The 60,948-nt window shown below is 33.0% G+C and overlaps 5 protein-coding genes across 6 annotated transcripts; 1 reads left to right on the top strand and 4 right to left on the bottom strand.

Annotated features, from left to right (window-relative positions):
• The first annotated feature begins 227 nt into the window (after nt 1-227).
• On the top strand, nt 228-2,348 carry LOC107925280 (putative cyclin-D6-1). The gene is made up of 6 exons (XM_016855928.2): nt 228-648; nt 726-812; nt 933-1,028; nt 1,098-1,299; nt 1,382-1,512; nt 1,951-2,348. Exons 1-6 carry the CDS (start codon nt 469-471, stop codon nt 2,173-2,175), a joined length of 921 nt encoding a protein of 306 aa, XP_016711417.2. The 5' UTR covers nt 228-468; the 3' UTR covers nt 2,176-2,348.
• Nucleotides 2,349-3,566: 1,218 nt separating this feature from the next.
• LOC107925281 (transcription factor MYB14) lies at nt 3,567-5,852 on the bottom strand. Of its 2 annotated transcripts, XM_016855930.2 has the most exons (5): nt 5,783-5,852; nt 5,581-5,633; nt 5,275-5,483; nt 5,070-5,199; nt 3,567-4,099 (listed from the first exon to the last, which is right to left on the bottom strand). In XM_016855930.2, exons 3-5 carry the CDS (start codon nt 5,399-5,401, stop codon nt 3,844-3,846), a joined length of 513 nt encoding a protein of 170 aa, XP_016711419.1. In that variant the 5' UTR covers nt 5,402-5,483; nt 5,581-5,633; nt 5,783-5,852; the 3' UTR covers nt 3,567-3,843. The 2 variants fall into 2 exon arrangements, with proteins under 2 accessions (XP_016711419.1, XP_016711418.1); XM_016855929.2 differs by having other exon boundaries at nt 5,581-5,827.
• A 1,431-nt stretch (nt 5,853-7,283) lies between these two features.
• Nucleotides 7,284-9,533, bottom strand: LOC107924982 (uncharacterized). The gene is made up of 5 exons (XM_016855559.2): nt 8,875-9,533; nt 8,720-8,783; nt 8,423-8,587; nt 8,125-8,190; nt 7,284-8,039 (listed from the first exon to the last, which is right to left on the bottom strand). Exons 1-5 carry the CDS (start codon nt 9,135-9,137, stop codon nt 7,857-7,859), a joined length of 741 nt encoding a protein of 246 aa, XP_016711048.1. The 5' UTR covers nt 9,138-9,533; the 3' UTR covers nt 7,284-7,856.
• Nucleotides 9,534-9,982: 449 nt separating this feature from the next.
• Nucleotides 9,983-12,333, bottom strand: LOC107925252 (E3 ubiquitin-protein ligase CSU1). The gene is made up of 2 exons (XM_016855895.2): nt 11,991-12,333; nt 9,983-10,851 (listed from the first exon to the last, which is right to left on the bottom strand). Exons 1-2 carry the CDS (start codon nt 12,227-12,229, stop codon nt 10,179-10,181), a joined length of 912 nt encoding a protein of 303 aa, XP_016711384.1. The 5' UTR covers nt 12,230-12,333; the 3' UTR covers nt 9,983-10,178.
• Nucleotides 12,334-14,819: 2,486 nt separating this feature from the next.
• LOC107925091 (calcium-binding protein KRP1) lies at nt 14,820-15,451 on the bottom strand. Its single transcript, XM_016855658.2, has one exon. It carries the CDS (start codon nt 15,241-15,243, stop codon nt 14,908-14,910), a length of 336 nt encoding a protein of 111 aa, XP_016711147.1. The 5' UTR covers nt 15,244-15,451; the 3' UTR covers nt 14,820-14,907.
• Between the last annotated feature and the right edge of the window lie 45,497 nt (nt 15,452-60,948).

Here is a 60,948-nt window from a genome sequence, read left to right as displayed (position 1 = left end):
GTTTTTGTAACCAGTGATTAGATTTGTTGGTCACCTATTCTTAATCCAATCAAATAGTTCGATTAATTTAAACAAATTATTAAAAAATTATAAAAAAAACCTTAAGCTAATTAATTTAACCAAATTCAAGGTCTAGTACAATTCCAACCACCTACCCTTTTACTTCCCATGTTAAAAAGAAAGAAAAAAAAAAGAAAAGATAAAATGTAACCCACAACTTTGCTTTACAGTTTTATTTTCTTTCCCAAGGGCAATGGGCAATAACAGGCAGGGACCAACCAAAGCACACACAAACACACATATAAGTTAAATAGAGGGGCAGCTACTTAGGTTGTAAAAGATTCAAACTTGAAGTTGAAGATTTATCAGCACAAAAAGCAACGCTTCTCTTCTTTTTTCTCTGCAAAATTTACTCTTTTTTCTCACATTTTTTTCCTCAAATTTCCTACATACAATTTCATAAAAAAAATGGAGTACTTTGATCTTGAAGATCCATTCACAACCTTGAAACAACACCAATTCGATACAATCTCAACCATCTTCTCTTCAGAATCTGATCACATGCCCTGTTTGAATTACTTACAATGTTTAAAAACCAGTGATTTCCATGTTTCTTTCAGACAAGAAGCTATGTCTCTCGTTTTCCAGGTACCACCCCCCCTTTTACTAATTTTAAACTATTATTTGTATTTTGTGTGATGTAAACTTGTTTTTAATTGGACCAGGCACAGTATTGTTGTAACCTTGATCCATATACACCATACCTTGCTGTTACTTACATGGATAGATTCATTTCCAAACAAGAAATCCCTGTAAGTTAATGAATTTTATAAGATATGGAACTTTAAGGTCTTGTTTTTGAACTTAAAAAAGATATGGAACTTTAAGGTCTTGTTTTTGAACTTAAAAACTTCATCTTGATATTTTTGTAGCAAGGTAATCCATGGGTTTTGAGACTACTTGTGATAGCTTGTATTTCATTGGCTGCAAAGATGAAGGACATACATTTTTGTTACTCTAATTTCCAGGTAAAAAAAACATGTATTTTTGGATTAAAAGTATGATCTTGTTTTTTGACCCTCATGACATTGAAACAGAGAGAAGAAGGGTTCATCTTTGATGCTTCAGCTATTCAAAGAATGGAGCTTTTGGTACTTGATGCGTTGAATTGGAGAATGAGAATCATAACGCCCTTTTCCTTTATTTGTTTCTTCATATCTTTGTTTGAATTAAAAGATCCACCATTGATACAAGCATTGAAAGACAGAGCTACACATATAATCTTCCAAGCTGGCAATGGTATAAAACATAAAAATACATAAAAATAATTTCTTTGATGTTTTTATGACAAATCAGTTTAAACCCGTTTTTGTTTTTGTAGAAACTAATCTGTTGGAGTTTAAACCATCAACCATTGCAGCATCAGCTTTACTTATGGCTTCACATGAACTACTCCCATTGCAATTCCCATCCTTTAAAGCTTCAATTTTGTGTTGTGAATTTGTGAATGAAGTAAGCATAATTTTTTTTTAGTAAAAGTAGTACGGAGGTCCAAGTCATATTGTTTTTTTGTGATTATACAAATAAATTAGCTCTTATAGGTCACATTAGATTAAAAAATAAATTATATCTGTTAAAAATTTTATTTTTTTTATTATTAAAAATTAGTTATTAAATGTCAGAATAAGATACATATAAATAAAAGTTTACTCTTTAATGTAAGGTATAAGGATTGATTTATGATTTTTTGAATAAAAGGTGATAAATGATACTTTTTCAGTGTTTCTTTTGATTCTTTTCTTCCAATAATTTTTTTTTATAATTGGAGGTGAGAGATGAGCAGTTTGAGATTGAACTCAAGCAAAAATAGTACTTTTGTTATTAGGTAAATAGGGTGGTCACCTTTTCTTTCATTAATGAATGAATGCAATGGTGTTTTTTGTTTTGTAGGAGAAGCTGTTGATATGCTTTAATGCAGTGATGGAAATGGTGATAAACGAAATGTATACTATATCAACTTCAAGCACAGTGACACCCATTAGTGTTTTGGATTGTCACTGCAACAAATCAGAAACTGAGATGTCTGAAAAGAAAGGCATCAAACGACATAAATTGATTGGTTTTTGCAGTGAAAGTAAAAGGGTGAAGATGTCCCATATTCAACCATGTGGATAAAAGAAAAACCCCCATTTTGTTTAATGGGTTTTTTGTTTTTTAAAAGGGACATGAACCGCAAAACATGGGTTTCAAAATGTTACTTGTTTGTGTTAATGTCTTGTTGTTTTCTAGCAGATAGGGAATAGAGCAATTGCTTAATTCAATAAGATATTTTGAGCCTTTTTTTTTTTTACATTATAGTATATATAACTTGTTGAAAAGACCAAAAATGGTGATTGGGCAGGAAAAAGAAGATACTCTCTGTTACATAAGAAATTACAAAGAATTTAATGGGGGAAAGGAAAGAGAAAGAGAGAGAGACTGTCAGAGACAGAGGGGGCAACGTTTAAGGCACGTTGTTGTCTTAAAAAAGATTTTTTGGTATCTTTGTCGATAAAACCAAACACTAATTTTGGATGGTTATTGAGGAAATTGAGAAGGTCAAGAGAAAACAAATAACAGTTTAAACATGGTTTCTTGGAATTCTGTTTTTTGGTTTTTAATTATCCCAAAGATCAAGAAGGCTTTGTTTTTCTTGTTGATGTGAAAATGTGTTGGGTAGAATCGGTTATGTTTAGAATGATTACAGTTCATATAGGAAGGGTGGGAAGAGCCATTAATTTTGGTGGCGAGAGAAAGTGAGCTTCTTATGTTAGTTTGCCTCTTCAAATAGAGAGGGCTTTGAGCAGCTAATCCTTTATTATGACCTTTATATAAAGTCTAATGATAGAGGCTTCTTTTAGGGGTAAGATGGATTCGACACATAAATAGATAAGAGCTTTGAGCGAGTCCATTTTTCATGATGATCTTTGTGTAGAATCAAATCATAGGCTCGTTTTGGGATGAGAAATGGAATAAACAAGACAAGACTACAATGGGATTAGTAAACTTGAAAATTTAAAGATCATTAAATGAATTTGAGCCCATCTATCATCATGATTATTGTGTAGAGTCCAATTATAAGGGCTTGGGGATAGGCTAGATTTGACCTATAGATGAATAAGAGCTTTGAGTGAGCCTTTTGTAGAGTTCAATCATAGATTTGTTTTAGGGTGAGCTAAATTTGATCCTTTAGCATAAGAAGTGGGTCACGTGAGACTACTGTGGGGGATGGTGATATATTTCAGTGTTGCCTATTAAGCCGCTCATATTGTGTAGCGTGCGTTAGGTAACATTTGCGCGTAGGGATATAACAATATTAATATAGGGAGTTGTGGCTATTTTAGATGGTCCAAAGATCCAAACCCAAATCTCGTTCCAGCTTTTAATCTCTGTCTAAAGCTGTTTCTGCCATTTTTGTACTTTGATTTCATACCTTATGATCATGTTTGCATGAAAGCATTCATTCACTCATTATCTATCTACATTCAATAATGAAGCTGTAAGTCTTTGTTGCTATAAGGCAGATATAATATAAATATATATATATATAGCATCCATTCAATATCAATGCCAAGTCTACAACAATGCACAGTAGTGTATCTATCAACATTAATAGTCACCATACATGTCCCTTTTTGTTTTTCATCTAAAGTTGAAGTCAATTTACCCTGATTCTATACTACCTGCTGAAACAAATGAAGCAATGGCTGCTGTTATGCGATGGAAGTTGTCCAATGGAACCAATGAATGGCTGTAATGCTATGAAGTTGTCCAACGAACCAAATGTATTGGCTTTTCGTCGAATTATGGTTTAGGATTCGAGCTCGAGGAAGGTAAACTGTCGGTGAAAGTTGCAGCAGAGCTTTCTGAAATCAATGCATTCGGAACATTGGTTGGTGGGGGATCTGTTTCGAATGAGCTATATTGGTCTATTTCGGCATCGGACATGTCTGGTAATGAATTCAGATCATACTTCAAACGTTTGCTCAAGTGAGCATGCCAATGGTTTTTAATCTCATTATCAGTTCTTCCAGGCAACTTTGATGCAATCACTGACCATCTGCAAAAAAAAAAAAAAATTTCGACCTGTCGACCAGCAATATAACTCACGACCTGTCAACCAGTGAGGTACTAACACTGACCATTATAAATCTAATAGTACCAGATCTGTTTAGTTTTGACCTAAACTCAAAAATCCGATCCCAAACCCAATCTAACCTAATTTGGTCATAAAAAAGCCAACCACATGAACCTATTTAACTCAACCATGATTTGACCAGAACTCGAAACAACCTGAACATGGAATGATCTGAACCCAAAAGATCTCTAACAAGTAACTAGAAATGAAGCACGAAGTGACCAGAACCTGTGATGATCTAATCCTAAAAATCCGAATGACCTGAACTCAAAATTATCTGTATTCAAAATGAATCAAACCCGAAATTGATTTAAATCCAACCCATTGAATTTACTAGTCTAAATGGTACCATTATTTCAAAATAGACTCCTATATAAGGAGGTCCAGGGCGGAGTTGGACTTTCAGGCTACAAGGAGTCAGTAGACATCCAAAGGAGGACAATATCATGAAACCGGCGATGCGTGTCGCCCGGGAAAATACATTAATACCCAGGGGTGTAGACAAGGGGCAGGCAGTGACCTTGGCCCCCAAAAGTGGTAATTTGCCTTGACCCCCAAAATTTTATGATGCATCTCTAGCCTTTTAAAGCAATTTTCTAGCTTTGCCACTGTTAATACCTTATCGATCCGACGGTCGTGAAATTATTTATCTTCTGTCACAAGTAACTACTCAAAACTCTGTTACAATCACATAAATTCTCCAATCTCAAAATTTCCAGATTTCATCAAATAAACCCTAAAACACTAATTAGAAACCATCACAATTACAAGAAATTCAACTTTATTGCAAGTTCATATATTAATCCCTTTCAAATTCCTAAAATCCCCCATGTCTTTAAATTTCAAAGATCAAATTACCCCAAAAAACCAAACATCAGGTTACAGAACTTACCTATTTCCAAGCTTTTCATGTAAATCAATAATTGTTTCTTCTTCTTCTTTAGTGAAATTCCCATGTTTAATTCCCGGTCTTAAATAATTCACCCAACGAAGCCTACAACTCTTCCCTGACCTTTGCAATCCTACAAATAAACAAAACCCATAAAAAACCCAACAAAAATCATAATATAAGCAATCAATTTCTGGGTTTTTTTTACCTGCTGGTTTAGCCATTTCTGCCCAATTCCAAATCCCATATCTCTTAATATAAGCAATTAATTTCTTATCTTCTTCAGGACTCCATGCACCTTTCTTTAAAGCTCTATTTTCAACTGATTTTGCCATCTCTGCAACAAAGTAAATAAAACCCAGATTTGGCTGATAATCAAATTGCAAATATATTGGGCTGTTTCAACTTTCAGGTCACCTGCATGAGAACAGATAGTACAAAATTAGAGTCAGTGGGTAAAAAAATCTTTATTCGTTAAACGAAACACAGAGACGACAAAGGTAATATAGTGTACCGAATTTGAACGTCGTGTTGTTGCTTATTTAGAGTTTCAATTTGATAAGGAATCTGGTAATGGTGTGTTAGTTGAAGAAAAAAAAAGTTCATTGTAAGCATCGATGAGGGAGTTGAAAAAGCAAATATTTTAATGAAGTGATTACAAAAAAAAAACAAACAGCCTGGTCTACTACAAATTTTGCATGTCAAAAGGAGCTTACATGAGGGTTAGGTAGCTGAGGTTGATGGCATTCCCAATTTGATTCTCTATCTAATTACATTCAATTTTGATTAAATTAAATTATACAAATACAGTGGCGGAATCTCAAATTGTTGGGAGGATAGGGAATTAAATTATATATTTACACACAGTAAAAATATAATTTTATCATTTTAACAGTATAATTTTATTATTATTAATTTAAAATTTTATAAATTATAAAAAATTTAAATTAAAAATTTACTATTTAGAGAGATCATGACTCCTTGAATCTCCACTACGCTTCGCCATTAAATACAAATAAATTAAAAAATAATGTAATCTATACTAAAACTGATATATTAGACTAAAATCCACAAGTAATGGAACTCAAGACCCACACTTAGAATTGTGTATAATGGGTTTCAAAGTGAGGTATTTAAGACAAGAGGCAAAGCTAAAATTATTTTTGGACGGACTAAATTTAAATTAAAATATTTTGAGGGAGGTAAAAATATAATTTTATAAATGTATTAATGTAAAATTTTATAATTTTTCAAAAGATTAAATTATAAATTATATGTTTTTTTAGAGAGTATAATTGAATTTTAAATTTTAAGAGAGATTAAAATTAAAATTTTCATTTTGGGTCATTTAACTTTGTCTTTACTTACAACCCAAAGTCTCTATCTTTACCAATGGTGTCGATGGGATTTTTTAATAAAAGGATATTTTATATAATTAAAATTAAAATATAAAATTTTATTCAAGAATGGATTTAACGGGTTGATGTAATTATATAGTGATATTAAAAGAAGTAGTTGAATAAATGAATAAATAAATAAGTGGCATCTTGATTGACTTTTATTAATGAATATCTTATTATTAGAATTATTGACTTGTTTGTTTTCTTGTGAAATTAAAAATGGAAGATAAACGTGGCCAGAAACCAAAAGAAAGAGGGAGCATGAAACTCATTTTTCCTTCCTCTTTTAATTTTGTTTTGAATTTTTAAAAAATTAGAAAACCAGAAAATACCTAAAAATATTTATGTTTATAAAAAAATTAATTCACTAATTTCATCTTTCCAATTCAATCAATTAAACTAATTAATTCCATCCTAAATTTTATAATGAATGTCATACTTTTAAAGATAGTTACCCACCAAATTGATTGAGAAACACACACAGAAAGGGTCAATTGGGTAATTATCAGGATTACAAATTTATTATGGGAACAGTGATTGATGATGTAATTACCTTGTCAACCTCTATTTTTTTTTCAAATGGAAAATAGTAAAAGTATTATGGAGATCTCTGTATTAGGAGTCAAATTGTATTTTATTTTTTTATTCAAAAAATACGTAAATTAATTTTTATATGTTAGATCAAATAACAAATTGGTGGTTTCTGTTAAAAGTTAGCATGGTTAATGAAATAACCAAATAATGACAAGTGGTGTACTACATGTACCTTATGTTGACGTACAATACAAATAAATAAAATTCTTAACAAAAAGATCAATTTGATATTTAATCTACTTATTTTTTAAATAAAATAAACAAAATATAACTTAAGTCCCAGTACAAGAATTTCGATGATATTTTTACCATTAAAAGCAAATCTACCAAAAGAGAAAGCTGTAAGTTAAACAATAGCTATCTAATCTAACTACCATTACCCCAAATTTGAAGTCCAACCTCCCTCCCCTCCCGCAACTACCATAACATGTACAATTTTATGGTTGTCAGAACCGGATCAGACCGATAGGTTGAATCAATAACTGATGGTTCAACCGATACCACTTACTATTGAACCGGCAGTCTAATTGGTCTGATTCTTACCACACGGGCAAAACCATTTCATTTTCCTTTATCATGTTAAAAGATTATATCCTGTAGGCCTGCAAGAAATTTAGGAAAGACAATACCATCATGTAAACAAATTTTTTGCATTTGTGAAAAACCAAAAGCCTGCAATGGAGAGCATATGTCAATATGCCAAATTCAATGATGAAATACTAGTATAGTACAAAGAATACAATTTTTCACAAGCATCTACTGCAGTCATGGTGTATAAGCTTCTCGTGTTCGAACTTTATTGAAAACCATTTAAACCGTTTTGCATGCTGCAGGGCTCCGGAATCTTAATTGATATAGGATGAGGATGGTGGAGCTCAAAGAATGGTCTGTTCCCTTCGATGTGGCTTCCTATGCATATATCACCACGACCATGCCATGTACCGTCTTGGACATTGTTCATCTCTAGTGTTCTGGATTCCTGCTCCATGTCCAAACAAAAATGAAGCTAATTGAATGAAACTTATAAGCAAAAAGTTCAAACACAGTTTGGTAGGAACAAGAACCTGTGATAATGTACAACAAGGGCACATTAGATGGTAGATGCAATCATCTAACAAGTTATCAGTACCCTGCAAACAAGCATTTCCGACAACAGTACGATATCAGTAAAACCATAATCGATGTCTATGCTGCTATTCGCACTACCGTGTGATTATGTTGTTATGTAAAGTACCATGTAACATGTTACAAATTTTATGCAAAACAGGCTTTGTATCAATCTAGTTGGTCTTTCAGACACCTAGTTGAAACATTTATGTCAATCCCTAAGAATCAAGCATGATGATAAGTAAAATTTCTTACCATAATATTGAATTTTCTTTTGATTTGCATACGGAAGAACCCCGAATACACACCGAGAGATACGGCGAAAGCAACGGCTAAATACAGGAAGCAATTCCGGTCGGTGACCATAAAGGCAAGGATGTTGAGAAACACACTAACAACAAGAATGAAATAAACAGTTCCCTGGAACATAGCATATTATGAAGTCAGAAAAATATTGAAATGCAGGGACTAGAATATAAATAGAAGTTGTAAAAAAGATCCTCAAAAAACTTGCATATTATAATATGACCATGAAAACACATTATTTTTTACCTGAAGAAGGCAATAACCAAAACCAGCCCGCTTCATGTTCTTCCCAAATCTGTAGCAGGGGCAACTGCAACATTAAAACACAGTAATTCACAAACATATAATTTAATTGCTCATATCAGTTTCATAACATCAAAACATAGAGAAAAATAACTGACCAGGCAGATTCAAGAGCGACACGGCGGTCATCCATGAAATCAAGAACAACTTCACCTTCCCACATCCTCAAGACGCCGCCGAAGTCGGCGTTTTCTTCCCCGGAGCTTCCAATTTCCTTCCATTTGCCTTGGGTTTGTTGAGAAGCCACTGTGGAACATAGCATGTCGAAATCTAACGCCGCCATTCCTTCTAACAACCTCGTTTCTTCTCCTTCTTCGTTTCCATTTACAACTACTTTATCTTGCTTGTTTAATTCCGCCATTTAAAACCCAAACCACGAAATCTCACAGCTTATCCTCTCTCCCGCTCTAAAGTTGCTGCCTTTTAAATGTTGTAGTTAATGTTTTACGTTTTGCGTGGGCGGCGGCGAGTGGGACCCAAATGGGGGCGGATAATTGTCATTGACGAGACAGCTATTGCCACTAGGGATACAGATTATTAGAGGATTTATAATGTGCTAATAATTGCTATATGATAGGTTTCCCCTATTCCCACCCAGAAAAAGGAGCTAACTTTACTCGCAGATTAATGATTAGGACCAAATATTATAAATAACGTATGAGGAGAGGTGAAACTGAAGTAGACCGCGGCGCCGCCGCCGTGGCAATGTAGAGTACATTGGAGGAGACTATTATAGTAAAATTACCATTGAAACCTCAGCGATAAAAATCAGATTTCACTTTTATCCTGTTACTCAAAAAATAATATTTTTGTATTTTAAATTGAAAAGCAAAACCCATCATTACTATTAAAATCATTACTATTAAAATTTTCGTTTAATTTTACTGTTAAAAATTGACAAAATTAACTAAAAATCATAAATATACCTTATTTGAAGCACAAGAACCAATTTTTAATTATAAAAATTTATATAATATAAACAAAAACACCAATTTATCTTTTATTCTATACAATAACTAATTTACTCAAAAATATTTTGAGTAAAAAAAGACAAAATTCAATCAAATTCCCAATACAAATACTCCATAATACCCTGGATTAGTCCCATGAAACCGGACCAATAATAGAACCGATCAAACTATTAGTTCCCAATTCAACTGGTCAGTCCGATTAGCAAATAAATTAAAAATTCAAAGAAACATAAAATCCAGTCCAACAACACTGCATGAAATAAAAAAAGGATATGGCCGTACCTATTTTACAAGATTACAATAAAACTGAACACGTTAATACCAGAAGTACTGAACAAAAGGTTATTGAAGATAATTAATCCAACAGGCATTATGCAAAAATCAAACTTGTGGCATCATTTTTTTCCTCTTTCTTGTTTCACATTTCTTGTTTATGTCTTAGCTGCAGGTCTTACAAGCCCCAAGCCGCTACCACTTCCCAAATGCTTGAAATCAGTAGCTTCAAGATGATCCCCATGGCCAGCAAACCCTGTCCCTCCTTTTTCCAAAGTAACCAAATTCCTCTCTCTGCATGGTTTGTCACAGACTAAACAAACTTTATCGACAGCCATAAACCTATCGGCACATTTCTTGCAAAAGACATGCCCGCAGGAACTTACAGCTACCAACGACAATGTGTTGGTCAAAGTGACCTTGCAGCTCGGGCAGATATAGGTTTTATCGAGATTGGATTTCTTTTGTTCGCTCTCATCTTCAGTGAAGTAGATAGGAAAAAGGATTTTCAGTTTGAGTTTTTCTTTGCCCTCTGGACAGACTGTGCTGGTGGAAGGAGTGTCAACTTTAATAGGTGCTTCTGGAGTGGCGGAGGGAAGCCAAAATGCTTTCATTGTCCGGAGTGCTTCCTCTTCAAAAGATGTGACTTTGACACTGTTTGCTCCGTGGAAACCATTCTTGTCTCTGCTGTGGTTCTTGTCGTTGTATTGTGGTAAGGCACCGTGATTTTGTTGATCGAATGCGTCCAGCTCTCTTGCTTTCTCCAATATCAACCTCTCTTCTTCCTCCTCCTCCTCTTGTTTCTGCTGAGCAGCATGAGCAGCAAGTTTCCTGTCAGAGGATGGAAATCATAGTTTCCATTATTGACCCCATAAATGAAATATTCTAGTTGAATCCAAGCATGACAGTTTATACTCTTATTTTTCGAAGAAAATTAAGTACCAGAAACCCACTGTTCTTTCTACATCATGTGAAAGGTTGTTTTTCATATTGAGGACTACCAATTTTATATTGCTAAATAACCAAATAAAAATACATTAAAGAACATTAAAATTCACAAATGTAGGCATATATAAATCCTGCTTTGTGTCGACGAAAACAGGAAAAATGTAGCAATGATGCTCTACTTGATCCTTGCAACCTTTCAACGACTAACAGAGAAGCTGCTGATGTGATCCAATGGTCTAAAAGATTAATGATAAGCTTTCTAGATTATCATGAAACAAAACAAACACAAGTACAATCTAGAACCGTGAACAAAAAGATGCACATTAAGGCACCAATCTCAAATACATCACGAGTGATTAGTGAAAACGGCTAGTATAAGTCAAAGAAGACACAAAAATGCACATGAACCGAAAGCATCCTTCGCAACTTTAAATAAATAGTTCGTTAGAAGCTAAGGAGTCTATAATCCCTACCATATGGAACACTGAATGAAGCAACACTGCACAATTTTGGCCATAAATCACCAGCTATCTTCTAAATGCATGTCAGCCTATACGATCCACCAAATACCCAGAAAATCATGTTCTAAAGATCTTAGACCTTATCTGTTTGTTGAGAAATAACTCCTCAAGGAAGGGGGGGGGGGAAAGAAGAAAATCTACAATGTAATACACGAAATTCGATTTTATGCAAATGTATACATCTTTTTTAATTTAATTTCATTTTCATACGCCATAACACCATTATATGCAACACCGTTTTATGTTTACATATTATATAATTATCTTGTTCAAACAAGAAAATAATTGAATTTGTTTATGTTTTTATATGTTTACAATTGGATCAAAATTTTACATGTATAATTGAATCAATAAACCAAGCCTAAGTTCATCATATTACATATTAGATCAAAATTCATGCCTAATTTTAATATTTATCACAAAAAAAAACAAAATTGGGCAAAATACAAATAAATGATTCATTGAGATAAACACAAGGGTCCGGGCTAAAAAAGGGAATACCTTTGGATATCCTTTTTCTGGGCTAAAAGGCATTCGAGAATGCACTCTTTGCAAAAAACATGACCTTTTTGGCAAGACATGGGATCGATGAAAGGTTTCAAGCAAAGGCAGCAAGCATCGAAAGGCTTAATGGAATCTTTTCCTAATCTCTCCTTTTGAGTACCGTAACCTAGCTTCCTCTTCTCATCGTACGTGAAGAAGGCTAAATCGTTGTTGTTCTTCGAGTGACGTTGAGGCATACTGGGTTAAATCAGAATTTGGATAGGGAAAAACCCTGATTTCGATTGTAATTGGGGAGAGAAGACCTAGAAATTACAAGAGCTAGGGATTTAAAAGAGGAACCGAACCGACTCTTATGTATGGTTAGTACTGTCTATGGATCAGGTAGTCCGTCCAACCCAAACATACCCGGCCCAGTTTAGATTGAGTTTGATAAAAAAGTGATATTTCATTAATTTTCAAATAGCCATAGGTTGAACTGCTTGAAATTCTTTTAGGGAATTGAGCTGTCATCTATAACAACATTTCATTATAAAAATAAAAATAAGAATAAAAGTTTGTTGTAAAACTAATATTTTATATTTTATAACAACAATAGTACAAAATTTATTAAATTAATTCCCTATAATATACTACTTATAGTTAAATTATAAGAAAATTGAGCTGGGATTTTTTACTTGGTTAACTTATACTTAAATTTCAACTCTGGGTTTCACTAGTATCCTACTTTAGTGAAGCAAGGTGTATAATTTATTTTGTGATGATCTTTTTTTATTATGGCTAGTAATTTCCAAGTATTTCACATTGATAGTAATGTGATTAGTTAATGAAATTGTTTTGATTAAGAAAAATACTTTTAAATCCTTGATTAACATATAATATTTTGATTGGATTATGGAAGAACAAATTATAATATCATTATTTAAATTATTATTAAATATAAACAAAAGGAAACAGTAAAAATCAAGATTAAGATCTCCAGCTCTTCCCTCTAAAAGCTTCAAACTTTGACTTATTCTCACTTGTATGTACATGAATCTTCATCCGCTAAACCCCTGAAAGGTTTGAAGTAGAATTTATTAGAGGCTCTTTGTAATCCAAAGCAGGAGCAAAATCAAGGTTACAATGTATATCGATGATGTTAATAGGTTTAGTTTCCACTACGTCCATATAAATCTTTCTGTTCATATGGCGGATGATTATAGTATCACCATTTGTTAAGCATCACAATTTACGCAAATTTTCTTCCAATACAACCTTCGGATTTGGAATCTCAATAAAATCACTTGTGTGCTGTCCAAAATTGATGCATGTAACTTCCTTTTTCTAGCTTTTTGTTCTTCATGTACATGAAATCACATGCTTTTAGTTGCATATACTCCATCATCTAATCCGACAACAACACTACACCATCTTCATGCCCACTGAATCCAAGAACCCCACAATGAGAAAATTTATCCTTGTGTATTATATTTAAAATTAAATGTAATTTGTGTAGATAAAATAAATTAAGATTAAAGTGAAGATCAATCTAACTGAATGTTTAAAAGTTATTAGATTTATAAATATTTTATAGGTTAAATGATCCTATTAATATTCAATATTTTTTATATGATATAATATTACCTTTTTTTGAAAATACAATTACGATATCAATAAAATGATTAGTATTATATTATGCGATATTAAGTATTGGTTATTAAAAATAATTTTCATATAAATTCAAAAAATTTGTCGAAAACTTCAATATAAAGTTATTGTGTGAAATGATTAAGATAGTAATTTTAATGTTGTAATTTCAAATAATTGAAGTAATGAGAAAATTTGAAGGTTAATTGAGTAAATTGAAATTGCACAAGTAATTATATATCAAAGTAGGTTTAACCTAAACCCAAAGATGACACTAATCCTAAATAATTTAAAATCAAAATGACTCAAATTTAAAATAATTTGGACTAATGATCCAAAATAACTTGAACCAAAAGAGTAAACTCAAAATATTCAAACTCAAGATAATCTGAAAATTTTAAAAACCTATATTAATTGATTTCAGTGATAGGTTTTGATCATGTCTACTCTTTTTAATACAATTTCTAGAATTATCCATAGTCCCCCCCCAATCCATAAATAGGAAGATAATCCACTTGAGCGTATTCTAATTCACGTCCTCTTACATTGACAATAATATCCTTGCTAATTGAGATAAAACTTAGTCGAGATCGGTATGAAGTGAATTCTACTAACAAGTCTAAATTAAACTTATGGCTTTTTTGGGTCATGATAGAACCAATTAGCAATATTTGCAACAATTAGCCTAACCTCGAATAACCCATCCTTTATTTTCTCTATATTCGTCTTTTATTTTTCATTTCAGAAATTCCTTATATATCTAGCATTTGAGTCTAAAACTAAACAGGATCCGAGGTTACAAGTAAGATATATGTTTCATTTCAATCCTCAATATTGCCCCAAGAATGTGGAAAACAACCAAAGATGTCTCATATGTATCTTTGTTTGTTTTCTTCCTTTGTCGATCCATTTGCGGTTTGTTCTTTTTCTAACTTTGAATTTTTCAATCAAAGCGTAGAAGCAACTGAAACTCTAAAACAAACTCATTCCATGGTTACATCATGCGTAATTATTATGAATGGATGTTTAGTTTATTTATATGCGAATTATATATATTTTAATTTAAATATGATTATTAACTAATAACATCGTAGAAAGTAATAAGAAAATCAAATTTCGTCAAATTAAAATATAAAAATTTTATCTTAAATTCCGATAATATATTTCTCTGTATTATGTTATTACATCATGAAAAAAATAAAAATAAAAGAGACGTTTGATTTCATCATAGACAAATATAGCAAAACAATGCCCTAAAACAAAGAACAATGGCTACAATTAAAAAGGGTTACATTTCAGTAACCAAAGCTTCTTCAAGCAAACTCTTTGAACTTTTCATCAAAGCAGGACTTAACCTAAACATCAAAGTACAAAACTCCATCTCATCCAACCCACCATCACCATTCAAATCCCCCTCCCTCAACATACAAACCACTTCATCATCATCCATATCTTGTAACCCTAACAAAGCCAAATTCCTCTTCAAGCTCTCAAATGTTATCATCCCTTTCTCCCCATCCATTAACAACCTAAACCCATTGCATAGCTCTTTCATAAACCCTTCTGCACCTAACTTATCCACCATGGCAGGGAAGAAATCCTCGAACACAATAGCATCTGCCATGTTTATTCTTTTTGAGAAATTTTCAAGTGCATGCTATTTAGGCAACTAGGCGTGTAGGGTATTTATAACTTCATGTATATAAGAAAAGGATTGCTGATGACAATGAATGTACAGGTAAGAGGAAGGTTGTTGCAGGCGGCGTTTTGTTGGTGGGGGGTATGTAAGTTCATGGCCGGCTTCGTTTTGAAAACGTTCTCTTTCCTCGAAGTTGCATGGGGGGAGGTACCAATTGGTGACGACGGTATTTATTCTTAAAAAAGGATTTGGATTTATACGTGTAATTGCTTGCTTGGAAGTTGGACAACATTTGTTTGTCTAGTTTTGAGCCACTAGCAAATGTGTACATAATCGGACTTTGCACGTCACTATCATCATCAGATTGTGTCACCTATTGATGAATTTTGGAAGTGAATTGGCGAATGTGTTGGGAGGGAAACACACGAAACCTAGTTTTATGCGTTTTCCATAAGTGGTACTAGGTATAAAATTTGGTTATGGTAATGTTGATCGGGTAAAAATTTGAGATTTAGTTTTTATATTTTAATTTAATCTAAATTGGTATTATTTTTATAAGATTATTAGTTAGTTTAAGTGGCTAACACCATTTTCTATTCACATTGATAGGGTTGAAGCCAGAAATTTTTCTTAGGGCTAAACTACAATTTTACTATATATTAACTTATGATTTTATAAATTTTGGGATTTGGGGGTTTGCTTGCCCTTTCCTTTCCCCTCTTTTCGCCCTTACACATTGATGAGAAATTCCTCTTGCACATTGATAAGAAATTTTAAAATTTCAAAATTTAACATAGTAAAGGTATTAGGATTATTTCAAAATTTAACATAATTTGACTGATAAATTTTTTATATATTTAAAAAAAATCCTACTTCGAATAAGTTAGATGAGTCGCTTTCCTCTCAGCATGAAAAGCACTGCTGCTAAGGATATGTACCATGGGAATAAGAATAGTCGAAAAATATCTTTTCAAATATTCTCACACCTTCCAAATTGTGATTATATTTATAAGCTTTAAAGATAATCAATCATTAGGTTGGTCCACTGATTATCATTATTATTTTTTTGGGTAATAGATTATCATTTTTGTTTTTATATTTTTATTTTTAAGAATTTAATTTTTTTATTTTTTAAATTTAAAAATTTAAGTTTTATTGTTAACAATGTTAAAATTTTGTTGTTGTTATAGCATATTGAAAAAAATAAAATAAAAACCTCACTTAGTAGCCATGTGATAAAAAAGATGACATTATAATGGACTTAAATAACTAAATTTAACAAATAAAATTTAACGATTTAACAATTCTTAAAAGTCACATCAACATTTTAGTTAGAACAAAGTATTTAGGCTAATTAATGACATTGTGAAAGTTAAGGTACCAAATTATGTAAAAAATTAAAGTATAAAAATTAAATGTTGAGCATAGTATAAGAATCAAAACTAAAATTTAACCATTATTATATAATCTCAAAAAAGTAGACGGATCATAGTTGAAATTTAAGCATTATTTTATCATGTAAAAGAAAAAAAGCTTAACTTAAACCGATGTAATGTAAGACCTTAGGACCTTTCTTTTATATATAGTTTATAGACTATGGTGATGGTAATGTCTAATTAAGGAATTATAATTCTCACAAATAATGTTTTGTTATTGTTGGTAAAAAAAATGAGACCCATCAAAATTTAAGATTTATTATACGTAATAATTATGGATAGATTTTATCATGTAGGTATTAAATTGGTTCTCCTAGTTGCTTTTAACATATTTATAATTTGTTTTGTATTTATATATATTTGTAACCTAAGGGTAATGCTTTCAGATTTCAGGTAATTTCCTTTGGGTGATTCTATGTACATTGACCATGAAATTAATTGGGGGTAGAATGATGCTTGTTAATCCGGTTAATAATGAGAAACTTCATATGAGAGTTCCATGGAAAATTTTATAAATTAGTATAATGAAAATAAATAGGGTTGTAACTAAATTATAAAATATTAAAAGTCAAAATGAAAAATTTTATAAATCTTTAAAGAATTTTCAATTTCAAAGACCAATAAGGCCTAAATGAAATTCTAATTATGGTACCATACTAGCTAATCCTCTTTAAAAGAATAAGACCTTGTATTTCGGATCAATATATAATTCTTTTTGAATAATTTCATTGTAGGTTCTGATTATATTTAGTTTTTTCTCATAATGTTTAAAACTACCCATAGTTCATTTCTAACCCATAAATTGAAAGAAAATGTGCTTCAACACACTCGAACCCATGTCCCTTACATTAACAACAATACCCATGCCAATCGAACTAAAATTCAATCTACAAAACATTATATAACTCTTAATAGCAAAACAATTGAATAATCCCACCACTTCCTTGAGATCAATCTCCTAGAGGCTTTCAGTACCATTGTGCGAACCTTCATCCTCCTTTTTAATCTAAACCTTATATAAATTGTAATGTTGAGTAGTAATCCCACGTTTGTAAGAAATGTAAAAATGAAAATGAGTACATATGATAACCCATATTGCAATGCCTTCAACTTGCATCCATGATAACACAATGCGAAAAATAAGCAAAGCCTCCATTTAGTTAAATTCAACTGGTCTATTAACCCACTTTGTTCCATTAGAACTTGTATTGTTTCTATTATGGGTTTGGAAAGAAGGTTCCTAGTTGCTCATCTTTTCATTCCTTCTTTTAACTTGTAAACAAATGATCAAATTTGCCTTTTAGTATGCTTGGTTTTTCATTTGTGGTACTTTCATAATTCCACCAAGTTTCCCCTTTTTTTTCCCTCCATCAATAATATAGAAACTAGTTAGTGATTCTTAAATTAGAAGATAAACAACGAATTAACTAGCTCAGTAGGAAAGTTCTTAATCTCATAACCAAACCTGTTTGTTTCCGACCTAATCCGAATTTATAGGGCATTTTTTTTAAGAAAAAAATTGAGTTTAAAGTTTTCAATTAAAATTTTGGAGCACAACCTTGGAATTTTTAAAATTTTTTATTTTATTATTAAATTTTTATAAGCCTTTTTATATTTATTAATTTGATGTATTTTTAATTAATCTTGTAAAGATGATATAATATACAAATTATTTAATATTTCAATGAGGTCAAGTGGGAATGGAGGAATTCTTTTTAGTGTCACAATTCAAATATTAAACAAAATGAGAAAGAAAGATATAAAATCGGATCGGATTTCATCCAGCTCTATCCCTGGGCCTAGCCTGTTAGATATTGGGCAAAATTGGCCCAACATTTCCTAATTACCACTAGGACTCTTGGTAAATTGGAAAAAGGGACCTGCCCATGATTGGCAATTGATGAAAATAAAAGCGAAATGAAGCACCTCTTGTATTTCTTCTCCAATCTGGTTAAAATTAGAGATTTAATCTTTTTATTTTTATAATTGAGAAAGGAGAATGAGGTTGCTTGATATCGAATCCAAGCTTTTATGCTTATAACATAATGCTCTTGTCACCCGGTTAAGAAGTTGTTGGCTTTAATTTTTTTATTTTAATTTAATATAATTTTATTTCTCTATTTTTATAATTTTATTAATATGATCAAATTAATAACACAGTTAATTACTTCCATTCAAGTGATGATGTGAAGATGATGTGAAAAATATCTTTTTTTATTCGATCATATAATTAAAACCACGTAAAAATTCATTCAATCATGTTATGTTAATAATAAGTTTATATAATGCTCATCACTATTCTTTAAAATTTTTTTCATATTATCATTTTAATGGTAGCAACTAACATACTGTTAATTTAGGTTTACTAACAGCATTATAAAAAAAAAATCAAATTATAGCATGTTAATTAGATAGGTGGAGGAATTATAATAAACAGTGATGGATCTAGAAATATGTTTTATGGTGATAAGGATGAAGTTAAAATTTTTTTTGTGGGCCGGAATTAAATTATATATTTTTATAATAGTAAAAATGTAATTTTTTTTATTTTAATAGCTTATATCTTTATAATTTTAGAGGATTAAATCAAATTTTTATTATTTTAAGGGCCAAAGTACAATTTTCCCATTACTAATTTAAATTTTATAAATTATAAAGGACTTAAATGAAAAAAATTTCTATTTTAGCGAGTCAACTCCTGCCAATCCCCTTAGATTCACACTTGATTTGATAAAATGGCTCTTTTGGTGTCTTAAAATTTTAAAATTTATTAGTTAATTAAATGATAAAAATGTAGTCACAAAGAATTTATAATTCAACCTTAGTTATAGACAGGATAAATGCTTGAGAAAAAAGCTGAAATTGTATATAAGGTTAGATAGTTTACTCGTGTTAAGAATAGAACAAGAGATTTTTCATTTCATGTCAGACACAAATTATTTAATTGAATCAAATAAAATTAAAATGAAATCAAATTTCAACTTTTAATTTGACACACTCTAAGTCCACTTGTACACATAGACTCCACTTGTTTTGGCCTTAGATTTTTTAACATCACATTCTTATATAAGAATGACCAAATGGATCGACATGTTCAGAAATTGTTGGTATTTGCTAGTAGTCTTTGTTAGCTTCATTTTCATGATGATTTTGTTGGCAAAATTAAAAGAAAAATATCAAGTGACAACCTTGGATTGGACAAGTCTAATCCCCATACATGGTACAGTCATTACTAGCTTTAGCCACTTTCGCTTCCAACCCAAATCTTAGACGTATCAATTCCAATAAAGGATTGGCAATGGATGTTAAACGTTGTGGCTAGAGTAGTAGTTAGTAGTAAGACACACAGAGAAAATATAAGTGTAAATTTTGGAGACATGAACTGTAAAATAAATATAAAATATATTTAAAAATAAAACTTTTATAAGGTGAAGGCTTAAAATTTTCTTTCAATAGGGGTGATCAATTTATTTATTAACATTTCTCTCTCGATTCAGCTTCTTTCAATTTTTTTATAGTCTTTTCTTTTTTCAATTCAATCATTTGTGACTTTTGATTCACTAAATGATAAAATTACAATTTTATTTCCTTTCAAGTATTTTGATTCAATTGATTATAAAATTTTTATTTTTAACCCATTTAAATCAAACCATTTAAAATATATATACAAAACAAGATATTTAACTTTTGAGCCCTCAAAAAATTTTTTAAGCTGCATCCATCAGTTCCGATTCTTTATTCATAAAAAAACAAAAAACAAATTATCAAATTACAATATAATTAATAAGGCAGCTTCTTTTTCTTTTCCCCTCATGTAAAAAAACAATAAAAGCCCGTTCCATCCTTAAAAAAAACCATTATATTTTAAAACATAACATAGCCAGCAACGGTGGCCGCTCCAACTCCGACGATAGTCGACGCCGAGACCTCAAGAGCGACACCACCACTAGGACTTGGAGCGGTAGCCAGAGAAGGAGGGGAGGAACCAGCAGCACTGCCATCTGCAGAAGCCCCAGCTGGTGCACCTGCAGGGCTGCTATCCGGGGATGAGGCGGCTGCCTTAGAGTCGGAAGCAGGTGCGGCGGCAGAAACCACGCTGGCGAGGGCAATCAAAACCAAAGCAAGAACAACAAGTTGGCGTGCCATTTTTGTTTCGTAATGTGGTCTCTGCGTTTATTAAGCAAGAAAATTAAAAAAAAAAAAAGAGAGAGAAAAAATGTGATTAGGAATGGAGAGATGCAATATTTTTGTAATCATGATTAGTGTATTAATACTAATAAATTACCGTATCGTACGGTAATTAATTCTCTTTTAATTTTAAACTTAGCCACTAATCATATTATTTTTAGGTTTGACAATCCTATAATTATTGAAAATTAGTTTTGGTGAATGTTAATTATTAGAATGGCCAAAAATAGATAAAATCGTAATTAGTAATTTCATTTTATATCAGGTATAACTATCGAAGCTATGCATGAATTTTGATCCAATGTCCAATGTCGTACATCAACTTTGATTTTGTGTGATTCTATATATGAAATTTTTGTTTGTTTCAATTTTCAAAAATAACTAACAACATTATCGAATTAACATCATTTTATATTGATGTATTGCGTACATAAACAATTATATTAATCCAATATGAAAATAATTTTATGCATTCATTTTTTAAATGTGAATAATTGAATTAAAATCAAAAATTTCATATATATATATGAACCACAATTCAAGTTTCATGTGTGTAACTGCACCAAATTAAAGTTCATGTATCAAATTGCACATTAGACCAAAACTCATGTATAAATTTGATATTTATCCCTTTCCTAAATTATTCATAAATTTTTTATTTAATTGCAGCATACATCCTCAAACAGTGACTCTCATTTTAAATTGGTCTCCAAAGTTCAAAACATTCTAATTACATCTCCAAACTATCAATGTTAAATCAATCAAGCATTGCCATTATTGAAGCCGTTAACTTAACTATTAAATGGCATGTAAAATCTTATGTGACATTTTAGGGAAAAGTAAAATGTTGTTGTATAAGTTTTAAAATTAAAAACTAAAAATAATGTAAAACCGAAGAAAGAGAGAGTAAACGATAATTTCTCTAGCTACACTAATGAGGTATTGAACCCCTTCCATCTTTGATGCGATACTCATAGATTAAACTATCATATTTTTAAGGGAGGAATTGAACTCCAAAGACCAATGTACCAATACTTATGACTTATAATACAACTCTAAAATGCAATTATTTAATTTATTAAGGTCAATTTTTGTTTTCTTGTCCAGTGAAATTTAGAATTTAATTATTATATTTAACTTTAGCATATTTGATATTTTATTTTTGTTATGTGATAGTTGGTGGGATAAAGTAATATTTAGTTTATTATTGAGGTTAAAAAATGTTGCGAAAAATTTTTTTGAGAAGATGAAATGTTAATTTTAAACATAATGTAGTAAGGTAGAAGAATTAATAGGGGATAAAAAGGAAATTTTAAGCACAACGCATGCTCTCGATTCTTTGATTGACACCTTCTTCGAGAACGACTTCTTCGGGGCCTCCGCGCCAAGTCTTTTACCCTCGGCTTTGCATGACTGTTGCTACTCTAGGAACCTTCACTTCCATGTTACCGACGCTCTCTCCACTCCTTGCGTTACACCTTTGCACGAGTGGGGTTGCACTTCTCGTTCAGTTTCACATTCTCCCTTGGTGCCCGATTGTCCTCTGCTTTGGGACACATTCGGATGGCACCCAACCTTAACACTCATAGCTCCACGTCGTGCGCATCATTTTCCACTCAAATATTGCCAAGCCTACTTACTTGAAGCTCTCGGTCACTTCCACTACCATCAGCTTCAGACTCTTCCAAGGTCTTCTCGATTGCGGACAACTTGGCCTTGGTGGGGGCAAGCTTGCACCCTATGGGGACCCTCGCATAGGAGGCAACTGAGTGGCTTTCTCTCGCTCACCTCCTTCACGATTACATCGAGGAACCCTTTGTCTCGTCGGGGCTTGGCTCATCTTGTCTCCTCATTCTACGAACCGCAGCTATCGGCTCCCCTACTCTTTTGCTTGCCACAGTTCTTCTGGGACTCGACAATTTAAGAAATATAAAAAAAATCCAAAACCATATTTCTTTGGTACTAAAAAAATCGAAATCCATAAATTCCTGCCTGGGATTCTTACAGCCTTACAAACTAATTTATTTGATTATCATAGCGGCATGTGGATAAGGTAGGGATATGGATGTCCTGTATAAAGAAAACAACACTAGCACAATTCTATTATTTTAAAAAGGATAAGACTGGGGAGAATCTTTGGTCATCAAGAAACTATAACCCTTGTTTTTCACCGCAATATATATAGGGGGAAACTTTGTACAACTTTTTCGAATGCCTTATTAATAACTATGGAATTAAATAATGTACTACATATGGGAGAGAGATATCATATTATTTTCTTTAACAATACACAACTTGCAAATGAATAGGCTACTTTGCCTGCTCCGGTTGCTGTGTTGTATTAATTGCAAAGATATAAACCCTAAGGAATCATCCTATAAAAGTCACATGAGTCTACCATGTAATTGAGTCAAGTCAAGTTTGAATAATGGTTAGTTCGAGCTCGAGCTCGAGCTTGACTTGAAATTCGGAACTCAATACTCAGCTTGAGCATTAATTTTTAAGTTTGAGCTTGGCTTGGGATATACTACTCAAGTTATTCGAGCTTGATTAATCTAGTTACTTAAATTTCATACTTTAGCTTGAACTCGAGCTCGATTAGACTAGTTTGTAATTAAGCTCTTTCTATATAACAAGGGTAAAAATATAATTTTATAATATAAAATTATATTAACCTAAAAAGCTCGATTAAGCTTGCACTCAAGCTCTATTTGATAATTACCCAGTTGAATTCAATTTTTTTTTAAGTTGAACTTGACTAGCTTGCAAGCACTAGCATCTCATTTACACTGTTAAAAAATCTATCAACAATAATTATATATATTTATTCGTGCAAGATACGATAGTGAAGAGAGATTCCAAGTGGTTAACATTTAACATTGTGAATAGCTTATTTAATATATGGTTAAAGTTTTGATTAGAGTTTAGGATTTAACATTTCACACTATTGATAGCCACTGTCTTAGAGACATGGCATCATGGAACCTCGTGTGTTAAGGCTCTGGGAGCTGGTCCTTAGAGTCTTAAGAAATTCTGAGACATGTTCTAAATTGAACGAGGTTGTAGAATAACAAGCCCTATTTCAATTCGCCATATCGATGTCTTTATGAACATTTTCACTTAAAAGTCTACCTTCCATTAGTTAAATAAATTAGATTTGTCGACCAATATGTTTCTTTTTTCTTAATATAAAAATTACTACATAATGGGAGCATTACAAATACCAAATTCCAATCACCATTCTCAACCACCGATGGCTTCTTTCTTTTATTTATTTTTTACTTAATTAATGCTTTAAATATTATTATAATTAATACTTAAAACACGGTTCACCGAATTAAGTCTGTTGACTTGATAGTTAAGGTGTTCACTGTTCTAGATGTGGCCTGAATTTAAATCGCGTTAGTCTTGTTGTTGTTAGGGCTTTACCTTCCTCTCATAATTCACAAAAAAAAAATATAATTCACTTATCTACTCGTTTTATTAAATTTGTAAAGAGTATAATGTTGTAACTGAAATTATATATATGAAAAGCAGTTTATAAACTTAATGAAAAACATAACATTCTATTTATAAAAATAATTATTTATTTTCCAAAACCCCACCATTTTTTTGAATTGCAAATTGTTTAATGATTTGTCGGCATTTCCTTGGCGACCATTCTATGGATGACATAAGGACTCCACTACGAAACAACTAACTTACTAGTCCAAATAATACAATTATTTAATTAGTATATTTAACTTGATTTTTCTATTTTCTATCAAGGTCAATAGCAATATCACCGCTAGGACTTGGAGTGGTAGCTTGAGAAGTAGGGGAGGAACTAATAGCACTACCATCTGCAAAAGCTCCAGCTGGTGCACTTGCAGGGTTGCCATCGGAGGATGAGGCGTCAGTAAAAACCACGCCGGCAAGGGCAATCAAAACCAAAGCAAGAACAACAAGTTGGCATGCCATTTTTTTCGAAATACTACCTTTGTGTTTATTAAGCAAGATTTTTTTTTTTTAAAAAAGAGAGTGAAAAATGTGATTAGGAATGGAGAGATGCAATATGTTTGTAATCATGATTAGTGTATTAATACTAGTTAATTACCATATCGTATGACAATTAATTCTCTTTTAATTTTAAACTTAGCCACTAATCATACGGTTTTTAAGTTTGACAATCCTATAATTATTGAAAATTAGGTTTGGTGAATATTAATTATTAGAATGACCAAAAATAGATGAAACTAATTTCATTTTATATCATTACTAATGGTATAAATATCAAAGCTATACTTGAATTTTGATCTAATGTGTAATGCCATACATATGAAAATAAATGTATGTATTCATTTTTTAAATGTGTATAATTGAATCAAAATCAAAGTTTCATGTATATATTTAAAGCACAATTCAAGGACTAGGTATATAATTAAAGTTCATGTATCAAATTGCACATTGGACCAAAATTCATGTATAAATTTGATATTTATCCTTTTTCCTAACTTATTTGTAAAATTTTCAGTTAATTGTACCAGACATCCTCAAACTATGTCTCTCATTTTAAAATGGTCCCCAAATTTCAAAACATTTAATTACATCTCCAAAGTATCTATGTTAAATCAATCAAGCATTGCCATTATTCAAGCCGTTAATTTAACTATTAAATGGCATGTAAAATCTCATGTGACATTTTAAAGAAAAGTAAAATGTTATTGTATAAGTTTTAAAATTAAAAACTAAAAATAAAGTAAAATCGAACAAAAAGAGTAAATGATAATTTCTCTAAATGCTACACTAATGAGGTATTGAACCCTTTCCATCTTTGATGCGATACTCACAAGTTCAACTATCACATTTTTAAGGGAGGAATCGGACTCCAAAGACCAATGTACCAATACTTATGCCTCTATAATTGCATTTAGTGCTCGAATTAATGTCTCTAACGACTACAAATCATCAAGAGGATATAAATAGAGTTCAAAAACACTCAGAACAAGATAAGAAACAAGCTTACAAAGTTTATTGTACATAATTCCAATCTTTTTAGTGTTTTCTCATATTTTCTCATACACCCACTTGTGTAATTATTTCTTTAAATCTTTCAAGTAATTATTTCTTTAAATCTTTCAAGTGATGTAAAATCATTTGAATGGCTTATATTGTTGTAAATTAGTCTTCAAGAGGTATTCTTTGTTTATAATTTGTTTCTTATCTTAGTGAGGGTTTACTTAAGGTTTTCGGTAGAAAACCTTAAGGGGAACAACTCTATCTTTCCTACTTAAAATATAGTGATTTTAAAGGTTAAACATTGTCCTTGAAATTTTCAAATTAGTAAATTTAGAAAAATCTTTAGTGTGGTAAGTTAAGGTAGTGGAGGTAGACAATAGGGATCGAACCACTATAAATCCTTATGTTGATTTTCCTTTGCCATATTTCTTCCAAAATTTTAAAACATCAATCCATCCCTCCTCTTGGTGTATATCGAGATTTAAACATAGTTAATATTTACTGAATGAAAAAATATCTTGAAAGTTGTTTTTTCAATTGCAATTTAAGAAGATGGTGCATTGCTTAAAATTCAGGGATTCATGGTGCAATGACACAAAGTTGTTGAAGGAAAAAATGTTTAATTCGTTCAGTAATTACTTTAGCTACTCATTGAGAAAATAGATCATGGATAAGGATAAGGGAGATGCAGTGAAACTCGAGTTATCTTTCACATTGGAGGAGATTGAGGAAGCAGTATGGAGTTGTGGCACCGACTAGTTTGTGTTAAATTCGCATTGGTTTATATGAAAGACAATGGTATGGCTACAACCTTGGCTATTGCTGGGGTGAGAAGATCAGCATTATTTAAAGTTTGTTAGTGATATATTCTTTATTATTTATTAGTAGTTTGGTCAAATGTCGTTATTTATGTCTTTTTTTAATATAAAAATTATTACATAATGGGAGCATTACAAATACCAAATTCCAACCACCATTGTCAACCATTGATGTAACACCCCTAACCCGTATCCGTCGTCAAAACAGGGTTTTAGAGTATTACGGAAACATTCAGAACATTTTACAAATAATTTATGTAAATTACTATTTATTAATCGAATCATTCAAAACGTCCCTTGATTAGGCCCTCGAGGCCCAATACGAGCATTAGAGTCGAGTCGAAACTTAATAGGGACATCTAAGAATTTTTTACAAAATTTCAAAAACTTTCCAAGGTGCCGGGCTCACACGCCCGTGTGGTCTGAGGGACACGCCCGTGCTAGAAACCGTGTTTTACCCTGTGTAACTCTCTGACTTGTACACGCGGCCATGCCACATGCCCGTGTGCTAGGCCGCGTGGCACACACGGCTGAGACAAACGCCTGTGTCTCTGCCTGTGTGCCCAATTCTGAGCGTTCTGTTTCTCAAAACTGAGGTGCAGGGGACACACGGCCTAACCACATGCCCGTGTTACCAGGTAGAGTGTCACACACGGTCTAGACACATGCCCTTGTGGACAAAATAAAGCTATTCCTAGCTTCATTTCTCACCCCAATCTTTGCCATAATCCTACACCACATCTTGTATTCATAACTCAACAAATCCAAGCATTTTATTCAAGTTAATTCTATCATTTAACATGATATATCATCACATACAATTACTAACCATTACAAGCATTCTAATCAAGCATGTTTCATCCATCATCATTGTAACACCCCAAACCCGGCCCAGACGTTATGATCGGATCCGACATGCCACATCGAAGCGTTCAAAACATTTTATATTGTTGATCCTGTAATACCTTGAAAATTTTTACAGTAAGATATTATCCTTGATATAGTAAAATAAGGAAATAAAGTGACAAAAAGGGAAATTTTGAGTTATGTCAATATTGAGAAGTATATTATGATATATTAATTCAAGAAAGGACTAAATTGTAAAAGTGAGAAAAGTTTTGTTGCACAAGAGTAAATATTCATAATTTGAGGGGTTAAAGTGTAAATATGAAAAAGTTGAAGGACCAATAGTGTAAATAATTTCAGAGTGGAATGATCTAGAAACTAAGGAAAATGGATGAATTAGGACCAAATTGAATAGATGAAGAACTATGAGGCACTAAATTGTAATTTTACCAAATTAAATGATGACTCAAGGATGGAATTTTAAAAGATAATGAAGGGCAAAATGGTCAATTGGAAGAGAGAGGAATCTAGAAAGTAATAATGATGCTAGAGATATTTTGATATTTTATAATTATTTAATTAGATAAATATTATTTTATTAATACTTTAATAAGATATTTTATTATTATTTTATTAGTATATAAAGAAAGAAAGATGAGAAATTCTCATCCATATTTTCCCATGCACTAACGTGAGAGAAAGAGAGGAAGAAAGAAAGTTTTGCTTTCTTTACAATTTGGTCCTTTTACCAAAAATTCACCATTTTCACCCAAAAATCAAATGAATTTCCATAGCTACCAAGAGACAAAAATGTTAAGGAGAGCATGGGGAGTTAGAATATCAAGTTGGATTCAAGAAATAGAAGCTGGAGGAGAGAGAAAATCAAGTTAAAGATTAGTATCAATAGAACAAGGTAAGTATATCAAGATTTCAATATGTTTTTAAGTTTGTTATTATTGACAAAGCATGGAAATAATGTTATAGTAGAGTTTTCTTACATAAGGTCCTATGTTTTTGATATGTTAGTGAAGAGAAAATAAGAGAAAGTGATGAGAAATGGTGTAGAAAAAGAAAATAAGGGTGTTATAACATGGTAATTAATAGCTTGCACAAAAACAGTTTGGACAGCAGCAGTAGACTAACTTTGAAAAATCAACATAAATTTTAGAAATCGAATTAGAAGATGAAAAAAATATGGCATTAAAGCTTATTGAGTATAGTTTATCATAGAAGAAATAGTGTAAGAAATGAATTTGTAAATTTTGAGGTATAATGAATTTTGTGAGACAAGGTCAGAGTGAATTCGGGTTCCCCTGTTCTGACTTTGAAAAAATCATAAAAAAATTGAATAAAAATAATTAGGGGCTTAAATTTATATTTCTAAAATCCTGGATGAGTATATTTTTAAGAGAAACAAACAAGAACATCATTTGAATCCTGTATGAGGAGATAATTACTTTTTGGTGAAGAGGGGTCAGAACTATCAGACAACAGAACAGGGGTAACTTTAAAGAATAAACTGTACTTATTGGCTAAACCAAAAATTATGAAATTTTTATGGTAAGAATATATATGAGTCTAGATTCAGGGAAAGTTATCAGATATTAATTTGGAGTTCTATAGATCCAGATATAAATAATTTAGTGACTATGATGCAGATAGACAACTTGAATATTCATAAAAGTAAATAATAAAAATTATGGATAATGTTACTTACAAGTGTGTTATCTACATTAAGGATGTGGAATGGAGAGGAGGAAGAGGAAAAATATGTATGAATATTCATCTAGCATGGCTAATTTGCATATTTTAGGCTCAGGGACTAAATTGAATAAAAGTAAAACTTTATGGGAAATTTTGTAAACATGTCAGAAATGACAAAATTGCATGGAATGGATTATTTTATTATTTAAATTATAAAATTGAATGAAATTATTAATTTAGTTCAAGATCGGGGGAAAACATGTTTTAGGGATTAAATTGAAAAGTGTTGAAATTATGAAAAATTCTGATATTTTATAGAATTCATGGATTGTTATCAATATATATGAGAATAATAGCTGGAAATAAGGATTAAATTGCAAGAATTTTATTTTCCTGACACTAAGGATGAAATCGTCATTAATTAAAAGTTTAGGGGCAAAATGGTAATTTTGCCTAGAGCATTAATTAAATGCATTAGAATATGAAATGAATGAAAATGATGATCAAATTTATTTATAAAGATCCGGACGACTCAAATATGAGACTTGATCGTGGAAAAGAAAAGATATCAGATTAATGAAATTATAAACACAAACAAGCAATGAGGTAAGTTCGTGTAACTTGAATTATATTCTTAAATGCTTGAGATTATATGTTATTTATGTGAATATGATTTGAATGTTCATTGTATGAAAATTTATGAAACATTGATAAATTTGATAAAAGGAGAAGAAATCCCGGTTAAATGAAAGGAAAATTCGATGGATCTCTGAAAAGGAATTGACGGTAAAAAGGAACTAGCCCGGACGGGTGATCCTATCCTGATATAGCCCTCTCGAAGAATATGTGTAAAACGGATTTAGCCCGGATGGGTAATCCGAATTAGGGTTTGAATTTAGCCTGGACTGGTAATTCAGATCCAAGCTCATTAGAGTAATTGTTGTTGCAGGGGATTTAGCCTGGATTGGTAATCTCGACAATACTCTATGAGTTTATATTACAGGGGATTTAGCCTGGACTGGTAATCCAACTGTAAGGATGAGGTTCGCGGGAGTGTGCTCTCTGATATGAAATGTGTAAGACCATGGTTGAAAGATACCATGGCAACCTGTGTGTAAGACCATGGTTGAAAGATACCATGGCAACCGGATATGAAATGTGTAAGACCATGGTTGAAAGATACCATGGCAACCTGATATGAAATGTGTAAGACCATAGTTGAAAGATACCATGGCAACCTGATATGAGATGTGTAAGACCATGGTTGAAAGATACCATGGCAACGTGACATGAAAAAAATAAGACCATGGTTGAAAGATACCATGGCAACATGACAGAAAATGAGTAAGACCATAGTTGAAAGACACATGGCATCACGTCAAAGATAAATAAGACCGTGGATGGGAGACGCTATAACATCTGTCGAACAATTGATATTCAGGTAAAATGTATCAGATGACGAATGGTTATATGAAATGGTTGTGTGAAATGTTTACAAGAACTTGTCATATGGAAATATATGTACAAAAGCGTTGTATGAAATAATTATGAAAATGGATAAACGAAATAAGTATAAGTACATGGAATATAATTTATGTTAAGTTTGATATAAGCTATTACCAGAATAAATATACATAAAATATATGGAAATGATGAAGCATAAAATATTGATATAATGAAATGAATGATATATGCTTGTGAAGAAATGGTAAGAGCATGATATGTTTCATGACATGTACATATATGGTTATCTTTGATATGTTGATACAAGGAAATTATGTAATTGAGACTATTATTAAACTCAAGTGCGACATGTCGAGAAAATAGATATATCAATGTTGAATTTATATGAGATATGTGCAAGTATACTAACAATGTTGTTGTTTGATGCTTATACAAATGCTAAACTGTTGATTGAATGGTAATATATTTATTTTATATGATGCATTGAATCGGTAATTATTTTAATTTTTTTAAGTGATCTGCAAATGATAGTAGTGCTCCGAAACCCTGTTCTGGCAGCGGATACGGGTTAGGGGTGTTACATTTAGTGGTATCAGAGCTACGGTTTAGTCGGTTCTCGGACTAAACGTAGTATATGTGAAGTCTAAAACACATGTCATTATAATATGTGATAGTATGATATCTCCCGACTCTGATGAGATTTGTTTTACTTATAAAATGAGATGCTTTCTAACCCAAGATAATTCTGATAATGCTAAAAACGATACTCAGGTATATGAGTACATAGTTGATTAGAATGAATCGGAATTCATAAAGGTATGAATAAATACATGTCGATGATGAATGTTATGTGTATTATTAAAAGTAAATTATATTGCTACACGAAATATTGTGCTGATAACTAAATTACAAAATATATAAAAGTGGTATATGATTAAATGATAAGGATTATTAGTAAATTATGGATGAATAGTGAATTTTGAAAAATATTACATGTATTAAAGGTAAAGAAGACATAAATAAACGGATTATTGGTACAAGGATTAAATTGTAAAGCATGTAAAAGCATTACGCGAAAGGTGTAAAAGTGATATGCGTGCATGAAATAATTTGCCCAAGTAGACAAGATTAGAACTACTAGGAAATTAAGGGACCTCAGCATACTCTCTGATTACTAGCACGTTAGTGCTCTCTGATTATTAGCACATTCAGCACATTCGTACTCTCTGTATAGCACTTTAGTGTTCTCTGTTTAATAGTGCATAATAACGCACCTCTGTATAAGTCCCGTATATCCGAAGTGTTCTATCTAGTCTACTGGGTCTCTGCTAAGTAAAAAGTAAACAATTTTCGCTGTGAGGAAAAGGATTATCTCTGAGTAAAAATGTTAATTATGATGAAGCAGAACTCGTAAAAGTACAGATAAATGTTTTATAGTACTTGAGAATGATAAATGTTATATGAGTAAATACATGACAATTAAATTATGAGGCTTTACGATCTATACCCCTTTACTAATACAGTTATATGCAATGAAAGTCATTAGATTTATATTGATTAAGTTCAGAAGCGGAAAGTGAAAAGCTCAATGGTTGAACAATTGATAATGCAGTCGGAACTGATAATGAGTTAATAAGTAAAGATGAGTTCTGAATAGAGATATCAGATTTTTCTTAAACTAGTTGAGATATACAATATCACTGTTAAAGAAAGAAGTTATTTATGGGAAAATCGATTTATTTAAATATGGTATTTACAGAATAGTTAACTGAAAATTTCTTCCGAATTAGTTTTTTTTTGAGTGAAGTAAATAATGTGAAATTATTGATGACTATACTAGTCAATAGATTGGTGAATAAATGGTAAAAATATTTGAATATAGCCGTTATAACTGGGTATATTATAGTAAATTTTTTTTTGGGATTTTATATGGGTATCTTATATATATACTGATATTTTCAGAGGCATATGAAACTGTTCATTTTTGGATGCTATAATCAATATATGGAAAGGTTGGATAAATATGCTAATAGATAGAAATTATCGCAAGTCTGATTAATTCACAAGTGGTACTACTCTATCTTTCTTTGGTTTTCCAAGCCAATATATGTGATAGAACACTTGATAATAAGATTCATATGATATTATTTTTTATTTCTGTTGGTAGAAGCTCTGAAAGGCAAATGTGAAATATTGTATTGAAAATAAATTGTGAAATGAAAGGATAGAAAATGGATATAAATGATAAACTGGGTAAATATGTACAGAAAGAAACTATAGAACTACAGAAATAATGAAATTCATGATCAAAAGAGAATAACGAAATTTCGAGGACGAAATTTATTTAAGGGGGAGAGAAATGTAATACCCTGAAAATTTTTATAGTAAGATATTATCCTTGATATAGTAAAATAAGAAAATAAAGTGACAAAAAGGGAAATTTTGAGTTATGTCAATATTGAGAAGTATATTACGATATATTAATTCAAGAAAGGACTAAATTGTAAAAGTGAGAAAAGTTTTGTTGCACAAGAGTAAATATTCATAATTTGAGGGGTTAAAGTGTAAATATGAAAAAGTTGAAGGACCAATAGTGTAAATAATTTAAGAGTGGAATGATCTAGAAACTAAGGAAAATGGATGAATTAGGACCAAACTGAATAGATGAAGAACTATGAGGGACTAAATTGCAATTTTACCAAATTAAATGATGACTCAAGGATGGAATTTTAAAAGATAATAAAGGAAAAAATGGTCAATTGGAAGAGAGAGAAATCTAGAAAGTAATAATGATGCTAGAGATATTTTGATATTTTATAATTATTTAATTAGATAAATATTATTTTATTAATACTTTAATAAGATATTTTATTATTATTTTATTAGTATATAAAGAAAGAAAGACGAGAAATTCTCATCCATATTTTCCCATGCACTAACGTGAGAGAAAGAGAGGAAGAAAGAAAGTTTTGCTTTCTTTACAATTTGGTCCTTTTACCAAAAATTCACCATTTTCACCCAAAAATCAAATGAATTTCCATAGCTACCAAGAGACAAAAATGTTAAGGAGAGCATGGGGAGTTAGAATATCAAGTTGGATTCAAGAAATAGAAGCTGGAGAAGAGAGAAAATCAAGTTAAAGATTAGTATCAATAGAACAAGGTAAGTATATCAAGATTTCAACATGTTTTTAAGTTTGTTATTATTGACAAAGCATGAAAATAATGTTATAGTAGAGTTTTCTTACATAAGGTCCTATGTTTTTGATATGTTAGTGAAGAGAAAATAAGAGAAAGTGATGAGAAATGGTGTAGAAAAAGAAAATAAGGGTGTTATAACATGGTAATTAATAGCTTGCACAAAAACAGTTTGGACAGCAGCAGTAGACTAACTTTGAAAAATCAACATAAATTTTAGAAATCGAATTAGAAGATGAAAAAAATATGGCATTAAAGCTTATTGAGTATAGTTTATCATAGAAGAAATAGTGTAAGAAATGGATTTGTAAATTTTGAGGTATAATGAATTTTGTGAGACAAGGTCAGAATGAATTCGGGTTCCCCTGTTCTGACTTTGAAAAAATCATAAAAAAATTGAATAAAAATAATTAGGGGCTTAAATTTATATTTCTAAAATCCTGAATGAGTCTATTTTTAAGAGAAACAAACAAGAACATCATTTGAATCCTGTATGAGGAGATAATTAATTTTTGGTGAAGAGGGGTCAGAACTGTCAGATAGCAGAACAGGGGTAACTTTAAAGAATAAACTGTACTTATTGGCTAAACCAAAAATTATGAAATTTTTATGGTAAGAATATATATGAGTCTAGATTTAGGGAAAATTATCGTATATTAATTTGGAGTTCTATAGATCCAGATATAAATAATTTAGTGACTATGATGCAAATAGACAGCTTGAATATTCATAAAAGTAAATAATAAAAATTATGGATAATGTTACTTACAAGTGTGTTATCTACATTAAGGATGTGGAATGGAGAGGAGGAGGAGGAAAAATATGTATGAATATTCATCTAGCATGGCTAATTTGCATATTTTAGGCTCAGGGACTAAATTGAATAAAAGTAAAACTTTATGGGAAATTTTGTAAACATGTCAGAAATGACAAAATTGCATGGAATGGATTATTTTATTATTTAAATTATAAAACTGAATGAAATTATTAATTTAGTTCAAGATCGGGGGAAAACATGTTTTAGGGATTAAATTGAAAAGTGTTGAAATTATGAAAAATTCTGATATTTTATAGAATTCATGGATTGTTATCAATATATATGAGAATAATAGCTGGAAATAAGGATTAAATTGCAAGAATTTTATTTTCCTGACCCTAAGGATGAAATTGTCATTAATTAAAAGTTTAAGGGCAAAATGGTAATTTTGCCTAGAGCATTAATTAAATGCATTAGAATATGAAATGAATGAAAATGATGATCAAATTTATTTATAAAGATCTGGACGACTCAAATATGAGACTTGATCGTGGAAAAGAAAAGATATCAGATTAATGAAATTATAAACACAAACAAGCAATGAGGTAAGTTCGTGTAACTTGAATTATATTCTTAAATGCTTGAGATTGTATGTTATTTATGTGAATATGATTTGAATGTTCATTGTATGAAAATTTATGAAACATTGATAAATTTGATAAAAGGAGAAGAAATCCCGGTTGAATGAAAGGAAAATTCGATGGATCTCTGAAAAGGAATTGACGGTAAAAAGGATCTAGCCCGGACGGGTGATTCTATCCTGATATAGCCCTCCCGAAGAATATGTGTAAAACGGATTTAGCCCGGATGGGTAATCCGAATTAGGGTTTGAATTTAGCCTGGACTGGTAATTCAGATCCAAGCTCATTAGAGTAATTGTTGTTGCAGGGGATTTAGCCTGGACTGGTAATCCCGACAATACTCTATGAGTTTATATTACAGGGGATTTAGCCTGGACTGGTAATCCAACTGTAAGGATGAGGTTCGCGGGAGTGTGCTCTCTGATATGAAATGTGTAAGACCATGGTTGAAAGATACCATGGCAACCTGTGTGTAAGACCATGGTTGAAAGATACCATGGCAACCGGATATGAAATGTGTAAGACCATGGTTGAAAGATACCATGGCAACCTGATATGAAATGTGTAAGACCATGGTTGAAAGATACCATGGCAACGTGACATGAAAAGAATAAGACCATGGTTGAAAGATACCATGGCAACATGATAGAAAATGAGTAAGACCATAGTTAAAAGACACTATGGCATCACGTCAAAGATAAATAAGACCGTGGATGGGGGACGCTATAACATCTGTCAAACAATTGATATTCAGGTAAAATGTATCAGATGACGAATGGTTATATGAAATGGTTGTGTGAAATGTTTACAAGAACTGGTCATATGGAAATATATGTACAAAAGCGTTGTATGAAATAATTATGAAAATGGATAAACGAAATAAGTATAAGTACATGGAATATAATTTATGTTAAGTTTGATATAAGCTATTACCAGAATAAATATACATAAAATATATGAAAATGATGAAGCATAAAATATTGATATAATGAAATGAATGATATATGCTTGTGAAGAAACGGTAAGAGCATGATATGTTTCATGACATGTACATATATGATTATCTTTGATATGTTGATACAAGGAAATTATGTAATTGAGACTATTATTAAACTCAAGTGCGACATGTCGAGAAAATAGATATATCAATGTTGAATTTATATAAGATATGTGCAAGTATACTAACAATGTTGTTGTTTGATGTTTATACAAGTGCCAAACTGTTGATTGAATGGTAATATATTTATTTTATATGATGCATTGAATCGGTAATTATTTTTATTTTTTTAAGTGATCTGCAAATGATAGTAATCCTCCGAAACCCTGTTCTGGCAGCGAATACGGGTTAGGGGCGTTACAGATCCAGAAAAACTTACTTAGTGTTTTAAAAGATAATTTCATTATAGGTTAAAGTGAATGGAAGCTGTGCACCAGGTAGGAAATCGGAAAAGAGGTGGTGAGTCCATCGGACTGCTTAAGTACCAAGCTTCCTTAGGATCCAACCCTAGACATGCATACCGCCATTGCCACACCTTAACGTCATGGATATTTCTAGGAAACCGATTTGATTAAGTCATTTTTAGGAAAAGTGATTAATTTTGGAAAATACTTACATTGCGGAAGCTTTGCTTGTTATCGTAGTATTTTGAAATCAACTATTGTTTTTGAAAACACGCCCTAGAGCTTTCCAACTTCAACAGCTAAAATAAGTAATACTTATCTTAGTAACAAATATTAAAACCATCAAGAATAATTAAGCGGCCTTATTACATTTAGAAAAAAACCCAAAACCTCAAACATAGATAAAAGGATATCCAGTTCACCAGAAGAAAATCAAACTTTCAGAACGGGTGGCCACTCCGAATTCCCTCACAGCTCTAAGCCCACTATGGTTGGGGATTACCTGCGTGGATGAAAATAAAAGGGGTGAGTTTGGGGAAACTCAGTGTGTAAATTAACCCAACCATAGCCTATATCAGCTTAAACCACAGAAACAGAATAAGTTGGCCTTAGCCCAGAACAAAATTCAGAATAAAGCCCAGGACCATAACAGAACAGAACAGATATTACATGTTTATGCAGAATCCCAACCAGATTCATCCATAACACCCCCGTACCAGCCTTACACCATGTGGGGAGACTACTCGGCCCACCCAACCACTACACACCACAGAAATCGCAGCGAGGCTGCCAGATATTGTGACGAAGTCACCAGATACAGATATTGTGGCAGAGCCACCAGAACAGATATATGTGGCAGAGCCACCAGATCAGATAATTGTGGCATAGCCCCCAGGACAGATATATGTGGCAGAGCCACTAGATCAGATAATTGTGGTATAGCCACCAGGACGCTTCCTCCATAGTATAACCCAAGTCCCCATGCAACATATATATAATCATGGCATACATCATACAGAATCAGATCGTCATGCTTTTCAGTCAAACGTAACCCTAGAGGTATAATGGTAATTTTGCATACATAGGGGTATTTAAGTAATTTAACTATTCTTAAGGTTTTCATACATAACATAGCCATTTACGTACGATCAGAAACACTTACCGTGTTTTCTTACCAATTTGGGCCCGTTGGCCCATTATCCCGTTTTTGGCCCATTAAGCCCAAAAATATCGAAATGCACAGAATCGCGCACTCTGCAGTCTTATCACTTTAATTTACCATTTACATCAAACTATTAATCTCATGAGAATTCACACACTCGCAAGATCTCAAAATACCAGCTTTTCGGCATTTCGGCTTTTTGGCTTGTGCCGATCTAGTCTATAAGAGGGTGTTAGTTACACACTTGTTTGCGACGATATGCTGACGAGATCCACACACGAACCGCCTACAATTGGATTACTAACACGTTAATCTTACTATTCAAATACGAACTACATATTAACCGCTTACAATATTCTGCCAACCACACCTACAGATCAGAGTAAGCTTATAAGAAATCAATAAGCAACTCATTAACAAATTTTTGTCAGTGTTTACCACATAATCATAATTTCACTGCAAACTATCTTCCCAAGCAACAGTCACTAAATCATTTATAACTAGAGCTACGAAGCTCCAAATCAAGTGCCGTTAATTTTCCCTGAAAATAGACTCATATATCTTCTATCCATAAAATTTTCAGAATTTTTGGTTTAGCCAATCAATACCAAAGTTTTCTCAAAGTTTCCCATGTTTCACTATTTGACTAATCTGACCACTCTTCATTACGAATCAAATTTCTCATTGTAAAGAATTCAAAATATGTTCTTGTTTATTTCATTTGAAACTAGACTCAATAAGCTTTAATTACATAATTTATTCAGCTTCTAATTCATCTTCCAAAATTTATGGTGATTTTCCAAAGTCACATTACTGCTGCTGTCCTAAGCAGATTTATTACCAAATCACTCTTTCACACATACCTTGCATGCATGTTATTTAAACATGTATATCACCAATCAATCATCACATATCTATGATTTTACTTAAGTATAATCTCCATTTCATCATTTTAAAGCACAACATGTTAGCCGATTTTTCCCTTTAGCATCTAAGGCACATGCATGCTCATTTGTTTGGCTCAACTTCACCTATCTTCCATTTTTCATCAAAAGAACATGAAACAACAACCATTTCCTTCATTTTAATTCATGACTAAATGCTCACAACACAACTAAAAACCAAAATATGCTTCAAGAGTTAAGGTAGAATCAAGAAGAACTCATGAACCTCAAAATAAAAGCAAGGTACCAAGAACTTACCTTCAATTTTCCTCCTCCTAGTGACCGAATACTCAAGAGCTTTCTCCTCTCCTTTCTCTTCTCTAACTTTCGGCTATGATGAACAAAGATGGACAAAACTTTGTTCTTTTCATCCTTTTGTTATTTTATTACCCAACATTTAATGACACAAAATAACCTATATTATTTGTGCCATACCTATGCCATAATGTCAATAAAAAAATGCCCATAATGCTTATCATGCCATCATGGAACATTTACCTAACCCATTATCAATTTTTTATTAATTTGTACCATAAATTATGGATATCAAGTGCACATATTGTCTTCAACAACATGATGGCCGGCCACTTCATGTAAAATGGGAGGTTTGTCATGCAAATCCTCCTATTTTGCACTCCTATTTATTTGGCCACTTCAATTTAGCCTATAGCATTTCCAAACATTTTCACATAGGTCCTATTTCATAATTTCACCTGCTTTTTCTTATGGAACAAAAATTAACTAAAATTGCCGGGTTCTGTCTTAAGCTTGGGCCTTCTAGAGGCCCACTAACATAATTAAACCTATGCCAACATTCACAGAATTCCCAAAAATTGGGGCGTTACAACTCTACCCCCTTAAAGAAATTTTGGCCTCGAAATTTACTTGATCCAAATAGTTGAGGGTATTGTTGTCGCATAGTCTCTTCTTATTCCAAGTAGCTTCTTCCCTTCCATGATTACGCCACAGTACTTTTACCAACGAAACCGACTTCCTTCTTAGAACTTTAACCTCTCAATCTAAAATTTGTATGGGTTCTTCCTCAAAGGTCAAATCAGTCCTTACTTCAATCTCCTCTACTGGCACAACATGTGAGGGATCCGATCGATATCGTCTTAACATAGACACATGAAAGACGTCATGGATTCTGTCTAACTCTGGTGGTAACTCTAACTGATACGCTATTGGCCCTACCCGCTTAAAAACCCGATAAGGCCCTATAAACCGCGGACTCAATTTGCCTTTCTTGTCGAATCTCAAGATCTTCTTCCAAGGTGAAACCTTTAAGAAAACCATATCCCCAACCGCGAACTCTATCTCTTTGCGCTTTATGTCCGCATACGACTTCTGTCTATCAGATGCCTCCTTTAATTGATCTCTTATCAACTTAACCTTACTTTCAGTATCTGCCACCAACTCCGGTCCAAGCACTTGTCGTTCACCCAACTCTGTCCAACATGTAGGTGTACGACATCTCCGCCCATAAAGTGCCTTATATGAAGCCATCTGAATACTTGCTTGGTAGCTGTTATTGTATGCAAACTCCGCCAATGGCAAGTAGTCCTCCCAACTTCCACGAAAATCGATGATACAACCCCTTAACATATCCTCCAAAATCTGAATAACCCTTTCCGATTGACCATCAGTCTGGGGATGGAAAGCCGTACTAAAATTCAATCGCGTCCCCATTGCCTTATGCAACTTATTCCAGAATCGAGATGTAAACCTAGGGTCTCGGTTAGAAATAATCGACACTGGCACTCCATGTAGTCGCACAATCTCTGCCACATACAACTTGGCTAACTTTTGAAGTGAAAAGTCAATACGAACGGGTATGAAATGGGCCGATTTGGTCAACCTATCCACAATCACCCACACCGAGTCTTTCTTCGATGGTGTCAAGGGTAGTCCACTCACAAAGTCCATGGTTACCCTCTCCCACTTCCAAAGTGGTATCTTCACTGGCTACAACAGTCCAGAAGGTAATTGATGATCAGCTTTCACTTGCTGGCATGTCAGACATTTCCCTACAAACTCCGTTACTTCTCGTTTAAGTCCAGGCCACCAGTACAATTCTCGCAAGTTGTGATACAACTTGTTCCCTCCAGGATACATGGCACAAAGTCCTCCATGAGCTTCCTTCAATATTGTCTGCCTCAAATCAGAGTCATTCGGAACACAAATTCTTCATCAGAAACACAGAACTCCTTCACCATTTAACCCAAACTCAGAAGTTTTCCCTTCCTTAACTTGTTGGAAACGAGCGACCAAAGACTCATCGTTCAACTACTTTTCCTTAATCTGATCCACCCAGGTTGGCCTCACTTGCAACTCAGCCAACAGACCTCCATCATCATACAGACTCAGACGAGCAAACATTGCTCTCAGATCAGATACAGTTCTACGACTTAGAGCATCGGCTACCACATTAGCCTTGCCTGGGTGATACTTGATCGAACAGTCATAATCCTTAAGCAACTCAATCCATCTCCTTTGCCTAAGGTTTAGCTCCTTCTGAGTCAACAAATACTTAAGACTCTTATGGTCAGTGTATATAATACACCTTTCTCCGTACAAGGAATGTCTCCAAATCTTAAGTGCGAATATCACTGCTGCCAACTCCAAATCATGAGTCGGATAGTTCCCCTCATGAGGCTTAAGCTATCGTGATGCATATGCAACCACCTTACCCTCTTGCATTAACATGCAGCCCAAACCCACGTGTGATGCGTCATTGTACACAGTAAAATCCTTCCCAAACTCCGGCTGAATTAACACAGGTGCTTCAGTCAAAACTTTCTTTAACTTCTCAAAAGCTTCCTGTTGCTTCTTAGTCCATACAAACGGCACTCCTTTCCTTATGAGTTTTGTCAAAGGTGCTGCCATCACAGAAAAACCTTCCACAAACCTTCTGTAGTATCCTGCCAGTCCTAGGAAACTCCGTATTTTTGACACTGACCTAGGCGGCTTCCACTCCAAAATCGCTTCAATTTTTCGAGGGTCCACCTTAATCCCCTCAGCAGAGACCGCATGTCCTAAGAAGGTTACCTCCCTCAACCAAAGTTCAGACTTGCTGAACTTCACAAAGAGTTCCTTGTCCCTTAACACTTGCAGCACTATACGGAGATGCTCATCATGTTTCGCTTCAGTTTCAGAATATACCAGGATATCGCTAATAAAGACGACTACGAACTGATCAAAAAAATGGTTGGAACACACGATTCATCAGATCCATAAATGCTGCAGGAGCGTTTGTCAGTCTAAATGGCATAACCAGAAACTCGTAATGACCATACCGAGTCTTGAGTGCCGTCTTATGGATATCTGACTCATTGACTCTTAACTGATGATATCCAGATCGAAGGTCGATCTTGGAAAATACAGAAGCTCCTCTAAGCTGGTCGAACAGATTGTCAATCCTTGGTAGTGGATACTTATTCTTAATCCTCAGTTTGTTCAACTGGAGATAATCAATGCACATCCGCATCGTACCATCCTTCTTTTTCACGAATAGCACCGGTGCTCCCCATGGAGACACGCTTGGCCTAATGAAGCCCCTATCCAACAACTCTTGAATTTGAGCCTTTAACTCCACTAACTCCTTCGGTGCCATCCTATACGGTGCGATGGACACAGGCGCCGTTCTAGGCAACAAATCTATTCCAAACTCAACTTCTCGATTTGAAGGCAATCCTGGAAGCTCCTCCAGAAAAACATCTTGGAACTCCTTTACGGTCCTAACCTTATCCACTGTCAGTCCCTTCTCTTCCGACTGACTTACAAATGCCAAATAGGTCTCACAACCTTTCCGAATCCATTTCTCAGCTCTTAACGCCGACACCACATTGGACAAATAATCCCTTCGCTCACCTATCACCATAACCTTCTCATCCTTTGTGGTCCTTAACACCATTCGTTTAGCAGTACAATCCAGGGTCGCCTTATGCTTAACAAGCCAGTCCATTCCCAAAATGAGATCAAACTCTCTGAACGGTAACTCCATCAGATGCTTAACAAGCCATCCATTCCCAAAATAAGATCAAACTCTTCGAACGGTAACTCCATCAGATCTCCAGGGAAAATCCTACCTTGAGTTCCTAAGGGTACATCCCTATACAGTTTGTCTACCCTAACCGAGTGACCCAAAGGACTTACTACAGATACCCCATTCACAATCTCCTCAAAGTAGTCCAAGTTGTCCATAATCTGTTCTGTGGCCTCTAACCAATATTCCGCCACATTCGGGGCTATACCAGACACACCCCTAAAGATCTCCGCTCCGTTAGCCCGAAGTCGTTCAGAAATAGATCTCCGAACTCCATTGCCCGTACTTGCCCCGGCAACCCTTTTCAGAACATGAAGCATTGCCTGTGACAGGGCATCATCCTCGGCACCGCGGTCATGAGACTCTACCTCTGTTGCCGGTGGTACTGGTGCATCCACCGCCGGCATATGTCTCGAAGACGAAGATCTCGCTTGAGCACTTCCTCGGCTCCGTCCACGGCCTCTTGTACTCATATCGTATTATCTTGATTACGAATTTTTATGCATCAATTAATATTCCAGTGTTTATTACAGATGTTTTATGAATCAGACAGTAGTTCAGAGTTTGTTTTCGCAGAATCGAAGTCTAGCTACAGTTTCAGTCTCTTATCAGATTTTCCTATGGTTTCAGTATCATCCTATCTAGAATATCCTAATAGGGTTTCAGTACAGACAGATAATTCAGGAAAATATTCAGAAAAGTTCAGAGTAATACTTACAGGCTTGGGCCGGAGATTCGGAATGCCACCTTCTAAAGATCTAAATTTTGAAAATCGCGTTTTTCTGAATTTTTTTTTGTTTTTTAAAATCTTTGTTTTTTGTAAACCCATTCCATAGCCGAGTTGTTGTAACCTAGGCTCTGATACCACTAAATGTAACACCCCAAACTCGGCCCAGACGTTATGACTGGATCCGACATGCCACATCGAAGCGTTCAAAACATTTTATATTGTTGATCCAGAAAAACTTACTTAGTGTTTTAAAAGATAATTTCATTATAGGTTAAAGTGAATGGAAGCTGTGCATCAGGTAGGAAACCAGAAAAGAGGTGGTGAGTCCATCGGACTGCTTAAGTACCAAGCTCCCTTCGAATCCAATCCTAGACATGCACACCGCCATTGCCACACCTTAACGTCATGGATATTTCTAGGAAACCGATTTAATTAAGTCATTTTTAAGAAAAGTGATTAATTTTGGAAAATACTTTCATTGTGGAAGCTTTACTTGTTATCGTAGTATTTTGAAATCAATTGTTGTTTTTGAAAACGCGCCCTAAAGCTTTCCAACTTCAACAGTTAAAATAAGTAATACTTATCTTAGTAACACATATTAAAACCATCAAGAATAATTAAGCGGCCTTATTACATTTAAAAAAAAATCTAAAACCTCAAACATAAATAAAAGGATATCCAGTTCACCAGAAGAAAATCAAACTTTCAGAACGGGTGGCCACTCCGAATTCCCTCACAGCTCCAAGCCCACTATGGTTGGGGATTACCTGCGTGGATGAAATTAAAAAGGGTGAGTTTGGGGAAACTCAATGTGTAAATTAACCCAACCATAGCCTATATCAGCTCAAACCACAGAAACAGAAAAAGTTGGCCTTAGCCCAGAACAGAATTCAAAATAAAGCCCATAGGCCCATAACAGAACAAAACAGATATTACATGTTTATGCAGAAACCCAACTAGATTCATCCATAACACCCCCGTACCAGCCTTACACCATGTGGGGAGACTACTCGGCCCACCCAACTGCTACACACCACAGAAATCGCAGCGAGGCTGCCAAATATTGTGACGAAGTCACCAGATACAGATATTGTGGTAGAGCCACCAGAACAGATATATGTGGCAGAGCCACCAGATCAGATAATTGTGGCATAGCCACCAGGACAGATATATGTGGCAGAGCCATCAGATCAGATAATTGTGGCATAGCCACCAGGACGCTTCCTCTATAGTATAACCCAAGTCCCCATGCAACAGATATATAATCATGGCATACATCATACAGAATCAGATCGTCATGCTTTTCAGTCAAAAGTAACCCTAGGGGTATAATGGTAATTTTGCATACATAGGGGTATTCAAGTAATTTAACTATTTTTAAGGTTTTCATACATAACATAGCCATTTACGTACGATCAGAAACACTTACTGTGTTTTCTTACCAATTTGGGCCCGTTGGCCCATTATCCCATTTTTGGCCCATTAAGCCCAAAAATATCGAATTGCACAGAATCGCGCACTCTGCAGTCTTATCACTTTAATTTACCATCTACATCAAAATTTTAATCTCATGAGCATTCACACACTCGCAAGATCTCAAAATATCGGGTTTTCGACATTTCGACTTTTCGGCTTGTGCCGATCTAGTCTATAAGAGGGTGTTAGTTACACACCTGTTTGTGACGATATGCTGACGAGATCCACACACAAATCGCCTATAATTGGATTACTAACATGTTAATCTAACTATTCAAATACGAACTACATATTAACCCCTTACAATATTCGGCCAACCACACCTACAGATCAGAGTAAGCTTATAAGAAATTAATAAGCAACTCATTAACAAATTTTTGTTAGTGTTTACCACATAATCATAATTTCACTGCAAGCTGTCTTCCTGAGCAACAGTCACTAAATCATTTATAACTAGAGCTAAGAAACTCCAAATCAAGTGCCGTTAATTTTCCCTGAAAATAGACTCATATATCTTCTATCCATAAAATTTTCAGAATTTTTGGTTTAGCCAATCAATACCAAATTTTTCTCAAAGTTTCCTATGTTTCACTGTTTGACTAATCTGACCACTCTTCATTATGAATCAAATTTCTCATTGTAAAGAATTCAAAATATGTTCTTGTTTGTTTCATTTGAAACTAGACTCATTAAGCTTTAATTACATAATTTATTCAGCTTCTAATTCATCTCCCAAAATTTATGGTGATTTTCCAAAGTCACGTTACTGCTGCTGTCCCAAGCAGATTTATTACCAAATCACTCTTTCACACATACCTTGCATGCATGTTATTTAAACATGTATATCACCAATCAATCATCACATATCTATGATTTTACTTAAGTATAATCTCCAATTCATCATTTTAAAGCACAACATGTTAGCCGATTTTTCCCTTTAGCATCTAAGGCACATGCATGCTCATTTGTTTGGCTCAGCTTCACCTATCTTCCATTTTTCATCAAAAGAACATGAAACAACAACCATTTCCTTCATTTTAATTCATGACTAAATGCTCACAACACAACTAAAAACCAAAATATGCTTCAAGAGTTAAGGTAGAATTAAGAAGAACTCATGAACCTCAAAATAGAAGCAAGGTACCAAGAACTTACCTTCAATTTTCCTCCTCCTAGTGACCGAATACTCAAGAGCTTTCTCCTCTCCTTTCTCTTCTCTAACTTTCGGCTATGATGAACAAAGATGGACAAAACTTTGTTCTTTTCATCCTTTTGTTATTTTATTACCCAACATTTAATGACACAAAATAACCTATATTATTTGTGCCATACCTATGCCATAATGTCAATAAAAAAAATGCCCACAATGCTTATCATGGCCATCATGGAACATTTACCTAACCCATTATCAATTTTTTTATCAATTTGTACCATAAATTATGGATATCAAGTGCCCATATTGTCTTCAACAACATGATGGCCGGCCACTTCATGTAAAATGGGAGGTTTGTCATGCAAATCCTCCTATTTTGCACTCCTATTTATTTGGCCACTTCAATTTAGCCTATAGCATTTTCAAACATTTTCACATAGGTCCTATTTCATAATTTCACCCGCTTTTTCTTATGGAACAAAAATTAACTAAAATTGCCGGGTTCTATCTTAAGCTTGGGCCTTCTAGAGACCCACTAACATAATTAAACCTATGCCAACATTCACAGAATTCCTGAAAATTGGGGCGTTACAATCATGGTATAATATTTCATGCATACATGTTTACAATCTTATCTTGGTTATGTTCTCATGTTAGATATAATTTGATCACTATTTAACATATATGTGGCTAACGTAATATGACATTACAAGTATATCAAAACAATCATTACTAGCCATTCCAATGGCTAGATTACAAACATCGTTTACGTTTACATGCCAATATGACCAACATATCCTATACATGCCATTACAACCGCAATTGAATTACCACACTATACTGACATAGACCGATGGATAGTGTGAGTGATCTCCGCAAAACTTTCAATCCAACGAGCTTCCAATTTACTCTAAAACAGGGGAAATAAAATAGAGTAAGCATAAAAATGCTTAGTAAGTTCGTATAACATGGTACTTAACTTATCATTCATTCTATTATGAGGTAACTATGTAAGGCAGAATCAATCAATTTGCCCTTAAGCCCTACACACATTCTCATTGCCCTCGTTAGTCATATATTACATATTAACATTAAAACATATAAGGGCTCAACAATAACCAAGTTCCCAAGCACATATGCTTGGCACATCATGTATTCATTCAACAGGCATAATTCATCTTATTATTTCGAGTATGATTTCATAATAATTCATTCCGAGTTCAGATCATTCTATACCAAAGCTTTACTTATTTTATTCGATTATTAAGGTCACACAAGTAGTAGAACATTCAAGGTGTACGGGTCTATGATCAAGGATGAAACATTTCTATATACAAATATCAACTTCTTTTATTTCATGTAATATTCTTTTCATGTCATATTTCTATATCATTTGTATCATTCCATGTCAACTTGTTTTAAAATTCATCTTTGCCCATGTCAGAAATTTACCCGTTGAATTTATTCAAAATACCGATGGATTCACAGGTAGCACACCCAAGCTATACAAATCAAAATTCGTCAATTCGTGTTTAATGGTACCCATAAGGTACTATTTCATAGAGTACACTCTTGAGCTACACATGCATACAACAAGATTACCAGTCCAGTCTAAATCCTTTTTTTTTTATGTCATTTGCTCTAAAGAGCTTGATTTGGATTACTCGTCCGGGCTAAATCCAATTCATAACATATGCTTGAGAGGACTTATATCAGGATTACCCGTCGGGGCTAAATCCCATCAAAATTGAGGTCAAAGGATTACTCATCCGAGCTAAATCCTATCCGCAACAACTACAGGACATTATTCGTTTCAGGAAATCACATATCCATCAATTTTCCATTTATTCACATAGAATTTAGCATCTTTCAAACATTATCAAGCAAGTGATAATCTCATATATTCATGCACTTATGCAACTCAAATGTTCATGCAACAGCCTGGTTTTAGCTAAATCAGAATAGTGATTTTGGAACCACAAATTCGAGGTTGAAAAATTATTTTTAATATTATTTTTGGTGTTTATAGCATGTGGATGTATATGTGTGAAAATTTCGTGAGCTAATTTTATCGTTTAATAACTCAATTTGAGAAAAAAACTTAATCGCGTAAAATGCAAAAGTTGTATGCTATTTGTTAAAGGTGTCTAATTGCTATGACTTATAAAATGAAAGGTCCTTATAATGTTATTAGACCATAATTAAGGTTAGTGGACAATTATGACCATGGTTTAAATGCTTTTTAAGTTTAATTAGTAAGGTTAAATTAGTAAATCAATAATTAAGTTAAGTAAAATAATAATAATATGGTATCATCTTCTTCACTTGCTATTTTCCATCGAAAATAAGGGTTTGAATAGCCATTAGAGAGCTTGAAGCATTCGAAACTTTCAATTGACAGCATGTAAGTGATTTTGACTCGGTTCTTAATGATTTTTTACGTTTTTGAGATTGGTGTTTAGTAATTTAGCTAGCCCGTATGTTAATTTTTGAATTTGTTCATGATTTTTTAAAGTGCCATTGATGAATATTGTAGCTTTTGAATGTTTGATAATGGAAAAAGATTATTTGTTGATAGTTTTAAATGTTTTGTAAAGTGATTTTTGACAAAAATGTCAAATAAGGATTAATGATGGTCGCTAAACTAACTAAAAAAAATTCGACTAGGGCAAGCGCATCTATCGAACAGTAGTATAGTTATGGTGAGACCGAAAATACTATATCCACAAGGACTAAAAGTACTAGTAATTACTATCTTTTTATTATCTAGCCTAAGAATTAAGGGAATGTTTTAAACTAAGACTAATTATCTAATTGACTAGGATTACGACAGAGATAAAAGTTGGAAAATACTTTTGGATAACCGATGAAGAAGATAACACCCAAGGAAGGATTCACCTAGACTTCACTTATTTCTTCTGAAATAGATGATTTATTCACTTGACTTAATCCGTAGAAATCCCTGATTTATGTTAATATCTCTCTCGAGACTAAAAACAACTGACTCTAGGTTGATTAATTGAAATCTCTTTCTAATTAAAACTCCTATTGTCACATTAACTCGATCTATGGATTCCCTTATTATATTTGACTCTAATCGGATAGATTTATGTCGTCTTATCTTTAGGATTGCATGCAACTTTGCTTAATTATGGAAGATCTTCTCTTAAACAAGGACTTTTGCTCCACTGAATAAGCACATCAAAACCTGAATTAATATCTTGGAATATTAAAACCGAGAATAAAACTCACAGTTAAGAATAAGAACAAGTATTTATCATATAACTCAAATAGTAATAAGATCCGTCTTAGGTTTCATCTCCCTTAGGTATTTAAGGAGTTTAGTTCATAATAATGGAAAACATCTCAAAATTGGAAAAACAACAAAACATAAAGAAACCCAAAGAACTTCTAAGGAAATTGAATGAAGATCTTTAGTCTTGCAGTAGATCCTGCTTCCAAGCTGATTCCGATGATTGTCCTTGCGTATTGTCTGCCTTCTACCCTATGTGTCCCCCTTGATCCTCTTCTAGGGTGTTTAAATAGACTTTGGAATGCCCAAGATAGCCCAAAATTAGCCTTTTTCGAATAGAATTAGACTTGGGTTTAACAGGGACACGACCGTGTGCCACCCTTGTATGAAGGTGCTTAGGCCATGTGCAATTTTGACTTGATTTAATGTTGACACGGCCATGACACACGAGTGTGTGGCCTGCCCATGTGTCACACACGGGCGTGTGGAAGTTCCTAGTTCGTGTGGAACATTGAAATTAGCTTATTTTGTCCGTCTTGGGCTCGTTTCTTGCTCTTTTCACCTTTCTATGCTCTCCTAAGTATAAAATATGAAATTAATGGACTAGGAGCATCGAATTAAAAAAAAAACCAAGGAAAAATCATCCATAAATATGCCAAGCATAGGGTAAAATATGTATAATTTATGGTTTATCAATTAAATTATGAAAAATGTAAATTCAGGGGTTGAAATGTGAAATAAATGAAAGTTTTGGGTAAATTCAGGGGTTGAAATGTGAAATAAATGAAAGTTTTGGGCTGCTAGGGACTCAAGTATAAATCGGCTAAACATGGGTTAAATTGAATTGTGTGAATTTGTGATTTTATAAAATAAAGACTAAATTGTAAAAATATAAAAAGTTTAGGGGAAAAGAGTAAATATGCCTTAAAGAGTGTTTTTGGAATAAATTGAATGAATAGATGATTGGATAAGTTAATTTTGAATACATTTAGATTAAGAAAGGCGAAATTTGGACCTAGATCGGGGGAAAATGAAAGTTATCGAATAATCGATTCGATTCGTCGTTTTAACATCTGAGGTAAGTTCATATGTACTAAGCACTGTTATATTTATGTTTTTAATGCTTTGATATCGTATAAATTGTATTTACGTGACTATTGTTATGTTTGAGGACATATCGGCTAAATATGACATTTAGTGTGCGATTTGAGATAGCTTCGGCTATGTACGACACTTAGCGTGCGAGACATTGTTTATGACACTTAGTGTGCGAGACTTTGATTATGGCACTTAGTATGTGAGACATTGATTATCGCACTTTGTGCGAGACATTGATGGTGGCACTTAATGTCCGAGACATCGAGTATGCGATGACATTCTGTGAATATATGAACTTGTTTTGGATTGGTACAGGTATGTACAATTATGTTATGAGCTTGAAATCGATGAAGTTACAAAGTTTGTGATAACACTCTAGAACGTCATATTTTTATGTGCTAATTATATATTTATTTTGAGTATGAGACTACTAATTTGGGCTATTTATGGTCTTTTCTCTTTTAGTGACTAAATTGGAGACAAGAGGAAATTTAAGGGCAATAATGCAAATTTAAAGATATAAGGGGCCAACATGCAAAAAAAGAGAGAAGTGGTGCCAAAAATGCAAACATGGAAGACCCAAGGACTACAATGCAAAAGAAGAGATTTTATAGCACAAGACTCTATTTCAATTTCAATTATATTAGGATAATTATTAAGGATTTTTATTTAGATTTAAATTTTAGGATTTATTTTCATTTATTTTTAATTATCTTTATTTTATTTGTATTTATCTTTTGGAATTTCATTAAGAATAGACTAGGTTTTCTAGTACTATAAATAGGGGATGGAGTGACACATATTTGACATCTCTTTTTTTTTCCTGTAAACACTCCCTCTCCCAAAAACTCTGTCTTTTGTTCTTCCCATTTTTTCTTCAATAAAAATTCCCTTTCCATTATTTTTATTTCTTTCCCAAAAATCATGAGCCACTAAACCAATCTAGCCGAAGGTTGTCGAAATTCCCCAAAAAGGTTCATGAGGCTTAGAACTCGCGCTTAGCCTTCTCAACAAAGTATTCATCGCTTCTCCGCATTACGGGGCTGACGTGTAACACCCCTTACACGTATTCGTCGCCGGAATAGGGTAGGAGGCATTACCGAAGTTTATCAAATTAATTTTCCATTAATACGAGTTAAATACTATTCATTTACTAAAACATGTCATGACGTCCTTTAGATGGCCTCCAAAGCCCAAAACATACTTCGAGACCAAACCAAAATTAAATCGAACCATAGGGAATTTTTTGCAAAATCCCAAAGTTTTTTTTTGCTCAATATAACCCCTTTATAAATATCTAACCTTCCCTGCAAATTTTAAAACCAAGACCAATCCAACCAACCAATTCATTTCAATCAATTTGATACCAAATTATATTACTATTATAATTATACTATTTAACATATTCATCATTCTTTACTTTAATGTATATTCATTAAACAAGTCTTAGTATTTATATAATCATCAAACCTTATACATGCCATATAAATCAAAAAGGAAATTTACAAAAGCTACCGGAGATAATCTGGATAGTGTGATCCTCTGTGTTGATCCGATCCTCCGTATTTTTCCACGTCAATCTACAAGAGACATTGAATACATTCAAGTAAGCTCATAGAAGCTTAGTAAGTTCATAGGCATAAAACATAAATCTTACCAAATATTTATACACTTATACAATATACACAACTATTAAGTTCACCTGTCAACCACAGTCATTGGTGAGTTCCCTTTGTATAAACTTACTACCACTCATCCATTTCCTTTAATTCTTTTGGGCCCGTTTGTCACATATCATTCTTCAACCAAATTAGGGAACGGTTACGGAAAATTGAGTACTTCACTTTCACTTTGCCATAGTATAACTATGGTCTTGCGTATGATCACTTATCACTTTTTGAAGTCATAATCCTGTCACGGTCATACACTGATCACATTTATCACTTGTCACTGATCAGATAAGTGTAGCTAAAGCTACCACTTATCACTGATCAGATAAGTGTAGCTGAGGCTACCACTTATCACTTGTCACTGATTAGAAGTACTCAAATCCGACGTTCCGCTCAATTTGATCATTTATTTGATTTTCGGGTTGTTATTTTATTCTCTATTCATCAATAAATATATTTCATCATACATTATATAATTCATAAAATTTACATATAATCATTAAACTTCAACCATATGAACTTACCTGGGTCGATTTGTAAAATTTGTGAAAGTTCAGGGACTAATCAGCTACTTTTTCTTTTCCTCGACTTGCTTCGGGTTATCGATCTATCATTGTAAAATCATTCACTTATCAGTATTGACTTCATCTTCAACCCGCTTATAAGTAACATTATCTATAATTTAATTGTTTACTTATGTATATTCCAATGCTGTCCATCGGTGCCATAGTCACTAAATTATTTTTATCTTTAGCTACAGAACTCCAAATCAGAATCTGCTAATTTTCCCTGAAACTAAACTCATATATCTTGTTATCATAAAATTTTTAGAATTTTTAGTTTAGCCAATAAGTGCAGTTTATTCTTTAAAGTCACCCCTATTCTGTTGTCTGACAATTCCGACCCTTCTTCACTAAAAATTAATTATCTCTTTGTACAGAATTTGGATGATGTCCATGTTTATTTATATTGAAAATAGACTCACTAAGGATTTTAAAAATATAAATTTAAGCCCATAATTATTTTTATCCAATTTTTTATGATTTTCCAAAGTCAGAATAGGGGAACACGAAATCATTCTGACATTGTCTCACAAAATCTATTATATCTCATGATCTACAATTTTTTTGCTTACACCATTTCTTCTATGAGAAACTAGACTCAATAAGCTTTAATTTCATATTTTTTTCATCTTCTAATTCAATTTATGGTGATTTTTCAAAGTTAGACTACTGCTGCTGTCCAAAACTGTTTTAGTGCAAATGTTGATTTCAGTTTTTGCCCCAAATTTCACAGTTCATACAATTCAGTCCTTGCTCAATTAATCCCTCAATGAAGCTAATTTTTTTCCAAATTAATGATTTACCTAGACATTATAAGTTATTTCACAATTATTTAAATTCATAATTTCCACATAAAACCCTAACTTCAAACTCTTTCATCATTAGGTCCCAAACATTCACTTTCTATTCAATTCTTTCAATAAAATCAGCATATAAACAATTTAAAACTCTAATTCCATGCTAAATCATCATATACTTCCAACAATTATTCATAAAAACTTCCAATTTCTTTCATAGAATCAAAAACTAATGAATTCAACAAGTGGACCTAGTTGTAAAAGTCATAAAAACACAAAAATTTCAAGAAATAATCAAGAATTGAACTTACTTGCAGTAAAAATATGAAAAATCAGCTTAAGAAAACCCTTATATGGTGTTTTTGCTGATGAGAATGCAGAAAAATAATGAGAATTCTAGATAATTCCACTTTAGTCCTAGTTTATTAAGTAAATTTTGCAATATTCCAATTTTGCCCCTAATTCATCAATTTTCCTGCTGATTTCATGCACCTTGCCGTGCAGCCCAAATAGACCTTGGGTCTATTTGCCTTTTAAACCCTCTTTCTTTTATCATTTAAGCTATTTAATCATTTCCCATAATTTTACATTTGTTACAATTTAATCTTTTTTATTCAATTAACTATCGAAACTTTAAAATTTCTTGAAGAAATTTTAATACTAACTTATTAACACTCCATAAATATTTATAAAAATATTTATGGCTCATTTTAAAAATTTTCAAACTCTCGATATCTCGTTTCCGATTCTAATTTAATTTTTATTTCTAGTAAACTATTCGCTATTTCAAAAATTTTCCTAACTTCACACTTAACTTATATTCACTAAATTATTAATATTTTCTACTCATTTTTCGGATTTAGTGATCTCGAATCACTGTTCCGACACCACTAAAAATCTAGGCTATTACATGACGCTTCCGTCCATGTCCCTTAATAGGTGATCTTTTCAACTTGTGCAAGGAATGATTGCTTTGTACGTTTTGGGAAGGTTCCACAGTTGGTTCGTTGACTTTCTGCGTCAGAGGTTTGCGAATCCAAGAGACAAAATGGTGTGGTATTCGCCATTGGGAAGAGGTGATCTAGCAGAAGATAGTCCCACAAAAGCAATTATTGGCTAGAGTCAGGCTCCGCCAAATCTTAAGTCCAAATCCTTGGAGCTGGTGGTCGTAGGCGTCCTCTTCCACTATAACTGGCTTATCCTGCTCGAGAAGGGTTACTTAAAAGTCAAGTACTGAACCCAAGGCGGAACGAGACAACCGGAGGCTGGAATCTCGCCACATAAGAAACTTTCTTTATTTTCAAATTTTGTTTACTATTTTTCCATTTTAATTTCTGCAATCTATTTAATTTCACAATTTCAATTCACTTTAAATTCTGTTTTTTTTTCAGATTCTTAATTCTATTTGTTATTTTTTAGGAATCTAGGTCTTCTTAGCCAAGAAATTGTCCAGGATTTCAAGAAACGAGCATTCGTACAATCCGATCCCTGAGGATTCGACCCTACTTCCCCTTTACTATTATTTTTACTACTTTACGGGGAGTAGTATATTTTTGGTGCTCTCAACGACACATCGTTTTGTATTTAAGCTTATGAATAAGCATGTGAAAGGTTTGTTAGAAATCTTGAATTTCATGTCATATGTTTAATTTGATGAATGGTAACTGTAATTAGTTAATTTTATCTACTACGGACTTAATAAGCTTTAAAAGCTTACTTTGTGTATTCTTTCCTTTTTTTTATAGATAATTGAAGCTAGCTCGGACTTGGGGATTATTGGGAAACGTCATCACCCTATCGATCACTTAGTGGTACTTTTGAAGCTTTGTAAATATGGTATATGACATGTATAGGCTAGTGTCATTATGGTATATTTTGAGTTCTGGATTTAGCCATGTGAGCTGGCTTGATAACAATGTTGATGTTGGTAATCTTGGTATGGATTTTGAGATGCACAAATGACTAGTTGTTGATGATGTATAATGGCATGATTAGAAATGATGTTTTTGGTTGGCTAAGTGTTTAATGTTTGGATGCCATATTGTTTGGCAAAGATTGATGAATTTGTATATGACTTAGTAAGTAAGTAATGAATGATGAATCACGTGGAATTAGTATATTTTTGAGTTAGTTTATGGTAATTAAATGAATGGTAAAGGAATAGATGTAAAATGGTATGAAATGTGCATGAAATGGTTATTATTAGTTGCTTATTATATGTTAAAATGATGCCAAATGAATGCTTTTAGGTACATGAAAGATAGGTGGGAAAAATGGCTTAAATCAAGCCTATTTTCGTGCCACACAGATAAGCACACGGGTCGTGTGACCCCTAAATCCTAGTTAAAACAATTCAGTGAGTTACACGGCTTAGACACACGAGCGTGCCTATTGGCTGTGTGTGGCACATGGGCTGGCACATGAGTGTGTGGTCGGCCGTGTGACCCAAGTCAGTATACCCTCCAGATTTCACACGACCATGGCACACGGGCGTATAACAGCCTAATTTTCAGTGGTGTCGGGAATAGAGATTTGAGATCACTAAATCTGACGAGTGAGTAAAAAATTTAATAAATTAATACCTATGAGTCAAATGTGAATATAGAAGTATTTTTGAATTAGTGAATTTGGTGATTTAAAAGAATTAATTAGGTAAATTGAGTCGAGAATGAGGTATCGAGACCTCGACTTCATAAACCTAGCCATAAATATTTTTAGAAATATTTATGGAGTGTTAGTGAGGTGGTATTAAAATTTCGTCAGAAAATTTTGACGTTTGGGTGGTTAATTAAATAAAAAAGACTAAATTGAAAAAGGTGTAAAAGTTGCTAAAATGATTAAATAGCTCAATTGTCAAATAAAGAAGGACCTAAAGTGGAAATAAGCCTAAAAGAGATATTTTGGGCGGCAATAGCTGAGAAAAAAATCAGGAAAAGGGTGAAAGAATGGCAAAATTGGAAAATTACCAAAATTAGCTAAATAAAAATGGGACCAAATTGGAATATCTAGAATTCTCTTCATTTTTCTTCATTCTCATCAGCCAAAACGCCATAGGAGGGGTTCTATAAGCTGGTATTCCATAATTTTTGCACCAAGTGAGTTGATCCTTGCCTTTTTCTTATAATTTTTGTGTTTTTAAGACTTTTACAACTAGGTCGTACTGTTAAATTCATTAGTTTTTGATTTCATGGATGAAATTGAAAGTCATCATGGTTGAGTGCTGTAAGTTTATGAGGAAATAGCATGAAATTGAAGTTTTAATTTATTTATGAGATGATTTTATTAGGTAATTTCAATAGAAATTGATTTTTAGGACCTAATTGTGAAAATGTTTGGAATTAAAGTCTAGTGCTGAAATTCTGATTCCCAAAGGTTATAAAGTCATTTAAAGTGATAGAATAAAGTGTTAATTTAGAAAAATCAGCTCAATTGAGAGGCTAATTGAGTAGGGACAAAATTATTATTTATTAAAAGCTTAGGGGAAAAATGGTAATAAACATCTTGCGCTAAAACAGTTTTGGACAGCAGCAGTAAGCTAACTTTGAAAAATCACCATAAATTGTAGAAATCGAATTAGAAGATGAACAAAGTATGGAATTAAATCTTATTGAGTCTAGTTTCTCATAGATGAAACGGCGTAAGCAATGAAATTATAAATCATGATATATAATAATTTTGTAAGATAAGGTCAGGATGAATTTGGGTTCCCCTGTTCTGACTTTGAAAAATCATAAAAATATTTAATAGAAATAATTAGGGGCTTAAATTTATATGTTTAGAATCCTGAATGATTATATTTTCAAGAGAAACAAACAAGAACATCATTAAAATCTTGTAAGAGGAGATAATTAATTTTAAGTGAAGAAGGGTCGGAACTGTCAGACAGCAGAACTGGGGTGACTTTAAAGAATAAACTGTACTTATTGGTTAAACTAAAAATTATGAAAATTTTATAGTAAGAAGATACATGTGTCTAGTTTCAGGAAAAATTAGCGGATCTTAATTTGGAGTTCTGTAGCTCAAGATAAAATTAATTTAGTGACTATGACACGGATGGATAGCTTGAATATTTACATAAGTAAATAGTGAAAATTATGGATAATGTTACTTACAAGTGTGTTATTTATATTAAGGATGTGGATGGAGAGGAGGAGGAGGAAAATATACATATATATATGAATGACTTGTGTATAAATTGATCACATGCCCGATTATAATCGATAAATGTTGAATTAGAAATGATATAATGTTTTATTTGGAATATTTATTATGAAAATATGATTATTGTTATAATACTAAAATCGAACTTGTGAGTTTATGTAACTAAATTTTAGTGACCATTTGTTAATATTATTAAATTTCACTATTATTTTATGAATGGTGATTAATATTTAAGTATGTTAATTGTTGAAAATAAGTAAATTATGTACAAAATTTATGAAATTGAACTGAGTATTTTGGAGGAATGGAACGCATGAAATGAGTATGATCTTTCAGTGAAAAAGATGAATTGACGGTAAATTGCCCAAGTAAACCAAGATTCAGCATTTGTTGTGAATTCTCGTGTTTGCTTTTCGTTTAGCTCTTATGAGCTTTCGTTAACTCATATGAGTTTCAGTTAACCCTTTTGGGGTTTCAGTTCAGCTCTGATGAGCTTCAGTTAGCCTTCGGGCTTCTGTTTAGCACTTGTGTGCTTCAGTTAGCCTTCGGACTTCCGTTTAGCACTTGTGTGCTTTAATTAGCCTTCGGGCTTTCGTTCAGCACTTATTTGCTTCAGCATGACTTCGGGCTTCAAATCACGATGTACTCAAATCTGTAAGCCGTTTCCTGAATGGAAAAGTTGGTAAGTTGTAAATATAACGTGTGGAAAAAGAAATGTAAGTAATGTTATCATTATTATTATTGAGCTCAATTATGTGATTTCGTCATTCAGGGATTGTGTTTGATAGGATATATTAGTAAATTATGAGTATGTGAATCAAAGAGACAGAATTTAAACACCTAATGAGGTTGAGCTCATTTACTTGAATTTGTCATTTGAAATTGTGGTTGACAGGAAGAAACAGTGAATTGCATGCTTATGAATTGTAACACCCCAAACCCGGCCCAGACGTTGTGACCGGATCCGACATGCCACATCGAAGCGTTCAAAACATTTTATATTGTTGATCCTGAAAAACTTACTTAGTGTTTTAAAAGATAATTTCATTATAGGTTAAAGTGAATGGAAGCTGTGCACCAGGTAGGAAACCGGAAAAGGGGTGGTGAGTCCATCGGACTGCTTAAGTACCAAGCTCCCTTCGGATCAAATCCTAGACATGCACACAACCATTGCCACACCTTAACGTCATGTATATTTCTAGGAAATCGATTTGATTAAGTCATTTTTAGGAAAAGTGATTAATTTTGGAAAATACTTTCATTGCGGAAGCTTTGCTTATTGTCGTGTTATTTTGAAATCAATTGTTGTTTTTTTTTGAAAACGTGCCCTAAAGCTATCCAATTTCAACAGTTAAAATAAGTAATATCTATCTTAGTAATACATATTAAAACCACCAAAAATAATTAAGCGACCTTATTACGTTTAAAAACCCAAAACTTCAAACGTAAATAAAAGGATGTCCAGTTCACCAGAAGAAAATCAAACTTTCAGAACGGATGGCCACTCCGAATTCCCTCACAGCTCCAAGCCCACTATGGTTGGGGATTTCCTGCGTGGATGAAAATAAAAGGGGTGAGTTTGGGGAAACTCAGTGTGTAAGGAAAACCCATTCAAAGCCCAAGTCAGCTCAAGCCTATTGGCCTAAGCCCATTCAGGTAACAGTGGTACTGGACCAGAGCCCTTTTCAGATTACAATAAACTGGGCCTTAGCTCCTTATTCAGATAACAGTATGGCTCATAGGCCCATTTCAAAATACATGCAACATTAATAACATATGCAAGCCCATTTGAGGAGACGACTCAACCCACCAACCACTACACTCCACCCGTACCAGCCCTACACTCCATGTGGGGAATAGCTCAACCCACCCAGCCCAACACTCCACAGTTGCAGCCTTGCTGCTCAGTTAACAGTAAATTGAGGCAAAGCCTCCAGTACGTGGACAAGCCACTTTCAGTACTTCCTCCGTCAATATCCCAATCCCATGCATCAATAATAACAACATGGCATGCAGTAAATAACAACAGTCAAACATGCATTTAGGTCAATTTAACCCTAGGGGTATTTCGATAATTTATCTACTAGGGGTAAAACTATAAATTTTCTACTTTTAAAGGTATTTCAGTAATTTATCTATTTTAGGGTTTTCATGCATATTCCTACTTTTCACGTACTAATAGAATCACGTACCGAGGGTTCTTACCGAATTAGGCCCGTTGGCCCATCATTCCAATTTTGGCCCATTAAGCCCAAAAATATCGAGGGCACAGAAATCATGCACTTTGCAGTCCAAATTTTGCAGCTTACCAAAAACATTAATCGATTTACCTCACGAGCATTCGTACACTCGCAAATCTACAAAATACCAGCTTTTCGACTTTTGCCGATCCAGACTAAGAAAGAGGGTGTTAGTTACACACCTGTTTGCGACGATATGCTGACGAGATCCACACACGAACCGCCTACAATTGGATTACTAACACATTAATCTAACAATTCAAAAACAAACTACGTATTAACCCCTTACAATATTCGGCCAACCACACCTACAGATCATAGTAAGCTTATAAGAAATCAATAAGCAACTCATTAACAAATTTTTGTCAATGTTTACCACATAATCATAATTTCACTGCAAGCTGTCTTCCTGAGCAACAGTCACTAAATCATTTATAACTGGAGCTACGGAACTCTAAATCAAGTGTCGTTAATTTTCCCTGAAAATAGACTCATATATCTTATATCCATAAAAGTTTAATAATTTTTGGTTTTGCCAATCAATACCAGATTTTTCTCAAAGTTTCGCATGTTTCACTGTTTGATTAATCTGACCACTCTTCATTACGAATCAAATTTCTCATTGTACAGAATTCAAGATATGTTCTCGTTTATTTTATTTGAAACTAGACTAAAAAATATTTAATTACATAATTTATTCAGCTTCTAATTCATCTCTCACAATTTATGGTGATTTTCCAAAGTCACGTTACTGCTGCTGTCCCAAGCAGATTTATTACCAAATTCACTCATTCACACATAACTTGCATGCATGTTATTTAAACATGTATATCACCAATCAATCATCACATATCTATGATTTTACTTAAGTATAATGTCCATTTCATCATTTTAAAGCACAACATGTTAGCCGATTTTTCCCCTTAGCATCTAAGGCACATGCATGCT

This window comes from Gossypium hirsutum, chromosome A10 (genome assembly GCF_007990345.1).
Source record: "Gossypium hirsutum isolate 1008001.06 chromosome A10, Gossypium_hirsutum_v2.1, whole genome shotgun sequence".
NCBI lineage: Eukaryota > Viridiplantae > Streptophyta > Magnoliopsida > Malvales > Malvaceae > Gossypium > Gossypium hirsutum.
Note: the sequence above shows the minus strand (reverse complement) of the source record. Positions and strands in the feature narration are given on the sequence as shown.

What these genes read in the sequence shown, in the direction of transcription:
- LOC107925280 (XM_016855928.2), top strand. Translation starts at nt 469, where the DNA reads ATGGAGTACTTTGATCTTGAAGATCCATTCACAACCTTGAAACAACAC. An exon ending in TTTCCAAACAAGAAATCCCT is followed by an intron (nt 813 to 932) that starts GTAAGTTAATGA and finishes ATATTTTTGTAG; the next exon opens with CAAGGTAATCCATGGGTTTT. An exon ending in AATCTTCCAAGCTGGCAATG is followed by an intron (nt 1,300 to 1,381) that starts GTATAAAACATA and finishes TTGTTTTTGTAG; the next exon opens with AAACTAATCTGTTGGAGTTT.
- LOC107925281 (XM_016855930.2), bottom strand. Translation starts at nt 5,401, where the DNA reads ATGGCAAAATCAGTTGAAAATAGAGCTTTAAAGAAAGGTGCATGGAGT. An exon ending in AGAAATGGCTAAACCAGCAG is followed by an intron (nt 5,200 to 5,274) that starts GTAAAAAAAACC and finishes GTTTATTTGTAG; the next exon opens with GATTGCAAAGGTCAGGGAAG. An exon ending in CATGAAAAGCTTGGAAATAG is followed by an intron (nt 4,100 to 5,069) that starts GTAAGTTCTGTA and finishes TTTTTTTTGCAG; the next exon opens with ATGGTCAGTGATTGCATCAA.
- LOC107924982 (XM_016855559.2), bottom strand. Translation starts at nt 9,137, where the DNA reads ATGGCGGAATTAAACAAGCAAGATAAAGTAGTTGTAAATGGAAACGAA. An exon ending in GTCGCTCTTGAATCTGCCTG is followed by an intron (nt 8,784 to 8,874) that starts GTCAGTTATTTT and finishes TTAATGTTGCAG; the next exon opens with TTGCCCCTGCTACAGATTTG. An exon ending in AAAGAAAATTCAATATTATG is followed by an intron (nt 8,191 to 8,422) that starts GTAAGAAATTTT and finishes GCTTGTTTGCAG; the next exon opens with GGTACTGATAACTTGTTAGA.
- LOC107925252 (XM_016855895.2), bottom strand. Translation starts at nt 12,229, where the DNA reads ATGCCTCAACGTCACTCGAAGAACAACAACGATTTAGCCTTCTTCACG. An exon ending in CAGAAAAAGGATATCCAAAG is followed by an intron (nt 10,852 to 11,990) that starts GTATTCCCTTTT and finishes ATCCTCTGACAG; the next exon opens with GAAACTTGCTGCTCATGCTG.
- LOC107925091 (XM_016855658.2), bottom strand. Translation starts at nt 15,243, where the DNA reads ATGGCAGATGCTATTGTGTTCGAGGATTTCTTCCCTGCCATGGTGGAT.